The following is a 72,089-nucleotide window of genomic DNA, read 5'->3' on the forward strand; positions in this document are numbered from 1 at the left end:
CTGGTGTAAAAGACAAGGCATATTCCTAGCCTTTATCTTTAATGAGCTTGCAAAATGGAGTTGGACAAATTGGATTCTCACACATAAAACAATTAGAAGATACTATAATATATTGTTATATATGACCAAGTGCTACATATGTGGCACTATGTAGGGAAGGTTTGAGAATACACCCTTATGGTCTTAGTTTTATAACTGCTTATGCACAATCTCATGTTACCTTTGCAAAATTAATACTTTTATCTGTCGTTTTTAAGTAACACTGTGCAAGTCTTAACGTCAAAAACTTAATGTTTAAATCCTTAATGAAAAGCAACCAACAAACACAAAATATTGCCAATATCACACTATTCGCAGATAAAAAATGTCACTGCATCTACATCTTTCTATGCCTCTACATTTTGAATTTTGACATTCATTCTTGTAATATCCCAGGATCAGGAAGCGCGTGGCAAGACCTTTTCCACGTTTCTGAAATAAAGTCATCCACAATTAAAATGGTTTACTGGAAACAGATGGACTTCCCGCAGAGATTAACCCAATTATCTTTGGTTTAAGAGCCAGAAAAAGCCATAAGATCATTATCTTACAAGACAAGAATTTTATCGTGATGCCAATCTCATTACATGAGTGAATGGAGGTGTTTAGTGATAGTTTTCCTGCATAAATATTCTTAATTGATTTAGTTTTTCAAACTCTTGGCTGCTCATTACTTTCAAATGAAAGAGCTTGACAGATGAAGGGTGCTGTGCATTACAGAGGCTAGAGACTCTACTACATGTAGTTTTCCCCACAAAGACAAAGGAGCTACTCTCAAACGGCTGGAAGACCTTCACTTTTGCAAACACTCCTCAAAATGTTGAAACTTGTGTTATCTTCATTGAGGGACAATACCGACAGTGTCCAGATATTTTACAAAAATAAATTGTATACAGAGACACAGTACACTAATAGTTAAATCCCATAACTATCTTAAGCTTTAAGGTGCACACAATTTTTCAAAACTAAATTCTTCGAAGTAAATTTAGCATTTTTGCTTCCATTTTTTTGGTGGGGAAGGTGTGAAGGGAGTGGTGCTGCCAGTTGTTAAAAAAAAGGTAGTCTCATAAAGAATGCTCTTTATCTTTGTCTTCATTTATTCAATATGATATGTTTATTTAATACATATGTAGATTTACATGTCTGACAAATCATAAATGATAGAGGAAATAAAGCCTGTGTTTTTTATTGAAAGGAGTGATTAATTAATTTAAATTGTGATAAAATGAATTAGCCAAGTATTAAACAGAAACACTCTGAAGTTAATGCTGATCCTCTAATGGGGAAAAAATGCACTGGACTTTCAGGAACTAGGGCATGAGTTCTTGTAGCGTTAGGCTACTTATTCATTTCTATTGCAATAACACAAGTGGCAGAACCTTAGTGTCCAGATTTGTAAAAATGGTGCCATGATTCCATATCACATAGAGTTATTTTTAATACCAGTGAATATAATGTCTAAATGTTTTAAAAACGCTAAAGCATTACTGTGAATTGTTGATGTTTGGAGTAATAGATAATTCACCTTCTTCCCTCGCTCAGGACCAGCTAATTCATTTAATATGGTAGGCAAAGTGCCTAGAGGCCATGATATTTTCAGGGGTCAGGAAAATATTTTAATATAAATTTATATTAAAATCAAATAATACTGACTATAACAGCAATAATGAATGTATAATAATGAATTGAAACTGGATTATTACATTCATCCATATGCGACAGTCATGAAATATAATGTATATTGTCAGTTGGTTTGTTGACCATTTAAATGTTTTGTTTCTTTGGTTTAGTTTAAAGGAAGAAGAGGCCCACAAAGGCAAATGTGTTTTGGGTGCACAAAAGTCACAAGATAACCATTGCCTCAATCTAAGTGAAAGTAATGTCCATATTTGAAAATCTCAGAATTTTAACCTTTTTTTTTTTTTTTTTTTTTTTTTTGAGACTGAATCTGGCTCTGTCGCCCAGGCTGGAGTGCGGTGGCCGGATCTCAGCTCACTGCAAGCTCCAGGAAGGGTCAGCTATGGGCATTCACATGTATACCGGAAGTGTGGTCAAACACACACCGACTTGCTCAAAAACCTAGGAGAGAAATGTTATGGCCCAGTGGTTGTTATATTTCAGTAAGAACGGACCAAACGCATCATTCATTTGTTCATTCTCTGTTGAGTCATGTAACTTTTCTTAAAACACTGACCTTTCCAGGCCAAGGATTCTCTATTTGTTGTTTATTTGTTTCTTTGTTTGAAGTTCAAAATGAGGACCACACAGTGAAGAAGAGAGGTGGGCTCGATTGCTTTCTTCTCACACATGTGTTCCACTGGAGCTTTGAAAATGAGTCTGAGATTTTCCATGATTTATCTGTCTACTCTGTACTTTCTGCTATCTGCTACTTATCTATCAATCACTCAATCTATCTACCTATAATATATTATTTTCTAATGACTTAATGCAGCATACTATGTAAGAAAGGAAAGGAATATTGTATAATACAATTAACATAATTTTTAAAGATTCATAATCTCACAAAATAAAATTCCAAGAAGTTAACAGATAAATACACATACATTTTTAAGGTTATAGGTGAAACACATAAAGTTGGGTAATTATGGGGAACATGAAAGAGGGCACAGGGAATGAAGGGTGAAAATAAAATAGAATGTAACAAGATCAGGTCTTGCACCATAAATAAATGAACATGGGATAATAAGTTTCAGTTTCTATACTGGGTCTCAAGAATACTATATAGTTGGTTCAAAATAAGAAGATAGTATTGTGACTTAGAATGCGCAAGGATTGCCTCAGAGAGAATGTAGAATTTGAATTATGTCTTGAAGGAGAACTACAACATGTAGACATAAAAGGAAGGAGAGGATATGATTCATGAAAGGGAAGACCAGAGCAAAATCTGAGGGGTGGGTCAGCGTAGGGAAGGTTTGGGGGCAGTTAGTAAATGCATTGCCCTTCCAAGTATGAAAATGGAGCCCCAGGTATATTGTGGATAGGGAAAGTAGAATTGGAAAGGGCTTGTCATCATTGTGAAACCATAGCGTTTTTTCAAATAGAGCTTTTGTAGACAGACACATAGATAATGGGGATGTTAAAATGGGCCATGTCTCTTTTCTGAAGAAAAAGAAAAAAAAAATCTGCAATCTTTCCTCTCCTCTTGCTGTAACAATTCAGAGAAAGAAAAGAAGTCTATCATTCAACTGATCCCAGGGAAAAAGACAGGCAAGGTCATGTCCCCTCATGCAGAGAGAGACAGGTGCAAAGAGACCTGGCCTGTGATCTGCTCCCCATTAGGGCGGTGTGGCTTCTCTTAATAGGGCCCTGATCATTTTTCAAGTAGCAAATCTGTCCAGCAGAAGGCGGTGAGCTATTGTTATCATTTATTCTGATCCATGGAACCCAGTTGATAAAAAGGTTAGAAATGCCACCTCCAGACATGCACTACATCAGATGTGCTTAAAACTGCAATTCAGACCGAGCTCCAGATAGTTTCTGCCTCTCCTGTCATCTCTTGTGCAGGAATAATAATGCACAATAACAGTAGCCCTCTTTGCTTCTAGATTAATATTAAAGGAATGAACATAATTTGCAACCTATTTATAAGCACACATATCTACCTATAATAGCAATACCATAGGATATCTGTGAAGATATGGGGCTGATTAACGTGAATAAATACAGGATATTATAAGAGATGAAATAACAGTTTTGAAGGGGAAAGAAGAAATTGATTTTTATTTTAATTTCCTGGATTATGTCTTTTATTCTTATCTTTTAATAATTTTTTTCTTTGAAACAACACACACTGACCTCTTCTGTCTCAAATTTATTAACTACACAGACATGTATTCCGTTGTACACAATCAAGATATTTTCTGGACGTTATTTAATATATTCTAACTCATATATATATATATTAGCCTTCCCCCCCAAGTTCCCTAAATATAAGTACTTTTTCTATATGTTACCTTTGTTATAATTCATAAGGAAAGAAATAAGCAAAGATTAGGCTTACATAATAGATTTCTCTACAGTATCACTTATTCATCTAGTAAGAATTTATTGCTAATCTACAACGTTGTGCAGGTCCATTTAGTGTGAATGTTATGCTAAATTCTGCAATAGCTTGTCTTCCTTGAAGAAAATATACTCCAATAGCTGACATAGGACTAACAAAGTAGAACAAAGCTATATCAGAGAGCAGGCAATACAATGAATGTTTATGAAAACACACATAACAAGCTGATTAACAAGAAAGCAACCAACATAATCAAATTGCCCAAATAACTGCCATTTTCTGCTTGGTGTTGTTTCTCCACAAAATGTCAATAAACAAGAAGCTGACAAAAGAAAAGAAAGGTAGAAATAAAAGAATAAAGAAAATAGTGTTCTGTCATGAGCACACAGCTGGTCCAACTCAGACACTTTCTCTAGTTCTGCAGAGATGTGAATTGATTTTACAAGCACTAATCCTCAATCCCAATGGGATCTTCAATCAACTAAGATTCAGTTACCTTAGGCAGACTGCTCTACCAGTGGCCTCACAGTGGAATAAGATTCTTTAGGGATGAAAATACAATAGTTGAAATCCAGTTTAAATGAACAAATAACAAAAATCCAGGATAAAAGAAAACAAAAAACCCAAACAACAGAAAACAGAAAGTAAAACATTGAAAATAATAAATAGGCTAGAAATTATGCTAGAAAAAAGCTACCCACTCACATCTACAAGGACTAAATACATCATTGTCATCTCTCTCTACCTTAGGAGATCCCATTTCTCAGGAGCTGGGTCTTGCAAACACACATAGGTAATTTTCTGGAACAGTAGCTTCTGTTTTTCTAGCTTCATGGTATTGTTGGTGGCTATGGTGATGGTTTATTTCGTTGTTAATTTTGTTGTTCTTATTTTTTGCTTTTTATTTTATATCTGACTGTTAGAATTCTTTGTGGCTGGCCTGGGAACCTACCCACCTGGATATTTGAGGTTACACCATTTAGCATGGAAGAGATGTTGGAAAGTGAGGAGCTTTCAGATATCAGTTTATATAGCCCATTAAGTTTTATCAGCTTCTACAGAAAGTCAGTCAGTTCCTCCCATCTTCTGCGTTACCTCCACCTGTCTCTGCTAGAATAACACAGAATTATTCCCATTGAGTGAAATACAAGATTTGTTCACCTAAATATGTTCAAGTATTTTGAATGCAAACCAGGAACCTATTACAATGAGCTTGTATCAAGTGAGTGGCCATGAAAATAAAAAAGAAAAAAAAATGGTACTTTCCACCAGAGTATGAAGAAAAGATTCTATGTTATTTATCTTTTTGTGGGAGCTTAAAGAGAGATACAAGAAGTAGTAGACCCAAAGTCTGGGGCTCAGGCAACCAGGAGAGAGACAGCACCATTGGCAGAGAAAAATTACATGAAGATGACATGCTAAGAATATAAACAGGGCTGGGTGTGGTGGCTCAAGCCTGTAATCCCAGCACTTTGGGAGGCCAAGGTGGGTGGATCACAGAGTCAGAAGATTGATACTATCCTGGCCAACATGGTGAAGCCCCATCTCTACTAAAAATACAAAAATTAGCCAGGCGTGATGGCAGGCACCTGTAGTCCCAGCTACTCAGGAGGCTGAGGCAGGGGAGTCACTTGAACCCAGGAGGCAGAGGTTGCAGTGAGCTGAGATTGCACCACTACACTCCAGCCTGGTGACAGTATGAGACTCTGTTCCCGCCCCCATCCCCCCAAAAAAGAATATAAACAATTTTGTTTTACTTCAATTGGTGTTGACATAAAACTGGGATACACAACAATAAAACTGGGAGAGAAACTTCCAGTTTTATAAGGTTTATAAAGAGTTATTATGATCAGAAATATTAAAGAAGGCACCTTGAATGTTATATAAAGTTACATGAATGCTTATGTATAATATTATATCTCAGAGTTGACAGTGAAGAAGGGTTATTAGGATTGAGTGCTACAGTAGCTTTCATTATAAACTTTTCCTTTGTTGAATCCTTGACTGAATCAAAACTGGGGTAAAAAGTGGTGGAGACAAGACCCAGTCAGTAATATGTAAATATAATTTTCACCTTGTGTGTTAGTAATACAGAAGGGAGAATGGAGGAATGCTATGTTAGTCTTATGAAACAAATGAAGGTTATACTGTTATGTTTCAGATATACTTTAAGATTCACATGACTAGTTGCTTCATTGTAAATATCTTCCATAGAAAGGGAGACACATGGGCCTGGAACCAAATGACAACACCAAAACTTAAATATTTCTAAGTTAGAGTCTTGGCTCTTTCAATGATGCCCTCTACTTCCTTGGAAAAGTTATGTAGATGGCTGGACTCCAGTTGTGACAAGGTAACAAGAACAATACATACTTAGAAAACTCTCATGAGTGTTTGAAGAACTAATTAGCTAATATTTGCCAAGTACTTTGAGGATGGGAAGTGCTAAATAGTACTGCTATAACGGCATGCTTGTTGAAGGCTAATGAGCTCACAGGGAAATGGCCCTACCGAATACAAGCTTTCTGGAAAAAGCACAGCATCCTTTCTTTTCTCCAAGTAGGATGTGAAAATAACATCATCTCATAAAGCACTTCAAGTATGGTAGGTGCTCCTATAATTCTAGCAATGATCCACCATCATCATCATCACCCTCACTCTTCAATCAATGTTTTGCTCTTGCTGGAATTTAGTTAGAACTAGCTGTTAAATACCAATAAGTATGCTAAAATAAAGCCAACATCTTTTTAAATCATAAAAAGAAATATTTAATAAATTAGCTTGTTATTTTATCTGAAAAACACGTAATGGATTTTTTTATATACACTAAGAACTCAAGAGTCCTGACTAAGGGGGGTAATTGACCTCTGTGTTGGTCTCCGTAGATAGAGCCTGTGGCGCACTTTATTCCACAGCCCATATTATTTTTGTTAAGAATTTAAGTACTTTAAAATCAATTTTGTATTGCTGTTGTCGACCACTGTAGAAGAGTATGGGCCTGAACTCGATTCAAATCAGTTCCATGAAGTGAATTAAATCACAGACTCCTGTTACTGGCAGATTCTTTATCTCCGTACCGTCGGCCTCTTTGCAGATGGCAGGCGGATGAAATCACACATTACACTGATTATTGATCACAGATTTCTGAATCCTTCACAATCTGACTTTTGTTCTTACTATTTAAGCCACACATGGCTTTTTTGAAACATTACACTTTTAGATGTCATATGTATTTTCACATATACATACACATATATGTGTGTGTATATATGTGTGTGTGTATATATGTCTATATATATATATATATGCATGATCTTAACAAAAATAATATGAGCTGTGGAATAAAGTGTACTTCAGACTGTATCTTCTGGAGACCAACACAGAGGTCAATTACCCCCATTAGTCAGCACTCTGGGTTCTTGGTGTGTATATATATAAAATTTGAAATAAAATAACAAGCTGATATATTAAATATTTCTGTATTACACACACACACATATATATTTCTTATTTTCTCTGATCCTCCAACATCCTAAATTTTTCTGTGTCCTTCAGTACCTACCAACTTACTTTTTAAAACATTTTGCTCTCCAGTGTTATACTTTCTTCTTTCTGGCTTTTTCTTTTTCTTCTCTTTTTCTGTCTATACTTTAATATATGTGTTGCCAAAAGATCTGCTTCCTCCTCACTTTTTGGTCCTTCTGCCCTGACTCTATAAAAAGTATAAGCCAGTCTTATAAATTTAAAAATTACCTCTATGAGAAATACTGCAATGCTAAGCTCTCTCTGGAACTATATTTCTACATTTCTAATATTCTGCAAGAACTCTTATCTGGAGTGTTCTACAGACTTTTCCAATTCATTACATTTAAAAGTGAATATATAATTTTACCTGAAAACTCTTTCTTCCTTGGTCATTCTATTTCCAAGTAGTGATGCAACACTCTTCCCAGGATTTCAGATTTAAACTCTCTTCTTTGAATATTTTTTTAAATATTTTTTTTTTTCTTTTTCTTGCCCACAACATTGACTTTGTTTCCAACTCAATAGTTTCAGCCTTCATAAAATACCTCCCATCCAACGTCTGCTTTTCATTTTAACTGCCTGAGTAGGATTCATTACTTCTTTTTTACCTGTATCCTTTCAGTGATTTCCTGACTGGTGTCTCTACTTCCAATCACTGCTCAGTTATATGTATCGAATGCTTTGCTCCCATATTAATCTTCCTGATGGGGAACTTTAATAGTGTTTTTCCTTCTGACTCAAAAATGTCATGAGCTTCTGTTACCTTTGTTCTTATGTCACCCTCCATGTACTCTTAGCTGTAGCCCAACTAAACTCTTTTCTGTGTCCTGTAAATTCTCCAGGGCTGTAGCCACTCTGTGCCTTTCCGTCAGTGTTATTTTTGCTTAAGATTTTCTAGCCTCTTATCTCTGCTTGTCCAATTTTTGCCATTCTTCATGGTCTTGCTCAAGAGTCTTTTCCCTTGAAAGTCTACCATATCTACTCTTTGGAGAATAATGAATCTTTCTTCTAAAAAGCCTACTGGGTGATCTGGGCCAGCCTAATATAGTCACTGTAATAAACTCTCATTTTCTGGCTTCTTCCTTTACCTATTAGTGTGAACTGCATGTTAGTTTTCTCAATTGTAGTAGTACAATTTCAAATGCAAGTCTCGGTTCTGGATTTGATTATGAAGTACAGACTTTTAAGCTTGCTTAGATGTAGATAATGAAGTCTACATCTCTCTAGCTTAACCAAATAGGGGATCCTGTTGAGTAAACAATGAAAGCTCAAACCCCAGATACTAATATACATTTATTTCGTTTTACGTTTCCTCTTCTGTGCATGTATCTTTCTCAGTGATCTTGCAGAGGCTAGGAGTGATAGCAGCATTGGTCATGGTGCAAATGGTATGGAGGGGAAGACAGAAGAAAGAATGAGGAAAGAAGTCGGGTTATTTGGTTCGAGGCAAGCCTCTTTCCTCCTTTTGACTTTCAGCAATCACAACATCACCCTAAAGTAATTAATATCCCTAGCATTCATCTAAAGGTTTTGTTGTTTTTTCACAACCACCTCAAATAATAAGCATGCTGTAATGGTAAAATCTATGGTTGGTATGGATTAAAAACTCAACAATAATTGCTAAATAAATAAAATTTCTCACTTATTTTACTGTTGCTAGGGCAAAGACAAATAGGAACTGGAGAATCACAGTGAATTACCATAAAATTAATCAGTGGGTTATCCAATAGCAGCTACTATTTTCCATGAGGCCTCCTTATTGAAATAAGTCAGTATAGCTTGACTTTTTTTGTAGTGTGCTTTTTTCTTAGTTCCTCATTTGTCCCAACCACCAGGGGCTCTTTGTCTTCTCCACTTGTCATGGGTGGCTTTCTACATCAGGGACTTTGCAAGTTTCCAAGTAGTTTTGTGCCATATCCTGATCATTCTTACCATAGACCAATTCATTCTTCCGTGGGACATCAAGATGTATAACTTCATAAATTATATCATGGTGATTGGCTCTGGAGAAAGGAATTGAAGTGTACCCCAGTAGACTTTTTATAAAAGCATATGCAAGAAGGTGCGCAACATTAATATGTCATGGGACAAGTTCTCATAAAATTGAATTATGAGACACAAGAATGGACAGCAAGTGGTAGAAGTGGAGGCTGCAAATCTTGAAATAGAGTTAGAACCATATATCTTGATAGTCATGCAAAGTGTATATTTATACAAAAGAATAAAAGAGAAAAGAAAGAAAGCAACTATAGAAAAGGAAAGGGAGAACACGAGTTAAATATACAAGAAAGAGAGACCTTATTGTACATGAAAGAGAAAAATAGAGAGCAATCCTTTACAACAGTTTTGTCAATTTCTGAATCGTTTACTTACTCTAAGTTCTAGATCATGAAGGTGTGCTTATAATTTGGTTCATTTTTCTCAGGATAACTTGAAAGGGGTATTAGTTCCCTTTATTGTTTAATTGCAAGCTAGAAAGCCTAACCAACAAAGTCCAAGGAATTCTGAGGCACAAGTCAGGTGTGCCACCATAGAAAGCACCTGCTGTGGGTGATAACATTCCTAACATTTTGCTTTTCAGAGGAGATAAATTAATTCCTAAGTTTATATACATGTGTGTGAGTATGTGTGTACATGTAGCCTCTCTATTCTGAAAACTTTATTGGCCTATTAAAATTTCATGTCTAAAATAGCTAAGGCAATAATAGAATTGGGTCAGTGGGTGTGTGGTTACTTCCACCACTGTTAGAAAGGCAGCCTACCACACAGGTGGCAAGATGAGTTTTGAAGGCAACTGAACATTCAGAATTTGTTCAATTTATCACAATTACAAAAACACCTGGGCCAAATGATCATAGACTCACCCACAGAATTGTGTGGGAAAAACAAATGCTTCTGTCATGATTTGGAAGATTATGCACTGATACTAAAAAATTTTAGAGACATTATACCAACTCTCTCTCTCTCTGTCTTTTTTTTTTTTTTTTTTAATAAATAAGAAAACCTAGGTCTTAAGAAGTAAAATGACTTCCCTAAGACCACATGGCTAATTAGTGCCAAGTCAGAAATACAGAACTGAGAATTCTCTCCATTCTCAGCCTGTACTCTTCCCAAAAATCTTTACCTGGAGGAACCAAGTAAGACTGACTGTGGTCACATGGATCCAGGCACTAACAACACTGAGCAATTTCTAATCAGGAAAGGTAACTTGAGTAATGGTCACACACATGGGTCTTCCTTTGCACACACTATTAATACTAAGTACATTTCCCCATATCCATTCTCTGCATGGTGAATTACTGGTAATCCCAAATCCCAAATATAATACCCTCTCCTCTCTGAAGTCTCCCTAGATTTCTAAGACAGACTCTATTTTTCATCCCTAGTGTTTCCAAACCCTGCTTTACAACTCTATTACTGTACTGTGTCACTGTGATTTATACCTATATCAGTTTTTCAAGTGGACTTTTAAATCCTTGAAATTAGAGACCATGCTATCATATGTATTCATTTCTGCAACTAAACTCTGCCTAGTACAGAGCAATTGCCTACAGCATGTTTGCTAAATGAAAGCATTAAAATAAAAAAGAAGAATAATTAAAATAGATTTTTATCATTATTGTTCTGCCACATTGTTTGCCTTTCACATCCATATACACACTTTAAGTCCCAGCCAATAATTGGATGTTATTGATGGGGAAATGCAGGAGAGAAATGCTCAATTCGGGGGGTATATTTCTCAGAAGTGGACTATGAGAAGTGTTAAGAGAATGGGGTGAGTCATCAAGAGATGTGGATCATGTCTTTATAGCTTTGGCAAGTCCTTTACCCTTTGTCTGTCTCCATTTCCTCAGTTCTCAAGTGGGAATAGTACACCGCCTCAAAGATAACATAGTGAAGGAGAAATCAGTTATTGTACATGAAGCTATTCTAGAATATAAAGGGCAGTGTTCATTAACTTATTGTGAAGGTGATGATGATGGCTCCAGAGATGTTCCAGAAGATTAGGATGATGATAATGGTGCTTTAGAAGATTAGGAAAAAAGCCTGAATCTGAACTTCTTATGCTCTCTTTTTTATTCAACACCAAAGTTTTATCAAATTGTTTTATTAAATGTCATTGCCCAGGAACTTCTGAGTTTCTTTAATAGTCAATAATCCAAACTGCCATTTAATATTATTTCCTTTCAATCATTTTCTTTTGAGCACACCGAGGTCACCATTTTCTACAGGAGACACTTGGGTAAGAACGTGAGATTTGAACAGAGCTGTGAATTTCCTCATTATTACTTACTAGCTCAGTAACCGTAGGTTTTAAAAGCCTCATTAAACTTTAGCCACTTTTTCTGTCAAATGGGAATAATAATCAAAGATGCCTTGTAAAGTTCTGTTTACAATAAAATGAAATATCGATGATTTCACATAATACCTGGCACCAGAGTAAGTAATAAAAAGAGATAAATAAAAAGAAAAATGTTATTATCAGATATCTAAAATATTATTAGATATCTAAAATATCTTCCATCATCTGTCATCATGACGGAACTTTAAATCTTAGAATTTTTTTTGTGACTAAAATACTTGCATAGTGGTGAAAGCACGAAGCCTGAAAACTGACATTCAAATATGAGTTCTGCCTGTTACTAATGTGTAAGCCCAATTATAAATGAAATCATATCATGTGATATTGTTAGAAAAAGGAACTGTGTATACATGTTACACAATACGTGGAACACAATGAAATGGCAATGTTGTGATATTTAATAGGTACACACATGTAATACACATGTAGTGAGACATTATTCTATCTCTAGTCTATGTACTCTCTCTATATTATCTCTTGTTCTCTGCAACAACCCATTTTACAGACAAGGGATCTGAAGGACTGAGAGGTTTCATGATTTGCCTGAAGTGTTACAGCCAGCAAGTAGGGGAGCCACATTCATGCCTAGATCCTTCAACCTCAAAGTCCATGAAGGCAGGAAACCCTATGCTATATTTTCTTCTCAATAATTGATAGCTATCCTTTGAGGTTGAATCTCCTGTAATAGATAAATATTCACAGGAAGGCTAGCACCAGCCTAGTTTCTGCTCAGGAAAGCTTCCTGGGGATCCCTTAGCAGTAAACCTAAGATGCATCTGAAGGAAGAACTACCCAAGTGCTCCACAATTAGAGAGAGAGAAAAAGGGAGGTACAAGGACCCAAAAGAGAACTGTGGCTGTGTCCTAATTTCCCCTCACTATTTACCACTGTTTGCCCCCATAAACTAGAAGGAAAAGTGAGAGCCTCCCAAGTTAAGTAAAATAATTATTCTCGGAGGATTGACCTAAAGAGCCAAGTGCCACACCCGAGTAGGCTGGGAAGCCCTTGGCCTCAGCTGGACCATGGAGATGAGGCCACGGGGGCCTTGGGACCACACCTTGGCTACAGATCTGTATCTTCTCCATCCTTTCAGACTCTGAAGAGCTATGGGAGCGGGAAAAAAAACACAAAGTTAGGATGGTGAGCACAAATCATTGAAGACAGAGCATTCTCTGTTTCTATTTATGCCTTTTAGGCTCCCCCTTTCCTGTAATTGAAATGTGGGTCCTAGAAGAGCCGAGAGCAGGTAAATAAGCAGTCTAGAAGTGAGCAGGCTCTGCCCAGGATGACCTGGAACAGTCAAGGTCCAGCCATTGGCCATGGCCCCCCCCCCCTGCAGCCGGGTCCAGCGCGGTCCAGCGCGGCTGCCGCAGCCTCCACCACCTCCTGGAAAGCTGCAGCCGGCCGAGAAGGAAAGTGACTTCCACAATCGGCAGCCCACGGGATAAGCGCAAGCCCTGGTCTCCATGATTAATATGGATTTTCAAAATACCCAGTTCTTGAGGGAAAACACATTATTAGTGGTAGAAGCAGCCGGAGGAATAATAAACTATTTAATTTGAGTTTGCTTTAGGTTCACAGTCCCTGCACTAACACCGTGCGTTCTTACTGATGCCTCTCGCCCAGGTTTTCACTTCTTTAGCTGTGACCTGCTATTCAGTCTATTAAATCTCCTTCCTAAATCCCCAAACTCATTCGAGGCCTCCGTCATTTACTCCCTCCCTTTCAAACCTACCTTTTTAAAGCCCTTTTTTCCTCCATTTGTTCTCTAAACAAAACTGCAGCCGTTGCCACACGTCTTTTCCAGATGCTGCTAGCAACAAATTATTCCCCACGGGTTTTAGCTAGGATTTCACCCTGTTCCATTTGGCTCTCAGGACACATTTGTTGAACTCAAAAGCATTTTAACTGCCTTTCTCTCTCTCTTTCTTTCCTAGTGAAAACTCATGGCAGGAAACTCTCTCCCCAGAGCAACTGACAGGCCCCAGAAATAAAGGAGCAGAGGGATTATGAAAAAATCTATGAAACAAAGCTTTGATACTTGACCCATTCAGTTACTATCTTTAACCACAATTCCATATTTTTGTTTCATTTCAGCTATTGTTCAATTTAAAGACCTGTATTTATATTCAGCTGATAAATAATACTGATAGGGCACCACTTGACCTATCATAGTGACCCTGAAGTTAACCCCTGAATCTATAGTGACCTTTGAGTTAATCTCAACTGAATATTTTACTTATGTCTGGAAAATCTCAATAGCTCTTATTAAAAAAAAAAGTTTTCCCATATACTCAGAACTCTAAGTAAACAATTCTACAGAAAGTTTTGTTGTTTCTTATGTTCTGTTTTCATTTTGTCTTGTTGTTCTGCAGTTTAAGCACAGAGCAGAAAGATAAAGCCACCACAGAAGAAACTAGTTACTTCAATATGACAATGGCTGGAAATGGAGTAGGGGCTGCTCATGTTCACCTGTTTCTCATGGTTTTGTGTAACTCATATTACATAGCATTTATTTTCTGATGAAAGTGATGAACCCCCACACTCCTGAAAATTTAGCATGTGCATACATTTTCATGTAATTGGGGGGAGGTTTAAAGCATGCATCCCATTTGTAGAGAAGCTAGGAATCCATGGGCCTTGGCTTAAGGACTCTAACACAGATATGATCCCTGCTGAGTAACAAATTCAGTATCGGAGTCAAACATGGTCAGACACCTGGCTCTTTCGCTATAGAGTCAGAACATCCAGTCATATACATATGTATGTGTGTGTATGTATGTGTGTATATACACACATACATACACACACACATACACACACACACACAGAGAGAGAAATAAGAGAAATAACAGTGTGGTTGTAGCTCTAAAAATATTTAAGAAAATCAATTGTAACCTAATCCCCGGAGATTTCTGGAAGAGCTATTTTGCTGTCCTCAGTAGGATGCACTACAAAGTCCATAGAAAGAAGGCTAAGAATGAGAAATTGAGTGCTGCCTTTTATATTCTTCTTTCCCTCTTCTTTAATGCAAATTCCTAGAAAAAAAGAGCCAAGACTACTATGGCCACTGTTAGTGAATGTTTCTGTGGAGCCTAGCACAGAGTTCTGTCACAGCAGGCACTCTGTAAGTGTTGATTAACTGACACAAACTAGGAAAGTAAAACGTGTCAATGGCCAAGATCCAACAGGCAAGTTAATTACCCGGAGGGGGTGAGTTAGAGCTTCCAGTGGTGCAACAGAGCAGAAAGTTGCAAAGAGAGTCCCTAATTGCTTTAAGGGCTATTATCCCCCACCCTTTATAAAGGGTCACACAGAAGCAAAAATAGGGTAAGAATTCATCCTGGACACTGGCACACTGACTTTTAAGTTTACCTCAACAACCTTGTTCTAAGATAAGAGTTTTTATTTTCCTAAAATAATTTGCAACTTGTTATGTGTTAACTCTTACTTACTACAATGGCTTTCCAGCACCATGAAGTTATGAAAGGTCAGATTGGATCAATATAAGAACAACAATTGCAAAAACGACTGAAAAACACGAAACGTGGTGCAGCCTCACTTATTGGAGCATTCAAAGGGAGCCTGAAAGCTTTATCAGAGATAAACTAGAAGACTGTGGTAGGATGTGAAATTAAGCAGCATGTAAAATCTTCTGAAATCTAAAATTTCCCAATTCTTTAAACCCCAACTAGTCCAACAGAAAATATGAATGACATATGTTCTGATTCACCACTCCTCGTAGTCCTATAGTACAATGAAAATATGTGATCTGTGAAAGGTTCTTTCTAGCCCCCTCTTTCTACTTAATTTGCCTCTTAAAAAAATAGGTCACAATGGCTAACTTCTAAGGAAATGGTTTAGAGGAAAGGAACGAGAGAGACGTTATGAGAAAAAGAAAGGATAACAAAAATATCTGGATTATGTGCTCAAAACTGATTTAATAAATGCATGAATGAATGATCTTACAAACTCTTGGAAACACAAAGTGCTCTGAGAGGGCAGTCATTTGATACCAAGGGATGCAGATAGTATTACTGTGTTCAGAATCAGAAGCATATGAAAAAATACTTCTTCAATCAATTTTTAACTCAGGTAATTACTGAGCACATTATTGAATAACAGAAACTATATTAGGTCCTTGAGATATACAGATAATTAACATAGAGCTCATCACTAAGATATCCACAGAATAATGGGGAAGTAATATATTAAAAAATCCCTGCAATGTTAAGTTTTTGTCATGGTGTCCTAAGTGCTAACAGTGTACCTGTTGCATAACACTTGATCAAAAATTTTTGTTAAATGAATGAAGTGCTGTAATGGGTAACAAACATGTTTATGAAGAAATAGAAGTATTAAGCCTTTTGAGGTATCCAGGGGTGTTTTTTACAATGGAAGTACTGTTTGACCTGGGTCCTAATAGCAGTTTGAATTTGATAAGAACTATAGAGGAGAAAAGAGAAGAAATCCTGAGCAAAGGGAACAACTACATCCAAAGGCATGGAAATTTGAAAAAAAAAAAAAAAAAAAAAGCAAATTAAAATGACTGCAAAGATTTAATCAGGACAGGACCATCAGACATATTAGGGACAAGAACATTAGCTGAAGATAGATTTCGTGAGGTTATCTAATGAAAACTCTTGAAGAGCATGAAAAGTGGATTTGAAGTTGAAATGCAGTGTTGAATGATTAGTACATGTTTTGGAGCTACACTGGTTACAATGAATAGGGATTAAATCTATCTAATGCAGTAAGATGGTAGGCATTACAACTTTTCAGTTTCCTCCAAACTATGTAGGTTACTCTGAAATTCCATTCAGCATAAGGATCTCATTTATAACAATATTATGGAAGTGTGCTCACATCCATCGTATTGGATTTTGGCTCAGATCTTATTATTGTTACAAAAACAAGGCCACAGCATGAAGACCTTCTATTTGAAACAGTGTGTGGGTTTTGTTACCAAAACACCAGGGGTTCAGTCTTGGTCCAACTGTTCACAACAGAGAAAGCCAATCACTGAGACAATGAGTATTTCTAAGGAAGAAGGCTTTATTCAGGTCCTGCAGCAGAGGAGATGGGAGATCAGTCTCAAATTCATCTCAACCCACTAAAATTAGGATTTATGTAGCAGGGAAGAAATGTAACCATATGAGGGAAAACAGAAATTAGAGAGGGGTAAGGAGACAATCCTGAGGAATAAGGAGTCTGGCATCTCATTATCCTGATGCGGTAATCTGGTAAATTTCATTTCCTTGATACTGTCTGGGAGGTCTGATCTTTGGTTTCCTTGGGGGGGGGGGTAAAAAAAAAAAAAAAAAAAAACCTGGATAAGACAAATGTAACTTTCTCAAGTTTTGAGACTGGGAGGATCAATTTCTATGTTTATTCAAAAGAAGTCATAAATACCAGCTCTATGGGACAATCGGGGCCGGTTTAAGTCTCTGTGGCCTGCAAAGTACATCACAAACCTCTTGACATGACTAGTCACAACCAAACTTTTATGTTTGATTCTTACTTCTAGTCTTTATATATCTCATGTAGCTCCTTTCTCTAGTGATGGCAAAACAAAGTGTCAATGACAAATAGGTTTCTCAAATTGAAATCCCTCTGTGAATCCCCTAAATTCCATAAAAATAAATGGTTTTCTTTTTGCTCTTGTCTATATAAAGTTACTTTGATCGCAGCTGTTCTATTAAGCAATCTAGAGGCCTTTTACTATAAGCTGAACTACATCAGTGAGAATAGACAGGAAAATGTGTCCACAATCACCTGGACACTGAGCAGTTAACTCCTAAGTATGAGTAAAACAACGTGAATATACAGAACCCAGATCCAGATATATGGTGGAGTCATTTTAAAGAAGAAAATCCTGCCTTCTGGGCAAGGTATAGACACCCAGAACTCCCCAGAGCCCCAGGGTTTTTCTTTTGTTAGGAGAAAAGTATGTTTCCGATTTAATCTCTCTCATTAAATAGCAACTCCTTCCCCAGCTCTAGAGGTGGTTATATCCAAAAGCAATACAACCCAGGATTCCTTCACTTAAAGCATCCCCCGAGTTATCTGTCTTCTAGGTCACATATCACAAGAGAGACCCTTAGGGCTGAATTTTTAAAAGGCAACAAGGCTTTTTCCTGTGAAGATGACAGGTGTGTTATGTATTACATTGGACAATGACATAAGAATTTCCAGCATGAAAGACTCCTCCTATCCCATCGTACCCTCTTGAGATGATCAAAGATTTAGAGAATATTCATGTCCAATCTCTTAATGGTGCTGAGGCTGAAACACTTGTGAAGATACCCAGGAGATTTTAAACAAAGTGCTACAAGTAAAGTTCTCACTGTGGAAAAAAAAAAAAAAAAACTTGGTAAAGCTTGCATATCTTGGATGGTGTTCTTGAAATGAAGACAAAAGTTCAAGATTGACTGGCTCCCATATTGTTGAGAAATTGAAACTTTTCCTGAGTTCTCAGGTTCTCGGGCATTACTCCTGGACTTTTATGTCAGGTCTTAGCTTAAACATTGCTTCTCAGAGTACATACTGTTTTCCATGCCTAGTACTTAGATATCAGTTTATAAACTTCGTAAGGATAGAAACTTTGTCCGTCTTTTCTGTCAGCATTCAGCCCTGGACATGACATATAATAAATACTTAACAATCTGGTTGACAAATGAACTATCAAATTCATGGTTTCCACAACAAGACTCGTAGGTTTTCTAGTTAAATATAGCTGGTTGTAGCATGGAGCAAGATGGGAGACAAATCACATTTTTTTCTTCAGTAAGGATGCCAACATGACTTTTTGTTCCTTCTGTAACAAGAAAATAGAATTATACTATCAGTAAGGAGGTTGAGGGGCTTTTGAATATAAGCTACTTAGTAAGCAAAATGTCTTCATTTCAAAATGATCGTATGATTTTCATAAAGCTTGTTATTGTGTTCTATTTCACATTTTATTATTATTTTGTAAAATTTGAAGTGGTTTCTTTTAGCAAAAGATTTTCTATAATCAAGTGTATTAGAAACATGTTCAAATTCAAGATATCCAATTGGGGATCAGACATAGATCATCACTGAGCAGAACCTGGATCTACTCCACACACACAAATTTCAAAGGGCTGGATGGTTTTCATGAAAGCCTGGCTGAATTTTCTTTTTTTCTGGGACCTTAAATGTTCCCAGCTTCTTTGACTACCCATAATTCTGTGATTGGCTTTAATCAAGGGATTTTTTTAAAACACTTGAAAGGAGATACTCTATGTTTGGAATTTCACTTCTATTCCTATATTTTAAGAAGTTTGAGAAACTGTATGCATTGTATTTGCTTAATTGTATGAATAAATCTTCAACTGAAAGCTAGACATTTCTCTGTTCTCATTAACCAATGTATGCCGGAGGTTGTACTTTTTTGAATTTTTGCATGAGTGAAAAATCAGACCTTGGTGAGGACCTTGAGCAGTAAGATATAAATAATTCCCACATGCTTACATGCTTAGCACTCCAATAATGGAACTCTAGGCGTAAGTGGGTTAATAACACTATACAGCTACAAAAAGATTTTACTTTATTTTGTTTTGTTTTAAGACTGAATCTTGCTCTGTCACCCAGCCTGGAGTGCAGTGCCGCGATCTTGGCTCACTGCAACCTGCAGCCTCCACTCCTGGGTTCAAGCAATCCTTCTGCCTCAGCCTCCTGAGTAGCTGGGATAACAGGCATGCGCCACCATGCCTGGCTAATTTTCGTATTTTTAGTAGAGATGGGGTTTCACCATGTTGGCCAGGCAAGTCTCAAACTTACTTTACTATTTTTTTTTTTTTTTAAATCAAGTCAAGTGGTGCAATTATTAATTGCCAATATATATTTAGAAAACAAAACTAAGAAACAAACAAGCAAACAAAAACAGGTAAATTCTGTGATACTATTACGACGTTCCACCCAAATCAATCTTCTGTACTCTTTGGATCTTTGTGAATAAATTTGATAATCAGAATTGTAAAGCTAGATACAATTTAGAGAAAACAGGCTTAAAATCTGTAATTTTAGAGATGAGGAAACTGGGGACTGAAGGTGTTTTCTAGGTCCCAAAGCTACTTTGCAACTGAGCTTGTACTGGCACATGGATAACATCCCACAATGTCTCACAGTTATGAGACTGCAGAAAGTTCCATGAGTCTTTGCCAGATGCCCTTGTTTAAAACCCTTACCCTCGCACTGAGGCTCATGTCTCCAATGTGGCCCTAATAGTGGCCTGTGGCCTCAGAACTCGGCCTCTTCTCATTCTCCTTCTACACCTTACCTTACGTCATCTTACTGTGCATTCCTTTCGTGCTGACTTTCCAATATCCTTGGAGAAGCTGAATCACTTGGCTCTCAGACAGCAAACATGCTCTTCTCAGAACCCACACTCGATGCTGTCCTGAACTCCTTAACTCTTAATCATCACTTGAATGTTAGCAACATGATCAACTTCTCAATGAAGTTTTCCTCAATGGTGTTCTTCCCAAACATTTTCACCTCATGGTGTCAAAAAGCACCCTGGAGTAAAATGAGAGCACTGCTCAGAATAGAAGCAACTGTCTATGGGACCCCATCTAACCTGAGCCCATTCAATCACCCTTGAGACGATGGCATCAAATTCTGAATATACCTGTAACCCATTTATATCCCACAGCTCAGAGGTGGAAAATATTGCTAGCCAACCACTCTCCTCCAGTAGGTCAAAACCTAATTATCCTGTCTCATGGCCTCATGTGCCCGTTAGCACTTTGTAGAGTCAGGATTTTGCCTTTAGGCAGTTCATCTCATGGAAGCAGGGCCATTGTCAATTTCTATTCCCTCTTATAGCTCTAGAAGCTATACACTCTTAGTATTTGTTGAATAAATTAATGAAAGCTCAAAATATCCAGAGTCCCACAACTAGAACATGGGAGAAGTGGGATATAAACCAAGGCTGCCTATATTTAGAGACTATATTCTTATAACTACACCATGTTTCCTCTCCAACACATTTTGTTAACATTATTAGGGAAAAAACATTAAATATACACTCTCAATATGAATTTTTAAAATCCGGTTATTCTTTAGTTACCCTGGAATTTTCAGTAACCAGAAACTCCCATCTGTGAATATTCTTAGCTATCAATATTTTACTACACTTCTGCAAGTTAGTTTGGCTGCCTCCTGTGTCCCATGCAATGTGCTATGCTATGCATCTACAAAAATATATGTCATGAATAACTCACTGAGGCTGAGCTTTTGTCCATCTGTAATTGGACTTAATTAACAGCAGTGATCACCGAGCAACTCTGGCTTGTACCCCTCCTAAAATCTGGAGACAGGAGTTATTGGAACCTACTCCCAGGCTTGTTCTTAGCCCTGGTCTGAAAAATGGAAAGTTTTTTTTGCCCTTCCTCTTGCATTTTCTCCACCATTTCTCTGTTGAGGATGTGTCTTCTCTAGGGCCTTGCCTAATCACACCACTCTCATCCATTCTATAACTACTATTCTGCTGCCTCCATCCTCTTACGAACATGGGGCAGGGAGTGGGTGGACTTTATGTTAAGGTGTAGAAGACCAATTAACATGAAACATACATTATTTTTAAAGGGCACATGGAAAAAATATGCTTAATACAAAGATGTAACATGTATTGAAAACCATTTTAGATTTTCACTCATTCAAAGTAGAGACCAGTTTAGGGATTCATTTTAGGGCAGCAGGCTGCCTCCCAAAGGTCCTTCAAATCAAATTGCACCCAGAGCTGACCACCAGGGGCCACGTTAGTGCTGTGCATGTCCTAGAGACAATAAAAACAATCTTGCAGTGCATTCCCACACTCCTTCACAGAGCCGAGATCCATTATATTTCTTCTCTGTCTATTGCTTACTTTCAAATTCCCTTTTACACTTTAATTAAGCTCCTTTTGGGCTCTGAGGAGTTAAAAATTCTGAAGAACAACGACAGAAAGGAAGGAGAGAGAAAGTATTTCTTTTGAAGGGAACTTTTCCAATCTTTTTTTTTTTTTCTTTTTGTCTTCCATAGGAATCCCAGCTGTATGCTTACTGTGTATCTGTATATACACATGTGAGAGAAGGGCAGACAGATGAGGGGATGGTAGAAAAGGTTGGTCCCTGGGACCGTGAAGTAACTTTAATAAAAGGCCATTGTGTTTAGGAATGAATGTATCTATGTAAGAGAGACGGAAGAATAGAGACAGAAAAATTGTGAGAGGAGAGATGAAAAAGATTTTTTAAAAACTGAAAGAAAAGAGGGGGAGGGGAAGGAAAAAAGGAAAGGAGGGAGGGAGGCACAGGAGAGGAAAAGAGACAGAGAGAGAGAGGTTAGTGCTATCTCACCTGGGACGACCCTAATGGTAAATTTATAATAAGGAGATGAGGCTGCTGAATGATTTACTGCTAATCCCATAGCAAGAGCAGGAGGAGGTGAAGGAACAAAGGTTTACAGTCCCTTTGGAGATTTGTTTCATCTGCACATCAGCCCACAATTAATGGCCATTTAGCTGTTGTTCTCCTGCTGGACACTGGTGGATTGATTCAGTAAATAAAAGTGACAGAGCGATGTCCCACGGAGGCAGGCGGCGGAGTCTCTGCACCTGTTATTTGTGAATCTCGGCTTGCCAGGTCGTTGACCTTTAGAAGCTGGCAAAAATTAATAAGTGAAAGCACAAAGCTGCTTGCTTTTAAAAATGCAACCAGAGGACCCAGGCAGAGTTAGGCTGCCTTTCTTAGGAAGTGACCAGAAATCTCTGCATAGTTACCAGCTCTCAGTCCTCAGACCAGCAGCATCCACAGGAAGTAAGGCTGCTCCTCAAGTGTCTCTTAGCCAGTCTCACCATGTGGCCCAAGATGGCCCAGGGAGGTGGAAGTGTGGAGATCCCTGGGGAGTGGAAAATCACAGCTCATGCTGCCAGATTGGGATTCGGCCTGTCCTGTTCTTCTGGAGGCAGTTTGGGGACAGTTGTGAGTAGGTGGTGAGTGGCCCAGCCAAACTGGGCTAGCACATCTGAGCAGCTGTGCTTGGCATGGCGATCTGGTGAGCAAACAGCTGCAGTGAATAGCTGATCATTTGCAAATAGTTAATGACAGATTTGTCCTTTGTGTTCACTGCCATAGGAGGGGAATAAAATAAAAGAGAGGGAGAGTCAGGCCAGGGGATTTTATAGCTGCTGCTACTTCGTTTGCTGTTGTTATTGTGGTTGTTTTGAAAGTGATAAGAAGGTCAAATGAAGTTAACAGGCTTTGCTTCTTTCCTGAGCAAACCGCCTCCCAGTGGAATCCAGTTCATGGGTGTGGGCATATCACAGCGTTCAACGAACATACGAACGATATGTCCTGAACCAACATGCATCAACCTGCTATACAAAAACAAACAGACAAGCAACCATTTTTCTTTTCCTTCCTTCCTTCCTCCCTCCCTCCTCCCTTCTTTCTTTCTTTCTTTCTTTCTTTCTTTCTTTCTTTCTTTCTTTCTTTCTTTCTTTCTTTCTTTCTTTCTTTCTTTCTTCTTTCTCATTCTCTCTCTCTCTCCCCTGTTTTTTGTAACTTGGCTTTTTGTTATTTATTTGCCTTATTTTTGTTATTTATTTATTTATGTTCTCAGTAAGTTGCAGTCATCTAGCAAACATAATTAGCCTTTGTTTACCATGCAGCTGAGGAAAAGCCTGGATTTGTTTAAATGAGTTACTGAGCATTAAATAGTGCACTCAGTTCACCTATGGGTGTTATCTGAGTGATTATAAAGGACACTTGCCCTATTATGCCCCTAAATAGAATTGCACCATTAACAATGCATTCATCTGAGTTGAGGTATTTCAGGTTTAAAGAGTCTTCCTTTAAATGGCTAATTCCCCTGGGATGTAGCTCACTTGTTTTATTGTAGTGCAACTAATCCATCAGCAAGGCCTAGAAACCCTGTCTTCAAAATATGTGCAGAATCTGGCCACTTCCATTTCTGTGGCTATCAAACTAGCCAAGCCATTATTGTGTCTTGTCTGCATTTTTGCATCATGCTGCTAACTTATCTCACTTTTTCCTCAATTACCCCTTTGCCATCTATCCTCCACCAGTAACCCAAGAGATCCTTTAAATCAAATTATGCCACTGTTTTAAAATCTCCAGCAGTTTTCCAAGTGCTTAGAATAAAATTCAAACCACTTACCATGCCCCACAGCCTGGAACTTTAACTCTTACTGCTCAGTCACTCTCACCTACTCAATATTATATAGCCCCTAGAAAGCATTCTTGCTTTTCCTTTAGCATGAGAAGCTTACTCTTACCTCAGCAACTTTGGCCTTGTTATTTCTTCTTCTTTGCGTTATCATTGGAAGATCTTCACATGACTGACTCCTTCTCAATATTCAGGTACTAGCTAAAAAGTCATCCAACAGGAAAGGCATTCTTCCCTGACCTCCTTGTCTAAAGTACACCTGTTTCTGCAGTTAATGTTGCAATGCTCTGATTTTCTGGTTATATCCATCACTGAGAACGATATCGCATATAAAGTGAGGTTCTGCAAGTCTTACTTGAATAAAGAAATTGACAAAATTAGAAAATCTATTAATGTTTAACAAAACTGACAATGCAGAATGGAGGAAAAGAATTAATTCTCCAGATACAGAGTATACAAAGGGGAGAGGAAAATGGAGATATCTAGATGGGATGTGGAATGTGCCAAAGGGAGACTGATCGTGCACTATCGTATGAGAAGGGAAAACTAGAAGTCCAGGTCATTCAGGAGAAATGCGTGAGGTTTAAGATTATATAAAAAGTGAGAAGCAGGCAGAAATGGCATGTGAGTTCTAAGTACTACTTTTTAACTGCAGTTTGGTTGTTTACAAAAACAATTTAAGGTATCCTCAACATGTGGGATCAAAGAATAAACATTTTAAGTGTTGAATGGCTACTATGTACTTAACTAAACTTAAACGGACAATCTCTAGATTATGAAAATTGTAAGATTTTTAAGCTATTTTCTAAGCTTCTTCAGTTAGTTTTCTAATGGCATTACCAACCAATAATCTAAATGGGAACAGGCTCATAAAACCTATCTCAAGCCAAGAAAGATGGGAACCCTTCAAGGCCTACAAATAGCTCAACTGCATCATCTATCCTGAAGTGTCCATAAAGGTAGTTGAAGGATTCTGGCTTCCTAGTTCAATGATACTAAATGGTTTATATAATTCCAGAGGAAATGAGAACTATCTCTGTGAGCTTTGGGACGTTATGTCTCGTAATTATCAAGGCTGACTCAAGAATATGTATAAGTGGAAAAGTAAATTTTTAAAATCCATATTGGTTAAAGATTGAGTGTATAAGAAAACAGAGCAGGCAATTATAAATTGTTGTTATAGATTTTGTGTAATAAATTATTTAAACTTACCATCATCACAAACACACCAGCACACATCCACATCCATACCTCCACATCCACACACTTAAAATCAAATCTTTAGCATCTTTCCATGGTTCCTGATATCATTTGGATCTTTGTCCTTTCCAAGTTGCATGTTGGAATGTGATTTTCTATGTTGGAGGTGGGGCCTAGTGACTGGATCATGAAGGGGGATGCCTCATGGATAGTTTAGCACCATCTTCTTGGTAATGAGTTCACACTCAGTCAGTTCGTACAAGATCTGGTTGTTTAAAAGAGCTTGAAACCTCCCTATTCTCTCTCTCTTGCTCCCTCTCTTGCCATGTGACACTGGCTCCCGTTTGCCTTCTGCCATAATTGTAACCTTCCTGAGGCCCTTACCAGAAGCAGATGTCTGCACCTTGGTTCCTGTACAGCTTGAAAACTGTGAACCAATTAAACCTCTTTTCTTTATAAATTATCCTGTCTCAGATATTTCCTTATAGCATGCAGAAGTGGTCTGACACAGAAAATTGATACCAAGGATGAGGGGCATTGCTGTAAAAATATGAAGTTATGAAGGTGGTTTTGGAACTGGGTTAACAGGCAGAAGTTGGAAGAGTTTGAGGGCTCAGAAGAAGATGAGTGAAAGTTTTAAACTTCTTAGAGACTGGTTAAATGGTTGTGACCAAAATGCTGATAGAGATACGGACAGTGAAGTTCAGGCTGATGTGCTCTCAGATGGAAATGATGGATTTATTGGAAATTGGAGTAAACGCCATGTGTATTACACCCTCTAAAAACTTGGCTGCATTGTATTCATGCTTTAGGAATCTATGGAAGTTTGAATTAAAGAATGATGACCTGTGGTATCTGACAGAAGAAATTTCTAAGGAGGAAAGCATTCAAGAAGTGGCCTAGCTACTTCTAACAGCCTGTGATCAGATGTGGGAGCAAAGGAATGACTTAAAGTTGGAACTTATATTTAAAAGGGAAATAAAGCATAAAAATTTGGAAAGCTCACAGGCTACCCTTGTGGCGTGCATTTTCAGGAGAGGAATATGAGTATGCTGCAGAGCAACCAGTTGCTGGAGAGATTAGCGTGATTGAAATGGAGTCAAGTGCTCCATCCAAGTGTTCCTTTTCCCCATTCAAGACAATTGGGAAAAGGCCTAGAAGGCATTTCAGAGATCTTCTAGGCAGTGTCTACCCTCACAGGCCCAGAGAGCTAGGAAGAACAAATGATTTACAGGGCCATGTCCAGGGCCCCACTACAGTGTAGCCTTAAGACACTGCTCCCCACATCCAGGATGCTCTGGCTCCAGCCTTGGCTCCAAGGGCCCCAGGTACAGCTCCAGCTACCACTTTCGAGAGGGCAAGCCACCGTAAGCCTTGGCAGCTTCTCCATGGTGTTAACTCTGCAAGCACACAGAATGCAAGCGTGTAGGAGGCTTGGTAGTTTCCACCTAGATTTCAGAGGATGTATGGGAAAGTCTGTGTGCTCAGGCAGAAGCCTGCCACAGAGGAGGAGCCCCTGGAGAGAGACTCTACTAGGGCAGTGTCAAGGGAAAATACGGGTTGAAGTCCCCACCAGGTCATTGCCTAGTGCAGCTCTGAGAAAGGGGCTGCTGCTTTCAAGACCCAAGTATGGTAGAACCAACAACAGGTTGTACCCTGAGCCTAGAAAAGCCATAGATGTTCAAGTTCTACCCATGAGATAAGCCACAGGGGCTGCACCCCACAAAGTCACAGGGGCAGAGCTGCCCAGATTCTTGGCAATCCACCCCTTGCACCAGTGTGCCCTGGATGAGTGATATGGGGTCAAGGGAGATTATTTTTGAGTTTTAATATTTAATGACTTCCCTGCTGGGTTTCAGACTTGTATAGGGTCTATCGTCCCTTTATTTTGGTTATTTTTTTCCCCCTTTTGGAAGGAGAATGTATACTCAATGCTTGTTCCATCATTGTATCTTGGAGTAACTAACTTGTTCTTGATCTTACGTGCTCATATATGGAAGAATCTAGTCTCCAGATGAGAATTTGGACTTGGGACTTGGAAATTTTGAATTAAAGCTAGAAGGAGTTGATACTTTGGGAGACTATTCTGAAGGCATTATTATATTTTCCAAATGTGAGACAGACATATGATTTGAGGACTATAGACAGAATGATGTGGTTTGGATATTTGTCCCCTCCAAATCTCATGTTGACGTGTAATTCCCAATGTTGGAGGTGAGGCCTGGTGGGAAGAGATTAGATCATGGGAGTGGATCCCTCATGAATGGCTTAGCACCATCCCCTTGGTGATAAGTGAGTTCATATTAAGTTATTTTATGCAAAATCTGGTTGTTTAAAGGAGACTAGGACCTCCCCTTTATGTCTCTCTTGCTCCCTTTCTCGTCATGTGGCACATTTCTACTATGATTATAAGCTTTCTGAGGTGTCTACCAGAAGCAGATGCTAGCATCCTGCTTCTTGCAAAGCCTACAGAACTGTGAGCCAATTAAACTATCTTCCTTTATAAATTACTCAGTCTCAAGTATTTTTTAGAATAACACAATGAAGGACTGACAAAGCTCCCCTGGGAATACTGAGAATCTGGAGGTTTGGCTTGAACTGGAACAATATTTAAAGCCTGTATTGACTACAGGCCAGCTGGGAGTTACTTTGAAGGTAGATGAGGTATAGACATGTGAGCTGACAGAGGGAGATGAAACCCAGTGGTTTTTCAATAGTAAAGTGAATTCCAAAATACGGAGGTTAATACACATCCCCAAAGTATCTGCCTGATAATGAACATTTCTACCAAGTTTCAAAGTGATGTAGATGCTGTTTCTCTGGGCTCTATATTTGAGAATCATTAGTCTTTGTGCATCTGCCTAATTTTAAATGAAGTAACTGAAGTCTAGAAATTTTGAATCACTCTGTAACTCAAGGCTAGAGTGATTCAAAGTTTCTAAAATTTTACCAATATTTGTATCCAGTAAATATTTATTGACCAACTGGTACTGACAAATGCATGTTCTTCCCACTACTCCCGCCAACTTAGAACATGGCCCAGTGACCATGGAAATTTTTGAAAAAAGATACTGTGCTTTTGCTAAATGTCCTGTGTGCACACTTTCAAAGGATCTTTGCTTGTCTTTTAGGTGAAGGAAAGATCGGGCATGCAGTGTCTGACTCTAGTGGCCTGGCCTACTGTCATGGACCTATATGCGGGTGGGCATGACTGGGCCCTTTCCGTTCTGTTTATAGTACATTTTTCTTTTTTGGATGCCTCCTACTCAGCCAGGGATTTTGGCCACTAAAGGTGACTTCATTTAACTTTATTTTGAAAATATCTCCCCTTTTTTCTGTTACAGAAAACTTGGCCAGAAAGTAAAGTTAAGAGCAGAGAATATGACCCAGACTATCAAAGGTGTGATTATTTCCCACACCATAGAAAAATGTGGAATGACTGCCCAAGAAACTGGGAAGTTGGGGTGCTTGAATTGACCCCTACTGAAGAGGACATTAAGGCAAAATTTTGGTTAGAATAGTTTATCCCAAACTGGAGATATTGCTTCTAAGAAGACATCATTATGGAGTGTTCTATTAGCATGGCTCTGGTCAACTGGTCAATTATTTCTGTCTCTAATTCTGAAACCAGTGGAAGCAGGAGATCAAAGTGTTGTGGAAAAGGTTAATGACCGAAATAAGTTTAACAAATAAAAGGAAAAAAAAAAGTTCTCTACACACAGCATGGGATCAACCCCTAAAGTCACTTTAAGAATAGGTCACAAAGTCAAATACTGCAGAGCTGTGTTGTGGAACAGCTGAGCAAGTTTATAATGAATAATGGTGTTTACATAATATGATGGGGTTTGGGCTGGAAGCTGAAGGCTACAGAGATCAACAGTAAGTACTGACCCTACCACCCTTGAAAGAGTTTTATTTTTTTGTTGACCAGAGTGGGAAGCTCAGTGTCCAGATAGGCTTAACTCCAGATCTGCATTAATCTGCTCTCATTATCCTGCTTCTTTCCTGATTAGCTGGAGGTCAAAGAATCTGGACTTGTACATGCTGACTCCCTGACCTGCTGAGGTGGATGGCAGATGCAGGGCAGCCTTCAGACCTGAGTAAGAGAAAGTCCATCTCAGTGTCCTCCTGGGCTTTCAATTCAGTGACAAATTGCAGGGTAAAAATCTTCTGAATGGGGTGAGGTGGGATTCTTTTCAAAAGTCTTTCCAGGGCAAATGAGTTTGCATGAAAATCTGACACTAGTAATCACATACTTTGACACAGAGAAATAGGTTGGAATAGTGTGTGGTGTGTGTGTGTGTGTGTTGGAGGTGGAAGGTGAAGGATGGTCTGGAGGAGAATGTTTTCCCAGAAAAGAACTACTTTTACAAGTGTCAAAGGGATGACTAAAGTGATGCAACTTTTGTTTTTAAAAAGAAATGAAACCTTATGCATCTACAGGAGTGTTATTATTTTTTTTTAAATGAACCTGAGATGATACACCTCTTCCAAAAAATACTACATCATATCAAACATAGTTGGAATGACCCTTTGAATGTTGCCTTTAGAGCTAATTAAGAATGTATTATTTTCATATATTTCTTATTATAACAAAGTTTCAACATATTATAAATATAAAATTAAATAATAAAGTCTGTGCTTATCCTGCGTCTGTCTCTTAAGATTGGGATGACCTTAGGTAAGATATTTGCCTGCTCTGTGCCTCAGTTTCCCTGTCTGTAAAGACACAATAGATTATAGCTACCTCCTAGAGTCATTGGGAGACATAAATAAATACATACAGTTAAAAAGTTCAAACAGTGTCTTTAATAGAGTAAGGAACTTTGTAAAAGTTGGTAAATATTATAATTGAAACTATTGAAAAAATAGAAATGACTAAATTGAACACTATTCTTTTTGATGCAAAACAGTTAATGAGATGAATGTCATGAGACAAAAACTGTTGGCATGTATGTGCTAGAATTATTCTCTACCACCTTCCCCATTGTCTTTATTCAGAGCTTTTTCTCCTTTCAGGTTTATGCATTAACTCAAGGGGAGAAAAAATTATCTATCTTGGGGAAACTCTCTCTCCAACTTGTAAATTTCCCATGAAGCTCCCTCTTCAAAATCATTCAATAAACAACTTTATGTGGTGCCCACAATTCATGACACTTTTCCCTTCCCACTAATAATTAAAATTTGCCAGAAAATGAAAGTAATGTTTGTGTTTGTTTTTAACTTTTCTTTAAAGGCCACTGCTAGTTTACCTGACCCAATATTTTAAAGCTTATTTACCATGTAAAGCGCAGCCAAAGTCCCAGTGCTCATTGTGTAGTGCAGTCAAAAGAATGCCCTCTAGCTGTACCAAAGTGTTGCTAGGACAGAGGGCTAAATCACAAAGATTCAGCTATCCAGGCTACTAAGTACCTTTAGCAAATGAGAGCAATTTAAAGGCAATGTGAAATCTCCTGTGCAGTTGGCGATTTTATACATATGTGCATACACGGTTTAAAAGGAGAAGTGAAAATAAACAACTTAGATGAAATTTGGCTGGCTTTGTAGCATACTCTGACCTAATCTCCTGCAGTAATAACTTCAAATCCAACCTAATAGAATAGCATAAATAGCAGCATTTTATCCCAATTAACTCAGCTTGGCACTAAATAAGCTTGGTTCTATTCTATAAAATTTAAAATACCTCCTCTTGACCACCGGTACACATTCCCATGGTTTGCATATATTTGATTTTAATGTTTTTGTTTTGTTTCATTTTGTTGTGTATTTTTGCTTTCTAATAGAGAGGGATGAGAGGCATTGAATGGGAAATTGCTCCAAATGTGCCCAAATCTCATTCCCTTTGCATAGCTCTGAGTGTATTCAGTGGGAGAAACAGTTGCTGAGGTCTGCAAAAATTGATTCATGTTTTTGCCAAATCTTCATGTTTCCTTCTTAAAGACTAATACACACATGGAAATGTTGCAACCAAACCACTTACAAAATTTTTAAAAAATGATTGGGCATAAAATTTATGGAATACAGATTACTAAACTTAATAATTTATGGTGTCCTTCATGAGAAGTGAAGTCAGTGTCCTAGAACCAACAAGGAGACAAGATATGTAAGTCAACACAGAAATAGATCACACTGATGACTTTTCCCTATTTAAAGAAATGTCAAAGACAAACATATAAATGGAATATAATCAGTATGAATAATAAGAAATAACCATTGTAGGTACTGAACTTTTCATCAAATTTTTGTTTGAGCGTTCTGGTATATTTTGACATTTAATTCTAAAATTTTAAAAACATATGCAAACAGGAGTGAATTGAGGTGCTCCTCTTTTTTTTGTGGTGAGTTGGTTGTGGTGATGGGATTTAAAAGATGAAAGAATTGCACACGCAAAAATAAAAAAATGCTAACATTTCCTAACAAGTTGACAGATTTTCTAAAAATTATTTCTAAATAAGTAAAGATTGCACATGCTTAATAAAATATATTAATCCTTGTGAATCTTGTTCATTGAAATCATACCTAAGCTCCCACTAAGTATTTGAAGGAAAATAACCAAAAAAAAATCTAGAATACTATAAAGATGATGTCATTCCAACGTTTTATTAGATTAACAAAGAGTATTTACAGAGATTGATCAAATACCAAAGATGTTCCCAAAACACACCATTTCCATACCTGTTGTTTATATTTACTTCTCTGAACTCCTAAGGGTTTACTATTATTTCTGTGGGCTAGTTTATTATGGATCAGATCAACCTAGAGAAATTAAGAAAAGAAATAGAGAACAGAAAACAGAATATTCTATTTTGCTTCCACATTTCTTTCTGTCTATATGAATAAAGCAATGAAATGCAGTGTGAAAAATGAACATAAGGAGGCTTGCATGTGAGTCTTGACTCTGCATTAATTGGTTATGTAATTCTGAATGAATAATGTAACTTCTCTGGGCCTTAATTTACTTGTGTTCAAAATGAGGGTTTGGAACCTAACATAATTACCTTTTCACATTTTAATTATGAAATATTATAATAACATAGAAGAATGTACCAAATGATATTACAACTAAAGATCTATTAAACATAGTTAACAAATGCAAATATTTTGTCATATTTACTTTAGGTCTTTTTTTTAAACATGTGTGAGACATAATTTGCACAGCATAAAATTAATTAATTTTAAGTTTCCAACTCAAATATTTTTAGAAAATTTACAGTTTTGTGCAACCATCACCAAAATCCAATTTTAAAACATGTTATCACCTGTAACATATCTCCTGCATGCCTTTTGTTGTCAAGTCCTGTCCTCAGAGTCGCCTTTTCTTAATATCACATGCAGAGAATCAAACAGGAGTGGCCTTTTGCATCTGGAGTTTTTCACTTAGCACGGAAGTGGGCAAACTGCAGCCCATGGGCTGATTCCTGCCTAACTCTTTCTTTTTTAAATAAAATTGTATTGATTACAGCCACACCCACTAATTTACGTAGCATCTATGACTATCTTTTTTTCTACAAGGACAAAGTTGAGTAGCTGCAACAGAAATCTTATAGACTGCAAAGCTTACAGGAGTTACTCTAGGGCCCTTTAAAGAAAAAGTTTGTCAATCCCAGACTTGGCAAGTTTTTGAGGTTCATCACATTGTGGTATATTTCAGCTCTCCATACCTTTTTGTTGTTCAATTGCATCCTAGACTATGCATTTATCTCATTTCCTTTACCCATTTACCAGTTGTGAGATTCTTTCCAGCTCTTGGCTATTTTGAATAATGCTACTATAAATTTATGACTATCTCTTTTTGCAGAAATATGTTTTCATTTTCTTGGATAGATACCTATGGGTGGAATTGTTGGTTTTCTGATAAATCTGTGTAATTATTAAGAAACTCTCAAATTGTCTTTCAAAGTGACTACACTATTTTATATTCCTACCAGGAGGGTATGAGGGTTACAACATTTCCACATCCTCACCAATACTTGTTGCCTGTCTTTTAAAGTATAGCTATTCTAGTTATTGTGAAGTAGTGTCTCATTTAGTTTAAATTTGTGTTATTTTAATGACTAGTAATGTTGAACCTTATTTCATAACCTTTTATCTACCTTCTTATTGACCCTTTATCTACCTTCTTATTGACCTTTTATGTACCTTCTTATTGACCTTTTATCTACCTTCCTTTGTTAAATGTCTCTTCAAATTCAAATTCTGGACCCAGTCCTTTATTGAATTTGTGATATGTAAACATTTTTTTCCAGTCAAACTTATCTTTCAATTATGTAATGATGTCTTTTGAAGTAGTTTTTATTTTGATGGAGTTTAGTTCTATCTCTTTTCAATGGATTTTGCTTTGAATATTGTAGTTAAGAAATCTTTGCCTAACCCAATGTAATCAGAATTGTATTGTATGTATTTTTCTGAGATAGCCTTACATTGAATTCTATTACACATTTTAATTCTGTGTGTGTGTATGATGCAAGTTAAGCGTTTATATTCATCTTTCTGCACATGTATGTCCCATTGTCCTAGCGAAATTGTTGAAAAGACTTACCTTTCTCCATTAATTTGTCTTGGTACCTATGACAAAAATGAATTAGCTAGAAGTGTAAGAGTTAATTTCTAGACTTTAGACTCAAATCTGCAATATCCATGCCACATTGTATTGATTACTGAAGTTTCACAGTAAGTTTTAAAGTTCAGAAGCCAATCAACTTTGTTTTTCTTCTTCAGTATAGTTTTAGCTATTCTAGGTCCTTCATATTAAAATGTAAGTTTCAGAATTAGCTTGTGAATTTCTGCAAGAACAAACAAAGAGCCTACTGGGATATTTATAACAACTGTTTGAATTTATGTAATAATTTGGGAAGATGTGCCATCTTTATGGTAGATGATAGTAAGTCTTACAATCCACAGACATGGAATGTCTCTCCCTCCATATAGACTTTAATTTCAACCAGCAATGTTTTATAGAGTTTGGACTACAAGTCTTGTACTTCTTTTGTTAAACATATGCTTAAATCTTTTATTCTGTTTGATTCTATAGAGAGTGGAATTTTTTTTCTTACTTCCACTTTTTAGTTATTCATTGATTGAATATAGAAATACAATGGCTGTACTATGTATCATGCATCATTGCTGAAACTTTTAATGAGTTCTAATAGCTGATCTTTTTGTCTGTGTAAAGGGGAGTGGTTTGGTTACATTTTGTGGATTGCCTAATTTTCAACATACAGGATGATGTCATCTGAGAATAAAGATAGATGTATTTCTTCCTTTTTGATATGAATGCCTTTTATTTATTTGTCTCCAGATGTCTTTGGCTAGAAACTCTAGTATAATGTTGAATAAAGAAGGCAAAAGTGACTATCTTTGCCTCATTCCTTGTATTACAGGAAAATCATTCCGTATTTCACCATTCATTGTGATGTTAGCTATAGGTTTTTCTTATATGTTTTCAGATATTGAATCACTTTTACATTGATAGGATAAATCCTTCTTGATTGTACTGTATAATCCTTTTTATATGTTGCTGTATTTGTTATTTTTAATATTGTTTGAAGATTTTGAGTTCTATATTGATGAGAGATATTTGTCTCTCATTCTCTTTTTTAATAAAGTTTTTATCTGACTTTGGTATCCGAACAATACTGACTTCATAGAACATGATAGGAAGTAATTTTTTCATATTTCATTTACTGGAAGAGCATGAGAAAGATTGTTATTATTTCATTTTTAAATATTTTCCAGAGTTCTTTACTGAAGTCATCTGGCCCCTAGGTGTTTATTTGTAGGAGAGTTTTTAATTACTATTTCAATTTCATTATTTGTTCAAATATATTTAGATTTTCAAATTCTTCTTGGTTCACCTTATATTAATTTATTTCTTTTTAGGAATTTAATCAGTTCATCTGGGTTGCCTACTTTGTTGGCATTAAATTGTTCGTAATATTTCTGTATAATCCTTATAGGTTTGGTAGGGTTTGTAGTGATGTACCCTCAGCCATTCCTAATCTGGGCAATTTTCTTTTCTTTCTTTCTTTCTTTCTTTCTTTCTTTCTTTCTTTCTTTTCTTTCTTTTCTTTTCCTTCCTTCCTTCTTTCCTTCTTTCCTTCTTTCTTTCTTTCTTTCTTTCTTTCTTTTCTTTCTTTTCTTTCTTTCTTTCTTTCTTTCTTTCTTTCTTTCTTTCTTTCTTTCTTTCTTTTCTTTCCATTTCATCTTCTTTCATTATTGATCTTTCCATCCATCTCTCCATCTTCCATACCATAGGCATCATTTCTCTTAAACTTTAAGTTAAAGCCTTTTTTCTTTTAACATGTGAAAGTTGTTTATAAAAATGATTTAGTATCCCTTTTTCTTAGTTTGAGCATTTGTTTCACATGTCTAAAAATTGAGGAGGAGGGACTCCTCCTTAACTCACTCCATGACACCAGCATCATCATGATACCAAAACCTGGGAGAGACACACCCACAAAAAAACAAAAAACTTCAGACCAATGTATTTGAAGAACATAGATTCAAAAATACACAACAAAATACTAGCAAACTGAATCCAGCAGCACATCAAAAAGTTAATCCACCATAATTAAATATGCTTTATCCCTGAGATGTAAGGTTATTTCAACATTCATCACATAAACAACTAAAAACAAACACTGAATGATTATCTCAGTAGATGTAGAAAAACCTTTCAATACAATTCAAAATCTCCTCATGTTAAAAACCCTCAATAAACTAAGCACTGAAAGAACATACTTCAAAATAATGAGTCATCTATGACAAACCCACAACCAACAGGATACCAAATGGGCAAAACCGAGAAGCATCCTGCTTAAAAACCAAAAAAAGGTTAGGATGCCCTCTCTCACCACTCTTATTTAACATATTACTGGAAGTCCTGGCCAGAGCAATTGGACAAGAGAAAGAAATGAAAGACATCCAAGTAGGAAGAGAGGAAGTCAAACTACCCCTGTTTGCAGGTGATGTGATTCTATATCTGAAAAACCTTACAGTCTCTGCCCAAAAGTGCCCTGATCTGATAAACAACTTCAGCAAAGTTTCAGGATACACAATGTACAAAAATTAGTAGCATTATTTTACATCAGTAGCATTTGCAAACTATGCATGAGACAAAGGTCTAATATCCAGGATCTATAAGGAACTTAAAAAAATTTGCAAAAACAAAACAAACAACCCCATCAAAAAGTGGGGAAAGAACATGAACACTTTGCAAAAGAAGGCATACATGTAAAAAAATGGTCAACATCACTGGTCATTATAGATATGCAAATCAAAATCACAAAGAGATACCATCTCACACCGGTCAGAATGGCTATAATTAAAAACTCAAAAAATAACAGATGCTGGCAAGGTTTTGGGAAAAGATTTATACTAGGGGTAATGTAAATTAGCTCAACCATTCTGGAAAGCAATTTTGTGATTTCTGAAAGAACTTACAACTACCATTCAACCCAGCAATCCCATTACTGGGTAAATGTCCAAGGGCATATAAATCATTCTATCAAAAAGACACATGCACACATTCATCACAGCACTATTCACCATATCAAAGACATATAATTAACCTAAAAGCCCATCAACAGTCGGCTATATTAAAAAAAAAAAAAAAGATACATATACACCATAGAATACTAAACAGCCAGAAAAGAGAACAAGATCATGTTCTTTGCAGCAACAGGGATGAAGTTGGAGGGCATCATCATTAGTAAACTAACACAGGAACAGAAAACCAAATACCGTATCTTCTCACTTACATGTGGGAGCTACACATCTGGTTAATATGGTCACAGAGAAAGAAACAACAGACACCAAGGCCTACTTGAGGGTGAGGCTGGGAGGAGAGTTAGGATCAAAAAGCTACCTATCAAGTACTATACTTATTATCTGGGTGATGAAATAATCTGTATATTAAACCCCCACAACATGCAATTTTCTTATATAACAAACCTGCACATGTACCCTTGAAACTAAAATAAAAGTTTAAAAAAAGAATTTGAGTTCCATAGAATATTGTATGTTTTACCCATCTTATACTAGATTGTTGGACATATTTTTGCTTGATATTTAGAAGTTTTGGTATATAAGGATATGAGCTCTTTATTTGTGATATAAGTTGAAAATATCTTCTGCTTCTTTTTTTTCTTGGACTTTGTATGTGGTGTTCTTGCTGTTTAAAAGTTTTCCATTAAAAATATGTAATCAAATCTCTCTCTCTTCTTTTATTAACTTCTTGTTTGAGTCATGTTTTCTTCTGTCCCAGACAACAACATAATTCTCTCACAACTTCTCTAATATTTCTATATTTTTCTTTGTAAGTTTTTGTTTGTTTGTTTGTTTTTTTCCAGAGATTGTGTCTTGCTATTTGCCCAGGTTGGCCTTAAACTCCTGGCCTCAAGCAACCCTCTCATCTCAGCCTCCAAGCAGCAAGCCACTGTGCCTTGCTCCTATGATTTTATTTTTCCATTTAGACCTCTCGTTTATTTGAAATTTATGTGACATATGGTGTAATATTTAGATACAATTTTATATTATTCCTAATAATAATTCAATTTTCCAATAATTGAACCATCATTTGTTTTTGAGAAGTTGTCTTCTCAAAGAAAACTGCACTGTAAATCAAATTGTTAAATGCTCTCAAGTGTATGCTTTATGTCTGAACTTATTTCAGTTCTTTAGCCTGCCTGCCGATTGATGCACAATTATTCCACTTTATTTTCTCTTTTTAGAGTCTCTGTAATATCTTGTTTTTTTTCTACTTCAACATATCATTTTGCTTATAAAAGGATTTCTGGCTGTTCAGACTCATATCTATATAGATATAGATAAATATATACATACAACCTTTACAATTCATTAACTGCAAAAAAAAAATGACATTTTTAGAGAGATTAAGCTTAACTTATAAAGTAACTAAAACATTCTTGACCTATTTGAGGTCATTATATACAAAGACAAGATTTATTTCCATTTCCTTGAATATAGTTTTGTTTGTTTCAAGAATGTTTTAAAGTTTTTCTTTTTATAATTATTTTTTTTTATTTCAATCGATTTTTGGGGAACAGGTGCTGTTGGTTACATGAATAAGTTCTTCAGGGGTGATTTCTGAGATTTTAGTGCACACATCACCCGAGCAGTATACACTGTACTCAGTGTGGAGACTTTTATTTGTCATCCCAATCCCGCTCTTTCCATGAGTTTCCAAAGTCCATTGTATCATTCTTATGCCTTTGCATCCTCATAGCTTAGCTCCCACTTATGAATGAGAACAAATGATGTTTGGTTTTCCATTCCCGAGGTGCTTCACTTAAAATAATTGTCTCCAGTCCCATCCGGGTTGCTCTGAATGCCATTATTTTGTTCCTTGTTATGCCTGAGTAGTATTCGATGGTGTGTGTGTGTGTGTGTGTGTGTGTGTGTGTGTGTGTGTGTCACAGTTTATCTCCTTGTTGATTAATGTGCCTTTGGGCCAGTTCCATGTTATTGCAATTGCGAATGGTGCTGCTATTAATGTGCATGTGCAAGTATCTTTTTCAAATAATGACTTCCTCTCCTCTGGGTAGATGAATCCCAGGAGTGGGATTAATGGATCAAATTGTAGTTCTACTTTTAGTTTTTTAAGGAATCTCCACACCGGTTTCCACAGTAGTTGTACTAGTTTAGATTCCCACCAGAAGTGTAGAAGTGTTCCATTTCACCACATCCACGCCAACATCTATTATTTTTTATGTTTCTGATTTGATTGATTTTTTGATTACTTCTTACAGGAGTAAGGCAGTATGGCCTTGTGATTTTGATTTGCATTTCCCTGATCATTAGTGATGTTGAGCATTTTTTCATATGTTTGCTGGCCATTTTTATATCTTCTTTTAACAATTGTCTATTCATTTCCTTAGCCTACTTTTTGATTAGATTATTTGTTTTTTTTTTTTTCTTGCTAATTTGAGTTCCTTGCATTCTGAATGTTAGCCCTTTTGTCAGATGTACAGATTGTGAAGATTTTCTCCCACTCTGTGGGTTGTCTGTTTATTCTGCTGATTGTTTCTTTTTCTATGCAGAAGCTTTTCAGTTTAATTAAGTCCCGTCTATTTATTTTTGTTTTGTTGTGTTTGCTTTTGGGTTTTTGGTCATGAAGCCTTGAGCAGAACTAAATGAAATTGAAACAAAAAAAAATTACAAAAGATAAATGAAAGAAAAAGCTGGTTCTTTGAAAAGATAAATAAAATTGTTAGACCATTAGTAAGTTTAAGCAAGAAAAGAAGAAGATTAAAAAAAGCTCCATTATAAACGAAATGGGAGATATTACAACTGATACAACAGAAATACAAAAGATCATTCAACGCTACTATGAATAGTAGCCTTGTGCATAAACTAGAAAACTTAGAGTAGGTGGGTAATTTACTGGAAATATACACCCTCCTAGATTAAATCAGGAAGAAACAGAAACTCTGAGCAGACCAACAACAAGAAGCAAGATTGAAATGACAATAAAGAAATTGCCAACAAAAAAAAATCAATGACCAGATGAAATCATAGCTTAATTCTATCAGACGTTCAAAGAAGAATTGGTTCCAATCCTATTGTCACTATTCCACAAGATAGAGAATCCTCTTCAGAAATCATTCTGTAAACCAGTATTCCCCTATTACCAAAACCTGGAATGGACATAACACACACACACACACACACACACACACACACACACACACACACACACACAGAAAACTACAGACCAATATCCCTGATGACTATAAATGCAAAATATAGCTAACAAAATACTAGATAACTGAATCCAACAGCGCAACAAAAAGATAATCCACCATGAACGAGTCGGTTTCACACCAGGGATGCCGGGATGGTCTAACATACACAAATCAATAAATGCAATACACTCATAAACAGAATTAAAAACAAAAATCCCATGATCATCTCAATAGAGGCAAAAGAAGCATTTGGCAAAATCCAGCATCCTTTATGATTAAAACCCTCAGCAAATTAGGCATAGAAGGGACACACTTTAATGTAATGAAAGTCATCTGTGACAAATCCACAGCCAACATAATGCAGAATGGGGAAAAGTTTAAAGTATTCCCCCTGAGAAGAACTGGAAAAAAACAAGGATGCCCATTCTCACCACATCTATTCAACATAGTACTGGAAGTATTAGCCAGAACAATCAGATAGTAGAAAGAAATAAAGGACATCTAGATCGTTAAAGAGGAAGTCAAACTGTCACTGTTTGCTGATGATATGATCACATACCTAGAAAACCCTGAAGACTCTCCTGAAAAGCTCCTAGAACTGATACATGAATTCGACAAATTTCAGGATACAAAATTAATGTACACAAATCAGTAGTCCTTCTATACACCAACAGCATCAAATCTGAGAATCAAGAATGAAGCCCCTTTTTATAACAGCTGCAAAAAATTAAAATATTCAGGAATATACCTAACCAAGGAGGTAAAAGACCTCCACAAGGAAAACTACAAAACACTGCTGAAAGACATCGTAGTTGATACAAAAAAATGGAAACACATCCCATGCTCATGGATGGGTAGAATCAATATTGTGAAAATGACCATACTGCCACAAGCAATCTACAAATTCAGTGCAATTTCCATCAAAATACCACTATCATTCTTCACAGAACTAAAAAATAAAATCATAAAATTCATATGCAACCAAAAAAAAACCCACATAGCCAAAGCAAGACTAAGCAAAATGAACAAATCTGGAGGCATCACACTAGCTCACTTCGCACTATACTCTAAGGCCATAGTCACTAAAACAGCATAGTACTGGTATAAAAATAGGCATATAGACCAATGGGACAGCATAGAGAACCGAGAAATAAAGCCAGTACTTACAGCCAAGTGATCTTTGAGAAAGCAAACAAAAACATGAAGTGGGGAAAGGACGCCCTATTCAATAAATGGTTTTGGTATAATTGGCAAGCCACATGTAGAAGAATAAAACTGGATCCTCATCTGTTACCTTGTGTAAAAATTAACTCAAGATGGGTCAAAGACTTAAATCTAAGATGTGAAAGCATGAATATGCTAGAAAATAACATCACAAAATCCCTTCTGGATATTGGCTTAGGCAAAGACTTTATGGTAAAGATTTTCTAACATGTTTGTCATAGTTCTTAAGTTCTTTCTATTTTAGTGAATTATTTTATGCTGAATGTTTATTAACTTTTGTCACATACTTTGTTAGAATTTATGGGAATGACTTTAATTTTTTTAAGTAAATTTATTAATATAATAAAGTATTTTACAGGTTGCATATTCTTTATCTGGGACCAGAATATTTCAGGTGTTTTTTGAATTTTGACACAGTCACATACATAATGACATATTGTAAGGAAGAGACCCAAATCGAAACATGAAATTTGTTTATTTTTTATATAAATCTTATACACTTACTCTGAAGGTAGTTTTATACAATATTTTTAATTTTTTTTTCAGGAAACTGTTTACATTGAACCATCAGAAAACAGGGGTGTCGAATGTGGAGTTTTTCACTTGTGATATCATATTGTCACTTAAATAGTTACAGGTTGAGCACAGTGGCTCATGCATGTAATCCAAGCAGTTTGGGAAACAGAGGGTGAGGGTGGCTTGAGGACAGGAGTTTGAGACCAGCCTGGGCAATATATCAAGATGATCTCTACAAAACAAAACAACAACAAAAAACTAGCCAGGCATAATGGCACATGCCTGTGGTCTGAGTTGGATGGGAGAATCACTTGAGCCTGGAAATTGAAGCTGCAGTGAGCCATGATTATGCCACTGCACTCTAGCCTGGCTGAAAAAGCAAGACCCATCTCAGAAAAAAAAAGTTTAAGATTTTGGAGCATTTGGGATTTTGAATTTTTTGGAATGCCCAACCTGTATAGGATTTCCTAATATTAAAAAAAAAAAATTAACATTCCTAAAATCAATCATACTTTTTCAAAATTATTTTAATAAGGTGTTACAATATTTTTGTTTATATGTTTACAATATTGATATTTGAATTTTGTCATTAGTTTTATATTGTATTAATTCTTGATCATGTTTTTGTTTCCAAATATATTTGCTTTATATAAAAATTTGGACATTTTTATGCTTTTCCCCCCTCTTTGGATTATCTGATATTTATCAACGTGAAAGAATTGCCTTATGGAACTGTCTATAATTTTTTTTTTTTTTTTTTTTTTTTTTCCCCGAGATGGAGTTTTACTCTTGTCACACAGGCTGGAGTGCAATGGTGTGATCTCAGCTCACTGCAACCTCCTCCTCCTAAGTTCAAGCAATTCTCATGCCTCAGCCTCCCCAGTAGCCGGGATTACAGGCATGTGCCTGTATTTTTGTATTTTAGTAGAGACTGCGTTTCACCATATTGCCCAGGCTGGTCTCGAACTCCTGAGCTCAGGCAATCTGCCCGTTTTGGCCTCCCAGAGTGCTAGGATTACAGTTGAGAGCCACTGCACCCAGCCAAAGCTATGTATTTTTCTACTAATGATTTCTGCTTTTAGTTTTCTTAATATATTCCTCCTGTTTCTTTTTCATTTATCATTTTATTCTTTTTTGGATTTTTGGGGTGGATGTTTAATTTATTTTTAATTCATTGATACAAATATTTAATTATGGAAAATTTATTCTAAGCACTGCTTTAACAATAGTCCATTGACTTAGCATGTCTGTGTTATTATTATTTTCTAAAAATCTGTTATTTTAAAAATTTTTTATATATAATACTTGTACATTTATATGAGGATACATGTGGAATTTTCCTATAAACATAGAATATGTAATGCTCAAGTCAGAGGGTTTGAAGTATTCATCATCTGAAATATTTATTATTTCCAGATATTGGAAACATTTCAAGTCCTCTCTTCTACTATTTGGAAATATGTAAAATATTATTGTTAAATATAGTCACCCTACAATGCAACCAAACATTGAACTTACTCCTATTTAAACTATGTGTTCTTACACGTTACATAACCTCTCTTCATCCTGCTTTCACCCCCACACATCCTTTCCAGCCTCTGGTTTCTATAATTCTACTATCTTTCTCTACCAGATCAACCTTTGTAGCTCCAACGAAAGAGTAAGAACATCCAAAATTTGTTTTTCTGTACCTGGCTTATTTCACTTAATGTAAGGACCTTTAATTCGAGCCATGTTGCTGCTAATGAAAGAATTTCATTTTTTTTATGGCTAACAAATATTTCATTGTGTATATATACCACATTTTCTTTAAACGTTAATTTGTTGATGGACACTTAGGTTCTTTACTACTGTGAATAGTGCTGCAATAAACTTGCTAGTGCTGATATTCCTTTAATATACTGGTTTCTTTTCCTTAGCATAAATACCCAGGAGTGATACTGCTGGATCATCTGGTAGTTCTAATTTTTTGGTTTCTTAGAAATCACTGTACCATAATTATTCCATAATGGATATAATAATTTGCATTTCCACCATCAGTGTATAAAAGTTTCTTTCTCTCCACACCTTCACCAGCATCTTTTTTTTTTTCTTTTTACTAATAACCATTTTAACTAGGGTAAAATGACATCTTATTGTGGTTTTGATTTGCATTGCTCTGATGATTAGTGATACTGAATATTGTTTTCATATACATGTTGGCCATTTGTATGTCTTCTTTTGAAAAATCTATTTATATCATTTGCAAACTTTTTAATGTAATTATTACTATTTTTTCTTGAGTTGTTTGTGTTTGTTGCATGTTCTGATTATCAATCCTTTGTCAGTTGAATAGTTGGCTAATATTGTCCCCCATTTGACAGGCTGTCTCTTCACTCTGCTGGTTGTTCCCTTTGCTATGCAGAAGCTTTTTAGTTTAATATAGTCCCATTGGTATATTTTCATTTTTGTTGCCCATGCCTTTGAAGTCTTATCTATAAAATCTTTGCATAGACAAATAGTCTGTAGTTTTTTCCATATTTTTTTTCTAGTACTTTTAGTTCCAGATCTTATGTTTAAGTAATTTAGTGCATTTCACATTGACTTATGTCTATGGTGAATGATAGGAGTCTAGCTGAATTATTATGTATATGGATATCTCATTTTCCCAGCAGCATATATGGAAAAGGGTGTCCATTCCCTAATGTATCTTCTGGCCACCTTGTTGAAAATCAGTTGGCTGTAAATATGTTGATTTATTTTGGGATTCTCTAATCTGCTGTATTGGTTTATGTCTGTTTTTATGTTAATATCATGCTATTTTGGTTACTATATCTTTGTAATATACTGTAAAGTCAGTTTTGTTCTTTTTGTTGAGAATTGCTTTGGCAATTCAAGATTTTTTTTAAATTTTAGAAGTATTTTTTCTAATTATGTGAAAAATGATGTTGGCATTTTGATAGGGATTGTATTTTATCTGCATATTGCTTTGAGCAGTATAGGCATTTTAATGATATTAATTCTTCCAATCCATGAGTGGGGGATGTCTTTACATTTCTTTGTGTGTTTTTCAGTTTCTTTCATCAGTGTTTTGTAATTTTCCTTGTAGAGGCTTTCATCTTCTTATATTTATTCCTAGATTTCCTTTTGTGGTGACTGTAAATGAGATTGCCTTCTTGGTTTCTTTTCCAGTTATTTCATTATTGTTATGTAGATATGCAATTGATTTTTGTATTTTGATTTTGTATCCTGCAGCTTTATGGATGACTTTGTTTATCAAACTAAGAGATTTTTGGTGGAGCCTCTAGGTTTTCCTAAATATAAGATTATGTCATCTGCAAGAGGGACAACTTAATTTTCTCTTTTCCAATTTGGATGTCTTTTCTTTCTCTTGCCTGATTGCTCTGGCTGGGATTTTAAATACTATGTTGAATAGGAGTAATTAAAATGAGCATCCTTGTCTTGTTTCTTTTCTTAGAGGAAAGGCTTACCGTTTTTCCTCATTCAGTATGTTAGCTGTGAGTTTGTCATATATAGCTGTTATTATGTTGAAGTATGTTCTTTCTATGCCTAGTTTGGTGAGAATTTTTATCATGAAAAAATGTTGGACTTTATTGAATGTTTTTCTTTTTCTATTGAGATTATCATTTTTTTGTCCTTTATTCTGTTGATGTGATGTTTCATGTTTATTGATTTATAAACTTGAACCATCCTTGCATTGCTGAAATAATGATGAGGAGGTCATTCAGGAGCATATTTTTAAAATTTCCATGTATTTGTTGCATTTTGAAAGTTTGCTGTATATTGATTTATAGTTGTATTTCATTGTGGTCTGGCAAGACACTTGATGCAATTTTTATATTTTAAATTTGTTGAGTCTTTTTAGTGGCCTGATATGTGTTCTATCCTGGAGAATATTCCATGTGCTAATGAGAAGAATATGTTTTCTGCAGCTATTGGATAAAATGTTCTTTAAATATCTGTTAGTTTCATCTGGTCTAAAGTGTAGTTTGAATCCCACATTTCTTTGTTGATTTTATGCTTAGATGCTCTGTCTAATGATGAGAGTGGGGTGTTGAAATCCCCGACTATTATTGTATTAGAGTCAACCTCTCCATTTAGATTAAATAATATTTGCTTTATATACCTCAGTGCTTCATTATTGGGTGTATATGTATTTATAATTGTTATATCCTCTTGATGAATTAATCCCTTTATAACTATATAATGATTCCTTTTGTCTCTTTTTACTGTTTTGAATTAAATTCTGTGTTATCTGATATAAGTATAGCTACTCCTGGTAACTTTTTCTTTTCCTTTGTTTGGAATATCTTTTTCATCCCTTTAAATTTATATGTGTCCTTACAGGTGAGTTTCTTGTACACAGCATATCATTAGGTAATGTTTTTGTTTGTTTTTCTTTTAGCCAGACTATATCTTTTAGGTGGAAAATTTAAACTGTTTACATTCACGATTACTACTGATAGGTGGACTTATTTCTATCATTTTGTTAATTTTTTTCTGGTTGTTTTGTATTTTCTTTGTTCTTCTCTTTCTCTGTTGTTGTCATTGTGGCTAGGTGGTTTTCTGAAGTAGTAACATTTGAGTTCCTTTTCCTCATGTGTGTGTTTGCTCTATCAGTGAATTGTATACTTTCCTGTGTTTTCCTAATGGCAGATACCTTTTTTTTCAGTTCCAAGCATAGGACTCCCTTAAGCATTTCTGGTAGGGCTGGTCTACTGGTGATGAATGCTGTCAGCTTTTGGTCAGCTTTTGCTTACTGGGAAATACTTTATTTCTTCTTCATTGATAAAGGATAACTTTGCTAGATATAATATTCTTGGCTACCAGTGTTTTTCTTCTTCTCCCCTCCCCGCCCCCCGACCCCAGCACTTTCAATATATCATCCCTTCTCTTCTAGCCTGCAAGGTTTCTGCTCAGAAATCTGCTGTTACTCTGATGGGGGTTCCCTTGTATATGAATGGGTGTTTTCCTCTTGTGGATTTTAGAATTCTCTCTTTGTCTTTTGACACTTTGACTATGATGTGCCATTGAGAAAACCTTTTTGTATTGTATCAATTTCTGAATCTCAAAGGTTCTTGTATCTGGATGTATATATCTCTTGCTAGACTTGGAAAGTTTTCAGCTATTAATCTGCTAAACAGGTTTTCTATGGCATTTGTCTTCTCTTCATCTTCTGGAACACAATTCTGGAAATTGATATATTTAGTCACTTTTTGGTATACCATATAATATGTAGGTTTTGTTCATTCTTTTTTTTTTTAACTTCATTTTAACTGAGTTATTCCAAAAGACCTCTGTTCAATCTCTGAGTTCTTTCTTCTGCCTGTCCTAGACTATTGTTTACAGCCTTTAATAAATTTTTATATTTCAATCATTTAATTCTTCACTTATAGAATTTCTGTTTGGTCCTTCTTTTATATTATCTATCTGGTCAACTTCTCTGAATTGTTTTCTGGTTTCTTTGTACTTATCTGTGTTCTCCTGTATATCATTGAGCTTCTTTAATATTTTACTTTTTCTAGCAGTTAATAAATTTCCTTTTTATTCAAATTCGTTGCTGAAGTATTGTGTTTTCCTTTACAAGTGTCATATTTCCCTTTTTTTTGTATATTTCTTGTGTCCTTATGTTGATATCTGCACATCTGCTGTAATAGTCACTTCCAGTTTTTTTTGGATTGGCTTTTGAAGCATAAGAATTTTTCCTAAAGATATATCAATGGTGTTTGTTGGGTAGGAAACTATAGGTTCGATTCCGGCTATGTGCAGTACTGTAGTTTCTGTATGATTTCTTTAGCTTAGACAGTGTCAAAAGTGTCTAAAAGTGTCAAAAGTGTTTCATAGTAGTGTAGGCTGCAGTTGATTTTGGAGGCTGTGGTGAGGTGTTGCTCGGGATAGGGATACCAGGTAGTCCAGTCCTTGGGCCCCACTGATTGTAGCAGCAGGCAGAGCATACCTGGTTTGGGGTCCCCATGCAGCACATGTGTGAACTGGTTTTAGCAGGTCCACAGGGGGTGATTCTTGGGCCTCGAGAGGGCTTGCTTGGTTTCCACCAGTGGCAGTGGCTGACCAGGTGGGTGAGCAGGTCCTTGGTTCTCTGAGTATTGTGTTTGGTATAGGTGATGGCAATAACAGTGGTGAGAAAACTCTTGTGCTCCAAGTGGCACACATTGGTGTTAGTGGTAGCTGTGAGGATCTCAGTGGGCCAATCCCCAGGCTCCTAGTTAGTACTTGCATGTGAATGCCATCTGTGAAGGTTATCTGGGCCTATCCTCAGGCCTCCAGGAAGAGTGCGCAGTTACCAGTACTAGTGGACAGAGTGGGACTATTCTCAGTTTCCCGGGTGGTTTGCTTGAGTACTGGGAGTGGGGGCCATGTCAGGCCCAGTGGCCCAGTAGCCTGTCCTCAGGCCCCCAGTGGGTGTGCTCTGGCACTGGCTGTGCTGGGCAGGGTGGGATTATCACCAGACCCCGTTGATAGAGTATTCAGGTGGCTGCAGCAATGAGGGTGATAGGTTGGTGGGTGGGAGGGGCCTGTCCTCAGGGCATGTGCAAGTATGCTATGAGTTTGCTGCTGGAAAAGAGTGGAATTGCTGACAATGGCTACAGTCATAGCAGGCAGTTATCAGGCTCTAGGGAGTGCATGCTTTCACCCCTGGCAGTGGTAGCAGTGGTGACAGCAGCAGCAGCATGGCTACAAGCAAAGCTAATCCTCTGCTACTGAATGGGACAGGATTGCTGCCAGTTGTGTATGCCTCAGTCCTTGGTGACAACAGCAGCAGCTGTGGGGTATGGTAGCAGAGTCTGTCTTCATGGTATGTACGAGGCAGCCATGCTTCTGAGGAAGGCACGATTACTATCTGTGGTACCTATTCTGGGTAAGTGGTTCTCAGGCTCTATGGAGCATGCATCTTGCTTCCCTTCTTCCCAAAGGCAGCCTCACTGGTGTACTGCACTGCCCATTCCCTGGGGTACAGGACACTGTGTGTGCTAGAGTGCTGCGTACTCTGCCACTCTGATGGGTCCGACTGGCATTGTACTCAGAGACTGGCAGTGCTCTGTGTGAACATGGGGGAAATATTGGTGTGAATCCATGCATGTGGAGATTTAGAGGCTGCTGGGCCCCAGGGCAGGATGAAATGTGATGGGTGCTGGGCTTTCAAAGTGGCACTATGGTGCAATTGCTTAGGACTTGGGAAATGTGTGGGACCAAGGGTAAGCTCTCTCTCTCTGGAGCAATGCCATTGCAATGTCTCTAGGCAGTTACCTATACTATGCTCAGGTTCTGTGAGGATTGAGGAATTCTCCTAAAGCTAAGGTTGCAGGAGTCCACCAAGGGTTCACTCTGAATTTCTCACATACCCTTTCCCTGCACTAGGGAGCATATCTAGTCTTCTAACCAATCCTGGCTCTTTTCCATGCCTCAAGTGTTTTCTCCCATTTCTCTGTTGAATTCCAGTTTACTAGCTTAAATGCTGTCTTTCAAGTGTTATTATATACTTGCTAATTTGTTCTTCATTCTGGAGGAAGAGAGGCATCTAATCCCCCTAGTAAGCCATCTTAAAACCCTTTGTAACTATTTTGTTGTTATTTTCCTTTTATTCCCAGGATATTTAATGGAGATTTTATACTCTGGAGTATTAGTAGAAGTATATTTAAAATTTATTAATTATCATTTTTTTCTGGTTTCTATCTTATTGTTTTAATTTTTATTGTTTTCTTATAATCTAATATAGAGATAAATTATTTGCAAATATTTGTACATATATCAGAAGTTATTCTTGATTATTGGATATCTATTTTTGATACATATTTAAAAGATGTCAGAGGAATTAAGTTGAATGAAAAGGGATTTAATATAAGAAAATATACTGATATATAAAGAATGATTATAAAATGACTTCAAGAAATATAGAAAATCATTTGACAAAAATTCAAACACTTTCATGTGAAACAAGAAGTACCCATCAATATAACAGCATACAACTTCTTTACATAGAAAAAGTATTTATTGTTTTCAACTATTTTAAATCCAACTTGTTTAATCACTTCCAAATTTGTTATTATTACTATGCATTTGTGCTTTCAGTAGTATATATTTAATATAATAATGTCTTTATTAGTATAAATGCTTTACCTTTACTTTTGAGTATTAAGTGTGGAATTTACAAGTGAGATTATCACTCAGGATTTTTAGAATTGATTTTAATACAAATTATCTTGTCACTGAATTGCTGCCCCTTTTTAAATACAGAGTTTCCTCATGTTACTTCCTGATAAATCATTGGTAAGTTGAAAATACTGTAAGTCAAAATTTCATTTGGTATACCTAAGCTTCTGAACATCATAGCTTAGCGTAGTTAACCGGAAATGTGCTCAGAACACTTACTAGTCTACAGTTGGGCAAAATAATCTAACATAAAGCCTATTTTATAATAATGCCTATTTTATAATAAAATGTTGAAAATCTGCTGTTGAATATCACTGATTATACTGAAACTGAAAAATAAAATTGTTGTATGGGTACTAGAAGAACGATTTCTACTAAATGTCTAATGCTTTCACACCATCATAAAGTCAAAAAATTTTAAGTTGAACCATTGTTAATTGGGGGTGATGTGTAATCTGTTTTTCCTTGTGATACATGATACATTTTTAGTATTTCTTTTTTGGTTTGTCTTGGTTTTTGCCTTTGCAGTTTTCATTCTGTAATGTCATCATGTTGTGAAGCAGAAATCCTTGGTGTCTACCAAAATCTATTATTTCCTGCTTTTATAATGTTACTGTAGCCAGGCAGAAATAGTTCATGTTTCCCAGCCTCCCTTGCAGTTAAGTGTGGCTGAGGAATATAATTCTCTACAATGAATCAGCTTTTAAAGTAGCCATGTCTTCCTCCTGACCTTTCCTATCCTCTGGCTAGTTATGGATGGCAGCAATCCATGGCAAAGGTGGAGATACAGAATGGCAGGAGTAGGAGTCCATATATTGTCACATAATTCTAGAGCACCTTCCCTGGATGGTTTTGTGAGTTTCAGTTCTTATATTTTAGGGTCTATTTATAGAGCAATTTAATATGCTGTAACTAATAAAATGAATTTACAAAGAGATTGCTTTTGTTTATTCTACTCTGAACTCAGTGTAATCCTTAATCTAAAAACCCATGTTTTCCTTTAGTTTTTAAAAGTTCTATACCACTATATTTTTAAATACCTCTTTCTCATTCTCTCCAGTCTCCTGTTCTGTGAATTTTTCAGAAAATGTTTTAAACTTCTTTTTCTCCCCCAGGCCTTTTAACCACTTGCTTTAGTTTGAGACTCCTCAAAAGCAAAGTCTAAGAGAAAGCATTAATTGCAACTGGGTTCTTAGAGAATAATCCCTGGGAAACACAAATAGGAGAGAGGAGAGCATGAAATTCAGAAGTGAAGTGCTAAGGACTGAATTGATTTTCCTGCAAATTCATGTCATGTTGAAGTTCTAACTCCTGGTATCTCAGAATGTGACTGTATTTGGAGATAGGGTCTTTAAAGTGATAATTAAGACAAAATGAGATGATATGGAGGAGCTCCAATCTAACCTGACTAATGTCCTTATAAGGAGAGGAGATTAAGACACAGATATATTAGGCTGGTGCAAAAGTACTTGCAGTTTTTGCCATTGAAAGTAATGGGCCAACCTAATGTTATTTGCTAGGACAGCCATAACACAATACCTCAGGCTGGATGGTTGGTTTCAACAACAGAAATTTATTTTCTCATAGTTCAGGAGGCTAGAAGTCCAAGATCAAGGTGTTGGCAGGTTTGGTTTCTCCTGAGGCCTGTTTTTTCTGTCTTGCAGATGGCCTCCTTCTCACTGTGTCTGCACATGGTCTTTTCTCAGTGTACAAACATCCCTAATGTCTTTGTGTGTGCTCAAATTCCCTCTTCTTATAAGGACGTCAGTCAGATTGAATTAGAGCCCACTATAACAGCTTCATTTCAATGTACTCACATTTTTAAAGGTCACACGTTCAAATGCAGTCGCATTCTGAGGTACTGGGAGTTAGGGCTTCAATATATGAATTTTGGAGTACACAATTCAGCTCATGATAAGACACATACAAAGGGAAGACCAAGTGAATATTCTGGAAGAAGACAGCTACATAAAAGCCAATTGGAAAGGCGTTAGAAGAAGCCAACCCTGCTGACACTTTGATCTCAGATTTCTAGCCTCCAGAATTGTGAGATAATAAATTTATATTTCTTAAGTAATCAAATCTGTGGTTCTTTGTTATGGCAGCCCTAGTAGAGTAACACAGAATGGAAACTAATACAGGGTAAAATAATAAGTAGATTACTACTGTGGAAACAGAGGCTCAATACTACTAGGGACCTCTAGGGAGGCATTATTGAACATACCTCAAAACATGGCATTTATGCACAAACTCCCAACTAATAATATTTACTGAAGGCTACTTGCCACGGACATTATTCATTCTTTGACACTTGCAGCTTTTTGTGCATGGTTCAGGCATACTCCAGTGGCCAGGGAATGCCTTCAGGCAAAAAGCCATAGGAGATTGAGATTTAAAAAAAAATCATCCACATACAAATGAAAAGTGTTAGGGATGGTGATGTGAGTACAGAACTGAGGGTATTCTTCACCATTCTCCAAATGTTTCATTAGTTTATTTCTGTGTTGTATTTAAGAAAATATTTAACTACTGCCAAATCTGTCCTATAATTCTCATGATTCTGAAAATGATCAAATAGGGAGAAATGGTATCAGCTATAAATATTTTATTTTTGTGTACAAAAGTAGTCTACTCATTTGTTATGGATTATAGATAGCTTAGAGATAGTCATGGATGGCTTAAATGAAGAGAGGAGTTCATTAAATAACAAAAATAGGACATTAACCAAAAGAACAGTCATCTCTCATCATTTCATTCAACCCATGTAATTAATTCCTGTCCTGTTAGATCTTGAGTTAGCAACATTATGAATTCATCTGCTTCTCAACCAGGTGCCTGGAAAATCTGACTTAGTCTGTTGGTTAGATTTCAAACTTGTTTAAGTGATGCTATTAGAAGCCTGCACCTACAAGTATCTGGCATATTTTGCTATGGTGCTCTAAGAGAGCTGTTATCACAAATGAAGCACTCTGGCCTGTAGCTTGCAAGAGCTTTCAGGAGAGAACCAGAATAAAACAATCAAACACAAAGCTATCTGTAGATAAAAAATGATTTAAAATAACTGTGTCAAACTCATTATTGATTATTTTTGTAAGGGAATTCTCTGATGAGAGCTCATTACAAGGATCCAGATTGAATATTCCTTTTCCAAAATGCTTGAGACCAGAAGTGTTTCAGATTTTGGATTTTTTCAGATTTTAAAATATTTGCATATGCATAACGAGATATCTTGAAGAAGGGACCCAAATCTAATGACAACATTCATTTATCTTTTATACACACCTTATACACAATGCCTGAAAGTAATTTATATAATATTTTTAATAATTTAGTTCAGGAAACACTTTGTGTACACTGAACTATCAGAAAGCAAAGATGTCAAGCATGAGATTTTCTGCTTGTGGCAGCTTATCCATACTCAAAAAGTTTCAGATTTGGGAGCATTTCCAATTTTGAATTTGTGAATGAGGATGCTCAACTTGTAATGGAATTGACAAGAAAAATCTCGTTTTTGTGGCATGCGAAATAAGATAAAACGAATCCAAAAATTCTTTAGGCAAAATAACTGCAAATATGTTGATTAACCCCATTTTCAAAATAGTAGATATGATGTCTAAATTTTTTTAAATTAGGTAACTTTTACACAGAAAAATTAAAATGTAACATAAAATTATCCTGATACATAATATGCTCCAAATATACCATTCATACACTAAGACTGTTCTAGAATCTATCAAGAACATCAAGTGTAGACGTTCAGTCAGTGATGAGTAGTTCTTAAACATCTATATATTAAATAAAAATAGGTCACTGCTATGAATCCTCAATTTAAAACCAATGGCCTAGAAAATGCTAGATTTACATTAAAGAAGTAAAGATATGACTAACTTAACATTTTTAAAAATGACAACTTATGACTGATAGCTATACCATTTTTATCTAATATCAGGAAAAACAGCAAGACTGATAAATAGGATGATATCATGGTCACGAGGTCAAGAGATGGAGACCATCCTGGCCAACATGGTGAAACGCTATTTCTACTAGAAATATAAAAATTAGCTCGGCGTGGTGGCACCCACCTACAGTCCCAGCTACTCGGGAGGCGGAGGCAGGAGAATCGCTTGCACCCAAGAGGCGGAGGTTGCAGTGAGCCGAGATTGTGCCACTGCATTCCAGCCTGGTGACACAGTGAGATTGTGTTAAAAAAAAAAAAAAAAAAAAGAATGATATCATGGCCAGGGACAAATCTCTAGAAACTTCTCATATAGCATACAATTTCTGAACTATTTATATTAATATAATTTCACTCATACAAATTTAACCTAGGGAAGGCTACATATCTCTTCTGATTTGACAATGCCCATACTCAATTGTAACATATCAAAAAAACTTAATTATTTCTAGCACCTCTTTATTACAAGGAAAAAGAACAAATCTTTGTGATTTTCCAAGAGCCCTCTGGGATATCTGAAGGACAGTTTTAGATGCAAAAGATATCATTTAGGACTGGATTTGAGGAAAGCAAAATATCAAAAGTTGTCAGGAGATTTGAACACTTGATTAATATAGGATGATGGATGGCTGTGCAATAGTACTTTATAACCTATTTAATCAAAATGACAGTAAAATATTTTGAAAGAAAACAAAGGAGATAACATTATTTTGAAATAACTTTCATTCTTTCCTAAGTGAGAAACCTTTGTTTACTTAAATAATCAAGGATATATTAAAATAAACAAACCATAAAAATTTATTCTGGTAAGACACAGAATTTTTGTTGTATAGACAAATTTCACAGAAGGTAAAGTATACATTTTATAGGCCCTTATTAATGGTAGGCCACTAATCCAATCTTTTTTTCCATCTTAACAGAGAAGAAAACAAATTTTAGCTTTCAGTACTATAACATTTGATACTAAATTCCTTTTGAAAGTTCTGTAAATAAAACCATCAAATTTTAACAGCTTGGACCATGATAAATAAAATTCCCTTTTCACATACCCTCTACAACTTTTCACATCTATACACACCCCTTGTTGTACAACTTTTCCAAGTAGCAAGATGAACATATTCATTATCAGACCCAAAGATCTATAGCCAATCTTCCCTATATAAAAGTGAAACAAAAAGTATATATTTGTTTTTGTATACAAAAGTTTTTGTATACAAAAGTTATAATTATGCTTAGCAATTAAACTTTCAGTACTCTATCTTAGACATAATCTAGGTATATGATGAATATCTATTCACTAACTCAATTTAGTATCATTTGAAGTTTTTCAGTTGTCCAAAAATCTTTCAAATTATCATCAAGATGAAATATTACAAAACTGGCCAGGCACGGTGGCTCAAGCCTGTAATCCTAGCACTTTGGGAGGCCAAGGTGTGCGGATCATCTGAGGTCAGGAGTCTGGAACCAGCCTCGCCAATGTGGAGAAATCCCGTCTCTACGAAAAATGGAAAAATTAGCTGGGCATGCTGGCACACACTTGTAATCCCAGCTACTCGGGAGGCTGAGGCAGGAGAATTGCTTGCACTGGGGAGGCAGAGGCTGCAGTGAGCTAAGATCGCACCACTGCACTCAAGCCTGGGTGACAGAGCAACACTCTGTCTCAAAAATAAAGAAAAAAGATGAATAATAATTTAATGTGACTTTATAAACTTATCTTTTTATTAATCTTAGGCATTTCATAGAAGTAACACTAGCTTATTTATTAAGTATACTTAATAAATAATACATGCTTAGTTATTAAGTAACACTAGCTTATTTAATCAGTAGGTAAAATAAAAATCTACTTTTATATTGTATTGAACACTGACAAATCAGAAAAGATACATCTGCAATTATTAAGCAAAACATATTAAGCTAATCTAGCCAAAGATTCGCCTAAATTATGTAAACCTGATTTTTTAAAACATTTCTGAATTACAAGAATAACCTTTATTTATTTATTTTTTTATTTCTTAAGAAGTTTGGAACTTCCAAGTCACATTAGTGTTTATTTATTTCTATACCTACTAGAATAGAACTTCTTTTCAGAGAGTATATAATCAAATTTGGAAATATATTTAGAGGAGAGAAAATATTATATACTCATAAAATGAAGGCCTATGTTAGAGACACATAAACATACAAACATACAGGAGAGGAAACTTACAACTTCAGTTCTAAAATTAGTCCTTTTTCAAGCATAAACACAGAAATACAAACTTACCAGTTCATATATATACTTCCTGGTAGGCATGTAATTCTCAATTGATTTGATCTCAAAATAAACAAAGAGACAAACTGAAAAGATTAACAAACCACGTTCTCTGTCTTTCTACCAATAGATACAAGATCTCTGTAAACCTTCAATCAATTTACAGAAAAAGCCAAATGGTTAGATAATAAAGCCAAAAGATGCTGGCACCAGAAATCAAGTAAAAAATCAGGACCCAAAATTAATTATCTATCACCCAACAAAAGAGTCAGTAGCATAAAAAGAGCTGAGTTCACTGTTGAGTTCTAGACCTACAGGAGCACAAAAAAAGAGTTACAAGAGGCCTCATTTACTTGAGGTGAGTTCATTGTGTTATGAAGGCACAGTCAGAGCCTACCTGAGTCATGGTATCAAGACTGCGAAAGACAAACTGCACCAGACAATTGAAGATTTTTTTTTTCAGGATGTTACAACAGTTATTATACATTTATGAGTGGCTTCTCAAAGAAAATGAGGGTGACATTGTGGGAGTCATGAGGAAAGACAGGCATAGGTCTTTTTCTCTGAATACACAACAACAGAGTAGTCCTTTCCAGTTAGCCATTTCTCAGAACACAGAGGACTGAAAGCATCTCTTGACCATTGCTATTTTCTAGTAATACAAGACTGAGATAAAATTCAACATTGTCAGTTTTTTAATGCCTTCATGTAATATTGAATTTTTGATTTTGTAACTTTCTTTATTGACATTATTTATTCTTTGAAAGTCCTGTATGCCCTGACATATGAAAGCTTCCTGACAGAACTTTCTTACCTGTATCTACTTGGGTTCAGTTTATCATAGAACAACTTTAAGATCAATGTAATAGCTTTAGTTCACTCACTGAAAATGGATAGTGTGAAATCAGACCAAAAGTAATGCAATGCATTTGTCCTGAGATTTCAGTTTCACATCATTTATTTTTCCCTCCTCCTTCTTCTCCTCCTTCTCTTCCTCCTTCTCCTTCTCTTCCTCCTTCTCCTTCTTCTCCTCCTTCTCCTCCTTCTCCTTCTCCTCCTCCTCCTCCACCTTCTCCTCCTCCTTCTCCTCCACCTTCTCCTCCTTGTCCTGCTCCTCCTCCTCCTCGGCCTTCTCTTGCTCCTCCTCCTCCACTACCTCCTCCTCCTCCTTCTCCACCTTCTCCTGCTCCTCCTCCTCCTCCTTCTCCACCTTCTCCTCCTCCTCCTCCACCTCCTCCTCATCCTTCTCCTCCTCCTCCGCCACCGCCTTCTCCTCCTCCTCCTCCTCCTCCTCCTCCTCCTCCTTCTTCTTCTTCTTCTTTCTTCTTCTTCTTCCGCTTCCTCTTCCTCTTCTTTTTCTTCCTCTTCTTCTTCCTCTTCTTCTTCCTCCACCTCCTCCTCCTTCTTCCTCTTCCTCTTCTTCTTCCTCCTCCTCCTCTTTTTTGTTCTTCTCTTCCTCCTTCTTCTTCTTCCTCCTCCTCCTTCTTCTCTTTCCTCCTCCTCCTCCTTTTTCTTCTTCTTCTTCCTCTTCCTCTAAGATAAAAAGTAAAATTAAAGCTTGCATGTATCCTTGTGAGTCCCTTTAGGTTGAGCTCTCTAATAGACATATTTTGCAGGAGGGATTCCGTAGGAAGAGACATACTGAGTGCTCTCGGAATCAACACCTATGAAAGGAAAGAGAACTCAATATTGGACAGAGGCAAAATTCAAGCTATGCATTATCAACAGATAACTAGCCTACTCCTGTAAGAAGCCCTGAAGGTGGAATGACTTTACAGTTTTTTGTTTTTTGTTTTTTCCTGAATCCTATGCTCAGACACTGAAGATGGGCCAGCCCAGTAAAGGGGTATACATTTGGTCAAAGTGGCTCTTTCAGTTGAGGCAATCTCCTGAAAGAGCTTGAGAGTTGTCTGCTGTAGCTGGGAAATAAATTTTTTATTCCCAAGCAGAAATCTCAATACCCCCATGCAGTGTCCACAGAGTATCTCCCCAAAATGATGGGGAGAATTCGGAGCCCTAGGATTTATGCAAGGGGTTCAGTTCTAATTTATTTACCCTACTCAGGCTCATGCTCCTATTGTTTTTTTGCACCTGGGCTATGTGTTAGAATACCAGTTTGTAGCTTTTAAACCCTACAGCTTATTATAAATGTTAGGGTTCTCCACCTCTCATTAATGCTTTTGCCTTGATTGCTTGCTTCAATTTTAGCATCTTTACATTTATCTTTCTTTAGAGTTCAACTCTAAATTTGTATCTTGTTCATAATTATTTCATAGCATTTTTTCAGGTCATTTTATTACTTTGTGTTCCTTAGATTCTAACACTCTAGGTTGTTGTACTGATTCTGCATCATTGATTCTGTTTCTTGATGTGAATTGCATTTGTTGCCTGTGACTAAATTCCTGTATTTGCAGCCAGAGAGGGTTCCGTCTTCATCAGCTCAGTCCAAGGTGATCAGTATTTTCTTAACATAATGTTTACCTTGAATATATTAGGATTTTCATTACAAAATGCTATTCAATTTTTTAAGGATTCCCTCAGAAGTAATGTGCTCCATAAAGTTTAGGAGACACGGTATTGTAGAGATTTTGCTAGTAAAACCAGAATTAGAAACTTGTACTTTTTGACATTGACACATGCCATTATTGCTATACAGGAAATCTCCATAACATCAACATCAATTTCAAGTAAAAAATAGGGCACTATTTATCTCAAAACCAAGTTAGCCCCAAGTCATGATCACATTATTGTCGTTTACTCTTTGTAAATACTGTTACGTGTGACACCTGTCTTTGCCAATAAAATCCATAATCCTGGAGAGCAGATAATGTATTTTCAATTTTCTTTGGCCTCGCCCACGTTATTTGGGACAAAGCCCAAAAATATATGGGTATTTAGTCCTTATGGAGGAACAGAAGGATGTGGAGATGAGAGAGGGAGAATGCCAGCATGAGCGGTTGCCAGGTTCATTGGCAAACATCTTGGCAACGTCTTACCTGAGGAGGCAGCATGACGCGGTGGAAAGAGGTGGATTTTGAATCAGACGAGCTTGGGTTTTCATCCCAGCTCTGCTGTGCACTAACTGTGTAACCTTGGGCAAGTACTTAAAGTTTCTGAATCTCGTTTTCTTTTTCCCACCTGAGAAATGTAGTTAATAATACCTAACTCACAGGTGTTTTGTGAGTATCAAATGAATATAAATCATCTTGCAACATCTTGACAAAATTAGTAATTGCAAAAAAAAAAAAAAAAAAAGCAGATTTGCTCTGTTAAACTCATAGAATGCACAGGAAAAAAATCTCTCTGCCTTTGGCCTTGGCAATAAATTTTTAAATATGCCACCAAAAGCCCAAGCAATAAACGCAAAAACGAGCAAGTAAGACTACATCAAACTAACATGCTTCTGCACAGCCAAGGAAACAATGAACAAAAATCAACAAAATAAAAGGAAGAACTATGGACTGGGAAAAAAAAAAAAAAAACATTTGTAAACCATACAGATGATCAGGGGTTAATATCTAAAAATATAAGAAATTCACAAAATTTAATAGCAAAAGAAAATAATAAAAAGCTAACCTGATTAAGAAATGAGCAAGAACCTGAATACACATTATTCCAAAGAAAATGGCCAAGAAGTAGATAAAAGAATGTGCCACATTACTACTCACCCAGGAGATGTGAATCAAAACTATGAGATAACACCTTATGCCTGTTAGAATGGCAAGTATCCCAAAGACAAGAGATAACAAACTGCTGGTGTGGCCAGGGTATAGAGAAAAGGAAAACATATGTATGCTGTTGGTGGCAATGTAAATTAGTAGACATGTAAAACAATATAGAGCTTCCTCAAAAAATTAAAAATAGAACTACCATGTGGTCCAGGAATCCACCTTGTGAGTATATATCCAAAGGAAATGAAATCAACATTTTGTAGAGATATATGCAGTTCCATGTTCATTGCAGCATTATTCACAATAACCACGATAGGAAAACAGCCTAAGAGTCTATCACTGGATGAATGCAAAAAGAAATTGTGATGTATGTGTTTATGTGTGTGTGTGTATTGTAAGTGTGTGTAATGAAATATTATCCAGCCTTAAAAAATGAGATCCTGCCATTTGTGGCAAAAATGAATAAACCTGAAGTGCATTATGCTAAAGGAATGAAGCCAGATACAGAAATAAAAATTGCTGCATGATATCACTTATATGTGGAATTTAGAAAGAGCCAAACACACAGAGACAGAAAGTAGAACACCAGTTATCAGGGGCAGAGAAGGGGAAGAAATGAGGAAATGTAAGTCAAAAGGTACAAAGTTGCAGTTATGTAAGATGAAGAAGTCTAGTGATCTAATGTACAGCATGAGGACCATAGTTAATATTGTATACTGAAAATTTTCTAAGATAGGAGATTTTTTGTGCATTTACCACACACACACACACACACACACACACACAAGATAATTTGGGGAGGTGAAGGATATTCTAATTTACTTGACTATAATAATTTCATGTTGTATATGTATATCAAATCATCATATTGTATACTTTAAATACATAACAGTAATTTAAAAAAATAACGGGTTTTCGTTCTGTACAGCAATGTTGCTCCAAGTATGTTCCCAAGATCACCATGCCTGAATGAGCTTAAATGCCAATTAAAAGTTCAGATTTCTTGAGCAACCGCCAACCCCCAGCTTTGTATCAAAATCTTTGGGAATTGTGTCTGGGGAATCTGCCACTCCCAGCAAAGTGAAACCCCAGGTGCATCAAAAATAGATGAGAACAAGGAAAAAAAATGAAACACACACACACACAGACACACACACACACACACACACACACATATGTATATATATATTTGGTTTAAAAATTGGACAGAAAAACAGAGTGGGTGGAGTGATGGTGAGGACTAGAGAAGTGCAGGCAGATAGCAGCAGAGGCCATCAGGCAGCCCATGACCAGTGACCATCACTGCAGGACCTTAGAGAAGAATTGAATAGCTGAGCCCCTGCTGTTGCTTGGCTCACTTGATAAACAGATCTGCCCAATACAGGAGCCCGATCTCCAACAATCTCAGGAACAGGTTGGAAATTAGTATGATTGGTGTTCAAATGGACTTTGAACAAATTTTTTCCAATGTATTATTTTGGGCTTTTTAAAGAAATTTATTTAGTGGAAAATTCTTTACGGATGAAAGACAGTGATAAATGACAGTAACTGCTGCAGAGAGAGAGCTAAATTATTTTCTGGAATGTGAGGAAAGAAATTTTTGGTTTTATCCTTTGCAAATAGTATGAAATTATCCAGACCTTTCTGTCTCTAAGTGGTGTTACTTTGTCTCTCTCATATTTTTAATATCCAGGGCAATATTTACCATTATGGAATATCATCCCTGCTGGTCTGAGCTCTTCCACAATGACTACTTTCTAACTGCAGGCTACAACATACCTAACCTTATGACTTTCCAAGAGTTTTCTGTAGTTTGTAAACTAAAGGAGGTTACAACAATGCAATGCACCAGGGGACTAAGTGAAACTGAGCCCTAAACCCTACCTCAAGGACATGGAAACATGATTCATTAACATCAATTAGGGGAGTAACAGGCTTCCCATTTCTAATATGTCAGTAGCAGGTTCATAGATACTGAAAAATTAAGTAGCAAAGGATCTGATAACTTATTCAAACAAGCTTTATTTAATATTTTTAAAAGCTAGCTGACACCCTTATCTGCACACCACCCCAGATAGGTGTAAATAAATACTCAAAATGAGCAAAATTCTGGAGCAAGGTGCTTAGGGGAAGGACCAGCTCTGTTTTTAGGGGCTCTGTCCAACCTGATTAATCAGTGGAGAGCTGACCCTCACTGGTGATCCCAGGAACCCAATATGAGCACAAATCAGCCCACTGAAAAGCAGAAGAGGCTACGTACTTAGGTGGCTAATTTCTTCTGAGCCAGTGAGCAGTGACAATAAAGGTGGTTTTGCCATGCTGAGAGGCAAATAATCTGTTGCCCACCCCATCCTACTCTCCAAATGTGTTTAAATCACTAATGAAAATGAGTCCAGAGGCTTCCACTGGGCCAACATTTTGCATATCAGAAAAACACCACACAATTTAGCTTGAGTGGCAAATCTCTTCTCAGACACCACACAGGGCTGCTGGAATAGGAGTAGAAGCTTGCAGGTCAAGAGAGGCATGAATTCTTAATGCCCCAAGAGTCCAAGGACAGAATAGCAGGGACAGGACAGAATATCGTATTCAATTATTTATCAAGTTCATTTATAAAAATAAACCCAATACCTAGACCAGTTGGTGCGTATGGGAGAGTGGTATGTATATCAATAAATAATACAGATGATTTGATTCGGCTCTCCACAAATTTTTTCCTCTCCTTATATCTTAAGGATAGAATGTGACATCTGGCAGCACCCGTATCTGGTACCATATATTTTCATTTTATGAACAGTGCCCCAAGCCACAAATATACATGGAATATAAAGTTGCCACGCAAATGTGAAGAAACTTTCTTATTTATTCCTCTAAATTTATTTTTAAATAAGAATAACAATAATAGCAGCTACAATTTCATGTGTGCCTAGATATTATATTTCAAGTAAAGAGAAACTGTACCAACTCCATTTGCCTATATGACACATCCAATGATATATAAATATATATAAATCTAATAACAAATTTGTAAATTAATAGTTAATATTGCCAGTTTGCAGATGTTATTGTGATTCACAGATATTAAGTATTTTCCCCAAAATCAAACAACAAATGAGTAAGTAGCACATCTGAGATGAGATCCCAATACTTTATATTATTTAGCCAGAACCTGGTTTGTGGCATTATTAGCAGTTTTGGTCAAGAAAAGGCTCTCATATTTAGGAAGAGGACTAAAATATTACACTACCCTAACATTTAACTTGTGGGTGGTAATGATCACAGTGATTTATATTCTGATGATTTTTTTTTGTAGTTGATAAAATACTTTTACATATAACATTTATTCAATCAAAAGTTATAGATTACCTGTAGTATATAAACTACTATGTCATGTGCTAGATACACAGGTTAAAAAGAAAAAAAAAAAGAGGTAGTGCTTCCTTTGTGAAGATTACAGTGTAGTGAGGGAAGAAAGGCAGTAAGTCTGTATAATAAGAGCTATGATAAAGTACTCAAGAAGTAAAGGTAAGAGTCCTCTACCTTAGCATGGTGGTCAGGAAAATCTTTATAGTACTTTGATCTTCATTCATTGTTATTATTATTATTGTTATTTTGAGACTGAGTCTCGCTCTGTCACCAGGCTGGAGTGCAGTGGCGTGACCTCAGCTCACTGTAACCTCTGCCTCCTGGGTTCCAGCAGTTCTCCTGCCTCAGCCCCCCAAGTAGCTGGGACTACAGGCATGCGCCACCACACCTGGCTAATTTTTGTATTTTTATTAGAGATGGAGTTTCACCGTGTTGGCCAAGATGGTCTCGATCTCCTGACCTCATGGCCCTCCTGCCTTAGGCTCCCAAAGAATAGTTACGACTTTTTTAGTCACTTGTAGGCATTAGGAAAACAAAAGGAGGGATGTAGACAGGCAAGATAGACATTTTGAGCATAACATACAAACGTACAGTTTGTGCTACAGAGGTATGAAATAGGATTCTGTCTTTATTCAATTGCAGGTGGTTGATTTGGATTTGAGCAAATCATGCTTATATGGGCATTGGTGGAAAATGAAACTGCAGAGGCAACCAGAGGTCAGATTATTATTATATTTTAAAACATGATTAGTGTAAGGGGTTTCAGCTTTATCCCAAGAAGGAGACTTCAATGGAATTTAAAAAGATCAGAAGAACTGGTTAGATTTCTGCTTTAGGAAGACCATCATGTCATTAGTGTGAAGATAAAATTGGGGTGATAATGTGAGATTATGGTGGTCATAAAAAACTTATTTCAGGCCAGGCGCAGTGAATCACGCCTGTAATACCAGCACTTCGGGAGGCTGAGGCGAGTGGATCACAAGGTCATGAGATCGAGACCATCCTGGCTAACATGGTGAAACCCCGTCTCTACTAAAAATACAAAAAAATTAGCCAGGCATGGTGGCGGGCGCCTGTAGTCCCAGCTTCGCGGGAGGCTGAGGCAGAAGAATGGCGTGAACCCGAGAGGCGAAGCTTGTAGTGAGCCGAGATCGTGCCACCTGCACTCCAGCCTGGGCGACAGAGGGAGACTCCATTTCCAAAAAAAAAAAAAAGTATTTGCAATAAGATAATTAGATAGAAAGTTATAGTAATCCATGTAAGAATGAAGGCCTTATCTGAGCGTGCAAAGGAATGCAGAGGAGTGTATGGACAGATGATGGTCTTGGGACATTGAGATAATACCTTCATATGTCTGATCTCATGGTTTTAGAGGATTGAATGAAAAAAGAGATTCTGTCATGAGGCCCTAGCTTCTGGCAAGGGTGACTGAATGAATGGTCACATACTATATTAATAAAAACATTGAGACAATGATTTTGTAAGGTAGGCAGACCAGGTAGATATGTTACCATCATTTTGCTTGTATGAGGAAACTGAAATTCTGGAAAAATAAAGCTAAGGTAGTCCACTGTATTATGCTAACTCCATTATAACTTACTCAAAACAAGATACTTATATGAACATACATCTAAATAGATTTGTTTAAGCTCACATCAGAGATGTACACCTTAAAGTCAGCATAATCACATGCTTATACTACTTCCAAGAATCAGGTACAAAGTGTAGTTCAAGGAAAAATTAATCAATTTTAGAAATGGTAATCCTCTTTATTCAGTGAAAGGTATAAAAACATTGACAAAATCTAGACCTTACCTGTATTAGAAAGGAATAAGATGGGAGTGGTACTACAAGTATTTAATTCCACCAACTATGTTCTCAGCCTTAATGCTAATTTAATTTTTAAAGAGATTTTGGAGTAGACATAACTTAATTATTGAGCTAAGATAAACTGATCATCTAATTTCCTTAGTTGGATAATAAGATGGATTTAAAACTTGTAGTATACATCCTTTTTCTTTACCTTTAAGACTCCTATAGTAGAAATAGGATATGTTCCACTCAGAATAAGACAGATGGGCAGATTAGTGGTTGAGGTATTCAATGAGGCTGGCATTGCGTAACAATTACTATGTCAGAAGAGCCATTAAGAGCTTCTGGGTGCAGAATATAGAAGCCCAGTCAGGTGTCAAAAACCTAGGTACATGTCAGGATGCCCAGGATGGACTCAGGTCTTTTTTGTTTCATCACGCTAGTTTTGGTAAGATTCCCTTACCAAGTGAAGTGCGATGTTTGACAACTTCTCATTAAGTAGGTATTCATTGGGGACATAAGATAAACACTTTAAAAGTGTAAAAAGATTTTTAAAAATACTACACTCAGATAAGAAAAATATAAAATTTATCTTCTGCATATTGATGTTTTGTGTCATGTTTCTCTTCCTTTTACTTTAAAAAAAAAAAATATGTAGCAGAAAATTTTTCTTTCGTTACATAATTCTATGCTATTTAACTCATGATTACATTTGTGTAACTACCACCACAAGCAGGATACAGAACAGTTTCATCACCCAAAATAATTTCCTCATGCTGTCCTTTTGTCATAAAGCCCTCCCCTAATCCCTACCCCCTGGAACCAATGAATTGTTCTCTATCACCATAGATCTTTTCAAGAATGTCACCTAAATTAAATTATATGATATGTAACTCTAAAAGAGCGGGTTCCTGGGATCAACCCTATTGACCCTATTGAGACTTAACCACGTTGTTGCATTTATCAAGATTGCATTTACTGTTTTAGAAGTTTTATTGAGTTTCAAGCAGCATACAATTTACCCCATTTAATGGGTACAATTCAGCATTTTTTAGTCTATGTATAGAGTTGTGCAACAATCCTCAATCAATTTTAGAAAATTTCGTCAGTCCCCAAGAAAACCCTGTAAACGTTAGCAGTCATTCCCCATTCTTCTCACACCCTTCCCCCTTTTTCCTTCATGAAACTCACAGCTCTGTGAAAAACCATCAGTTTTTCTTTCCCTGTGAATTTTCTTATACTGGTCACTTCATATAAATGGGATCATACAATATGTGGCTGATTCTTTCACATAGGATGCATAATGTTTTCAAGTTCCATTCATGTGTAGCATGTATAAGTACTTATTTTTAATTGCCAAATTACATTCCATTGTACAGATAAACTCCTTTTTATTTTGCCATTTATCAATTCATAGACATTTGAATGGCTTCCAATTTTTAAGAATAGTTGGCTATTATGAATAATGTTGCAATGAACATTCATTACAAGTTTTGTGGACATGTTTTTATATCTCTTGGGCACATATGTAGAAATGGAACTGCTGTGTTAAATGATAACTCTATCATCTTTTCTTTTTATTGATGAATAGTATTCCATTATATATATATATATATGTGTGTGTGTGTGTGTGTGTGTGTGTGTGTGTATGTGTGTATATGTGTGTGTGTATATATATACACACCACACCATTTTGTATGTATTTGTGTACATCAAAAATATTCTGGTTTTATTGAAAGATACTTGGTTTGCTTCTAGTTTTTAAAGAATAAAAATAAAATTGCTATGAACTTTTTGTATAAGTATTTGCATGACATGCATTTTTATTTCATCTGGACAAATACTTGAAAAAATAATCCTATGTCAAATGGTAAAGTCAGTATGACTTTAGGCGGAACTGCCAAATTATTTTCCAAATACACCATTTTACATTTCCATCAGCAATGTACAAGAATTCGTCACTTCTTACATCTGTCAGCATTTTTTTTTCCAATTTTCTTCAATTTTTAAAAATGGTACCATGTTGCCATTTTATATGCATTTCCAAAATGACAAATGATGTTGAGCATCCTTTTATATGCTCATGTGCCATACTTATATGCTCCCTTTCAAATGATTTTTAACATCTTTTGTCCATATATGTATTAAGGACAGGATCTTCCTCTGTCACCCAGGCAGGAGTGCAGTGCTGCAATCATAGATCACTGCACCCTCAAACTCCTGGGCTCCAGTGATCCTCTCACCTCAGTCTCTTGAGTAGCTAGTACTACTACTCACTACTTATTATAACAGCATCATGCCTGGCTAATTTTTAATTTTCTTTTTAGAGATGAGGTCTTACTATGTTGCCCAGGCTAGTCTCAAAAAATCCTGGCCTCAAGCAATCCCTTGGCCTGAGTATCCCCAAGTGCTAGAATTACAGGCATGAACCACTGCACCTCGACTGTCCCATGATTTTTAAATTGACCTGTTTATTTCTGTGATTACAAGTCCTTTGAAATGTGATTTGCAAATGTTTTCTTCTGGTCCATAAATGATCTTTTCATTCTCTTGATAAACACTTTTGCAGACAAGAGTTTTTCTATTTTCAATTTTTATAAAGTCTAATTTTTAAATTTAGTTTTTATGAATTTTTATTTTGGTGTCATATCTGAGGACTATCTAATCCAAGGTCATATCAATTTTCTTATTTCTTATAGTTTCATGTTTATATCTATAATCTATTTTGGGTTCATTTTTACATTAGTCTTGAAAGATAGATTAAGTCTGATTTTTGATTTTTTTTTTCATGTGAATATCTGATTGCCCCAATATCATAATCTGGAAAAGCTGATTCTTTCTCCATGAGATTGCCTTTGCATTTGCCAAAAAAAAAAAAATTGATTGCATTTGTGTGGTTTTAATTCTAGACTTATTACTATTTCATTGATCTATGTGTCTTTCCTTTTCCTTTATCTATGTGCCATGCTGTCTGGGTTATACTAGCTTTATAAAATAAACTTAGGTAGTGTGAGTGATCCACTTTGTTCTTTTTCAAAACGTTTTTGGCATTCTAATTTTTTTCAACTTTCACGTACATTTATAACCAGTTTGTCTACATCTGCAACAAATATCCATAGTGTTTTATTCTTATTATCACCTGTACTATCACTACAGATAATATAAATAGAAGTAGTATCTGGAAACAATTTTTCTCTTTTTTGAAGTTACCAGTTATAATGTACAAGAAAAAGGATGCCCACTTTGACTACTCCCTCATTCAGACTCCCTCCTCTTTCCCTAGATCTAATTACTATTTTACATTTTGTGAGCATGATTTAGATTAATAGTCTATGCATTTACATACAGACATATGTGGTACAATATTTTATATATACATACACAGAATGACATTTTATCACATATATATATATATTTGTAGAGTGTTCTGCAACTTATTATCCACTTCTAATATTGAGCTCTATCTATATAAGTACCTCTTACAATATGGAGATCAAACCATATTAGTATACATATGCATAGATACAGATATTATATATGTGTGTATGTACATGTGTCTGTGTTTGTATATATCTATATAGAGAGATATATATAGCAGTCAGCTCTCTGTATATGTGGGTTCTACATCCATGGATTCAACCAACCGTGGATCAGAAATATTCAAAAAGTAAAATCAAAACAATAAAACAATAAAGGATACTGCAAATACAAATATGGCATAACATTTATATAGTATTTACATAGGTATTGTAAGTAATCTAGAGTATACAGGAGGATATTTGTAAGTTACACACAAATAAGATGCCATTTTATATAAAGGGCTTGAGTATCCACAGGTTTTGGTATCTGTGGGGGGGTTCTGGAATCAATACCTCATGGATACTGAAGGAAGACAGTATATGTATGGATTCGATAGTCTTTCTAGGAGTTTAAAAGTCTTCTTTCCATTACAATTTAATAGAGAAGATATTAAAAGAGATTATCCTAGAGTTTCTTTCTTCTGTCCCAGAATGTAGGGACAGGAAAAAGTGTCACTTCCACCCTTACAGCCAAAGGGAACCAGATTCTTCCAATCCATGAGCATGGAATGCTTTTCCATTTGTCTGTGTCATCTATGATTTAATTTAACAGTGTTTCATAGTTCTCCTCGTAGAGACCTCTTATCTCCTTAGATGTATTCCTAAATGTTTACTTTCATAACTACTGTAAATGGAATTGCATTATTGATTTGACTCTCAGCTTGAACATTATTGGTGTATAGAAATGCTACTGATTTTTGTACATTAATTTTATATTCCAAAACTTTACTGAGGTCATTTATCAGTTCCAGGAGCCTTTTGGTGGACTCCTTGCAGTTTTCTAAGTATAGAATAATATCGTCTGTGAAGAAACCTTAGCATCATGCTATATACTCAGGTAACAAACCTGCACATGTACCCTTCTAAATGTAAAATAAAAGTTGGAAAAAAAATAACAAAATCAAATAAAGGAAAAGGAAGGGAACCAGACTAACTTCAAATTGAAAGCTTTTCCCAAAACCACTGAAGAGTCAGAAATTGTGCCCAATATAAAAGGAGTCTTTCTGAAGGCATGAGGAGACTGGAATCCTTTGTCACTTGGGGTAGTATAACCTGACACCAGGAAGAAAATTTCAGCTAATATATTTGCCAAACTGGTGAAAGTACAGTGTGAGCTGGCAATAGAATGTAAAACCCTTGAGACATAAAAAAAAATGAGAGATTAACATTGTCTTGCAGGATCTTTCTCTAGAAACTTCACTGGAAACTCAAATCAAACATCAAAAAGATATGTTTAGGTGTCTGTGTGGCACAGACAAGGGGGAGGAGAGCAGCCAGGTTAGATGAACAAGAAACTCTGCTTAGATTACTTTTAATCTTTTTTACTAAACAAAACCGATCATATGTGGATGGCTACATTAAATTTATAAATGAAGTTTATTAAATAGATAAAAGTAATTACATATTAATAAAAAACATTTGCATGGAAATAAAACAATGTGAGCAAAGTCAAGAGACAAATGACAAACGGATGAGAAATTATTTGCAACTTATGTAACAGACAAAGGGATAATGTTCACGATATACAAAGAAATAAAGAATTAGCAAAACTCAGTATATAGAGATGATGAATAAAAAGAACATGGACATACATATTTCAAGGAAAAACATACATATTTCAATGTAAAAAATTGTACAAATTACCCATAAACATAGGAAAAATACCTTACTTAAAACAAGAGAAATGTACACCAAAACTTGTATATTTTACCTAGTCAATTAGCAGAAGTTGAAAAGCTTTACAACATACACTATTGATAAGTATCTACATAAGTCATTGGAAAGTGATATAATGTATTGGTTATTATTTTAAAATAAATGGGAAAAGATAAAAAGTAATTACCTACGGGGTGTGGGTAACAGCAGAGTAGAAGGAGCATGAATTAATCTTTTCTAAATACATAATTTATATAAACTTTTAACTTTTAAATAATCCATTTGTGTAAATTATATTGTTTAAAAGTTAAAATTATATATATATATATATATATATATATATATATATATATGAATGGAATGAAAACATTAAAACTCAATACAAGCAGAATAAATGAATAAAATAGTATTTCAATTTTATGGTATAACCATACAGGAATGAAGATAATTCAAGTAACTTGTGAAACACAGTTCTATAACTATCCATCCTTCGCATGACATATTTTAAGAACAAAAAGATTTAGGAAGAACTCTTACCAAAATGTTTTTCCTTAGTGATGGTACTTCTGCAGTAATTCTAAAACAATTTTGTGTTCATTACAAGATAGATCAAATGAATACCTGTATTAGGGATCACTGTTCTCACTATAATTGTGAGGAGATAAAAACAGAGAAAGAGAAAATAGACAAAGAAATCTGTACAAATAGATTTGAACTTGAGCTATCACTATTAAGTTATGATTTAAGAAATACCTAACTCTATCCACTAAAAGAGTCTACTGTGTGTACACTTAACAGCCATATATTAATTTCTGAATACCATTCTTCCCTGAAGGAAACAAGGGCTTCCTGAAAAGAAATGTCTGCTTCATATTACATAAGGGGTGGAAAATCGACAGAAAGCAGGGGAGTTCTAGGAAACCAATGGATATATATTAAAAGGGGCAAACATTTGCTTCATTTTTGACAATTAGAGCATTACAAATCTTTAATGGTAATGTTTGTAACACACTGAATAATTCTTGAAAAGCACGTAAGAGTCAATATAGTATCAAAGAAGAAAAGAGAAAAAAATAGGAAGAAGAGCTCTGAATTTTAAAACTGACAGTAAAAGTAGAACAAATGAGAAAATTAGAAAAAAAAAAAATAACAATTTTGGAACATGTTTCCTACTCCACACATAAAATGTTTGCCTCAGGCATGACATATTAATAGATAATAAATATATGCTAAAACATTCATTGCATTTAGTATCAACAAATACTAAAAAGCATTTATTTTGGGGGAAGAGGACTTCAGTACAGATTCCATTTGAATTACAAAGATCAGTAGCATTGTTAATATGAAAAAGTCTAGCAGATGCTGCCTTTAAAAAGTAGTCAATTTAAATATCACTAATAAGAATAAATAAAAACATTATAAGCCTCCTAATGTGATAGAATGAGAAGTACATAACATCTATGAGGACTTTGTTTCAAAAATGTTTAGCCTGGTTGTTGGTATATAAAAAACCCTCATTTCATACAAGATAAAAGTAGGGGACTTTTTTTGCTGGATTATTGGTCAGAATTCTTCAAAAAATACCAAATGTAATGAGACACAAAAATGTCTGGGGCACTGGTCAAGATTGAAAAAGCACAGAGATCTGACAACTAAAAACAAATATATAGACCTATCTTGACTCAATTTTAGCACAAAGTAAACTATGAATTTATAGAAGACATTTTTAAAAATTGAAGAAATGATTATGAAAACTTATTAGATAATTATGAAATTAATATTAAATATTTTGCATATGTTAATAAAGTTATGTAGATAGTTATACTTGTAGTTAGAAACAACA

Source organism: Papio anubis, chromosome 19 (genome assembly GCF_008728515.1).
Source record: "Papio anubis isolate 15944 chromosome 19, Panubis1.0, whole genome shotgun sequence".
Lineage (NCBI taxonomy): Eukaryota > Metazoa > Chordata > Mammalia > Primates > Cercopithecidae > Papio > Papio anubis.